General features: G+C 34.7%; 7 protein-coding genes across 7 annotated transcripts; 3 read left to right on the plus strand and 4 right to left on the minus strand.

The window, feature by feature from the left end:
- Positions 1-311: 311 nt before the first annotated feature.
- RHON1 (Rho termination factor) lies at positions 312-3,444 on the minus strand. Its single transcript, XM_085728538.1, has 2 exons — positions 3,373-3,444; positions 312-1,720 (listed from the first exon to the last, which is right to left on the minus strand). Exons 1-2 carry the CDS (start codon positions 3,410-3,412, stop codon positions 645-647), a joined length of 1,116 nt encoding a protein of 371 aa, XP_085584664.1. The 5' UTR covers positions 3,413-3,444; the 3' UTR covers positions 312-644.
- A 1,547-nt stretch (positions 3,445-4,991) lies between these two features.
- On the minus strand, positions 4,992-7,786 carry LOC146956340 (mitochondrial ATP-independent inner membrane protease subunit 2-like). The gene is made up of 5 exons (XM_085728540.1): positions 7,597-7,786; positions 7,294-7,487; positions 6,262-6,445; positions 5,291-5,397; positions 4,992-5,207 (listed from the first exon to the last, which is right to left on the minus strand). Exons 1-5 carry the CDS (start codon positions 7,666-7,668, stop codon positions 5,126-5,128), a joined length of 639 nt encoding a protein of 212 aa, XP_085584666.1. The 5' UTR covers positions 7,669-7,786; the 3' UTR covers positions 4,992-5,125.
- A 1,501-nt stretch (positions 7,787-9,287) lies between these two features.
- LOC146956341 (mitochondrial ATP-independent inner membrane protease subunit 2-like) lies at positions 9,288-14,711 on the minus strand. The gene is made up of 5 exons (XM_085728545.1): positions 14,599-14,711; positions 13,684-13,856; positions 11,381-11,564; positions 9,936-10,042; positions 9,288-9,853 (listed from the first exon to the last, which is right to left on the minus strand). Exons 1-5 carry the CDS (start codon positions 14,668-14,670, stop codon positions 9,772-9,774), a joined length of 618 nt encoding a protein of 205 aa, XP_085584671.1. The 5' UTR covers positions 14,671-14,711; the 3' UTR covers positions 9,288-9,771.
- Positions 14,712-27,761: 13,050 nt separating this feature from the next.
- LOC146956342 (mitochondrial ATP-independent inner membrane protease subunit 2-like) lies at positions 27,762-31,185 on the minus strand. Its single transcript, XM_085728551.1, has 5 exons — positions 31,040-31,185; positions 30,713-30,885; positions 29,447-29,630; positions 28,275-28,381; positions 27,762-28,191 (listed from the first exon to the last, which is right to left on the minus strand). Exons 1-5 carry the CDS (start codon positions 31,109-31,111, stop codon positions 28,110-28,112), a joined length of 618 nt encoding a protein of 205 aa, XP_085584677.1. The 5' UTR covers positions 31,112-31,185; the 3' UTR covers positions 27,762-28,109.
- Positions 31,186-32,220: 1,035 nt separating this feature from the next.
- On the plus strand, positions 32,221-33,842 carry LOC146956343 (large ribosomal subunit protein eL21z/eL21y). Its single transcript, XM_085728558.1, has 2 exons — positions 32,221-32,519; positions 33,441-33,842. Exons 1-2 carry the CDS (start codon positions 32,283-32,285, stop codon positions 33,696-33,698), a joined length of 495 nt encoding a protein of 164 aa, XP_085584684.1. The 5' UTR covers positions 32,221-32,282; the 3' UTR covers positions 33,699-33,842.
- A 2,334-nt stretch (positions 33,843-36,176) lies between these two features.
- On the plus strand, positions 36,177-52,786 carry TTN8 (Structural maintenance of chromosomes (SMC) family protein). Its single transcript, XM_085728561.1, has 18 exons — positions 36,177-36,729; positions 37,477-37,713; positions 38,164-38,397; positions 38,737-38,975; positions 39,898-40,164; positions 40,285-40,555; positions 41,888-42,011; positions 43,137-43,247; positions 44,119-44,226; positions 44,368-44,507; positions 46,178-46,267; positions 46,348-46,556; positions 47,786-47,955; positions 48,228-48,337; positions 48,419-48,795; positions 50,306-50,557; positions 52,029-52,256; positions 52,401-52,786. The coding sequence occupies exons 1-18, from the start codon at positions 36,292-36,294 to the stop codon at positions 52,447-52,449; spliced, it is 3,654 nt and encodes a 1,217-aa protein (XP_085584687.1). The 5' UTR covers positions 36,177-36,291; the 3' UTR covers positions 52,450-52,786.
- Positions 52,787-54,412: 1,626 nt separating this feature from the next.
- On the plus strand, positions 54,413-56,733 carry LOC146956345 (patellin-4-like). Its single transcript, XM_085728567.1, has 4 exons — positions 54,413-55,362; positions 55,473-55,597; positions 55,685-55,826; positions 56,228-56,733. Exons 1-4 carry the CDS (start codon positions 54,469-54,471, stop codon positions 56,489-56,491), a joined length of 1,425 nt encoding a protein of 474 aa, XP_085584693.1. The 5' UTR covers positions 54,413-54,468; the 3' UTR covers positions 56,492-56,733.
- The last annotated feature ends 1,990 nt before the right edge of the window (positions 56,734-58,723 follow it).

The following is a 58,723-nucleotide window of genomic DNA, read 5'->3' on the forward strand; positions in this document are numbered from 1 at the left end:
ATCTAATCAAGTCTCACAGAAATGAAAGAGACAGGCATATACCATCACCGTGCTTTCACCATCACACTTCTAGAGGTTCAAATCATCAAGAATCAAGATATACACACATGAGAATTGCATCATCTACAAGATCGTTCTGTTTATGTGTCTATGTCAGCTTGATTTTTAACGAAAAGTGATCTATGGCAGCATAAACAAGATACAACACAAGATAATTATGCAAAAAGAAAAATAATTATAGAACTTACGAGATACTGGAAAACAATTTACTCCATAAGCCGGACAACCAAAAGAGAGACAACCGAAGCACATAAGGATAATGATGGTAAATTTCCCTAGCCTGATAAGATTATTACTACAGGCCACAAGATTGAGTCACCGAAAATAATTCACATGTCTCATAATGTGAACACAAACTACAAAATTTTAAAAACCACCAAGGCAAAGACACGGTGATTACTCTAATGACCAACTACACTCGAACCCAGGTGATTGGATCGGAATATTTATATTAAAAAAATTCTAAAAAGAAAAGAACTAAAAGAAACATCTAGTTAAAAGCAGAGGAAAAACATTTTTTTTTATCATGAAATTTGTTTATCCGTTCTAGTATTACTTTTCCTTCTCGTACCGTTTACTCAGAATCAGTTCTCAGTTAGTAGCTCCACGAGATCTCCCTTCTTCATTTTGGAGAACCCTTTCACGCCACGAGACTTTGCAAGTGCCCTTAATTCAGACATCTTCAGTGCATTCAAATCCTCATTTTGAACCACTACATGCTCATCCACACCCTCATTATTATAGGTTTGTTCGGAGTCATGAGAATCATCATCAGAAAATTCAGGGAAAGACGTCTCATCCTTTGTATCAAGATCAATGTCAGACACAAGTTTAGGTTCTGGCTCGACATCAAGTTTCGAATCTAATTGATCCTGAATGTTCTCATTATCTTCAGTACCTATTGGTATTGCATTAGTATCAGCCAAGTTATTAGAGAGAGGCTGGTACCTAACACGTGGAACAGGAGACTTTCTTTGGAAAACTGACCGAGGCCGAGCCGAAGAAGCAATGTTGGCTTCTCGAGACTCGCCCTTTGGAGCACCTGAATCAGAAAATTTAGAGTTTTGCCTTCCATTATATTGGTTACTTTCTTGCAACTGGTCAGAGTTAAGGTCTTTTCCATCGTCCTCTCCATTACTTCTCTTTCCTTGCTCAACAGAGTGTTTCTTCAATAGGTTGAGGAGGGAATCTACAGCACTTTGCTCTTTAACATGCCCTCGGCGTGCTTCAACTTTCTTTTCTTCTTTGACAGTGGTCCTCTCACGCAACCGAGCTTGAACTTTCCTAAATAATTCAACAATCTCCTTCTCTCTGGGGCCAGGGGATGAAGTGGCCTGGAATTTTCCTGAATTATGCGATACTAATGGTCCATTTTTTGAAGATAACATATCTTCTTCTTCAAAATTCTCAAAGATATCTCTCCCATCATCGTTCCTATTTCTGCCTCTTGATGACCCATGCCTATTGTTTTGCCTTGAGAAATCTGAGTTCCTCCTTGCTTCACATACAAAAGATGCAGCCGTTGAACCATACTTTAGTCCTCCAATTTTGACATGAGAATGAATTCTACGACGACCTAGAGAAGTGCATGAATATACAACAGTTGTTCTTCCAAAACCACGTGAACACGGGAAACACTTGTCTTCTGGCATTCCACAACCTGAAATATATCAACCCAACTCAACAACCACAAAGATAATCGTGTAAGGACGAAAAAAGTAAAGGAAGACATCAAATTATACAAAACACGGTGCCCTATGGTAGCAAACTATCAACCTCTAGGTTTAGTTATGATAGATTAGGGAGCCAACTGTTGAAAACTCAGCTTAGAGACAAACTAATCACACTACAATGACCATGACTTGTGGAAAATCTACAAGCAGCTTATAGATTAACATGCTAATTTAAACTGGTTCAATCATCCAAGAATAAAAAAATCCAGCTTGGTAAGGTTCCCTCTAAGGGTCATAAAAAACATATGCAGTATCCATAAAAAAAGCATATTTTAAATTTACATGTTGAACTTTGAGTATCTACTTTTTACTGGTAAAATGCGTTACAAAAAGAAGGCTCAATCTAAAATGTACTCCATCATAAAGGACACACCAGTTATCCTCTTTTATCACCATTGATTTATTATTTAAAATAAATGAATGGTAGAGACTTATTTAACTAAAAAGGGTAAACCACCATTTTGGTCCTAGAATATGTGATGTACTATTACTATCGTCTCTAAGAGTTGGTTTGGGAGTTTGGAAGGGAGGGGAGGGGAAGGGAAGGCTTTGGAAGGTTGGAAATATATGGAAAAATGGTAAAATCTTTCACACTTTTTGAAAGAATAATTTTTTAGAGAATGATAAATTAATACTTTATGATTAATATATTTTTAATTTTAAAAATATCATAACTACATAGATTAAAATTGAAGAATTCATGTAAACCCTCCAAAACTCCCCAAAACCCATATGCAATACAATTTTTGAGTTCCCCCATTGTATTATGAAGAAAAATGAACCCCCAAAGCCTTCTTTTCTGAATGTCATCTATTTCTTCTACTTGTTCCTTCCTTTTTTTTCAAACCCCTCCCCTCCCTTACCCTCCAAACAAAGCCTAAATGTCCTGTAATTACCAACAATCTCTGATGCCTCTTATGTAAGTAAGTTCTGACTTAATTGAGGACTAAATTGAACAACAAAATGAACAACAAAAAATATATTTGAGGACTAAATTGGCTACCCAGAAACATGTAACAATAAAAGAGACGCTTGTGGATGCGTTTGCAATTTCGATAGATTCATATACTATACTATAGTGTTGGTTTACCCAAATTTTAATCATAATCATCCACAATGTTCTGACTTTTAACATGTAACACATAAGAATTTCATGCCTGAGAAAATTTAAAACAACATAGTACAGACTCAAAACAAAGTGAAAAACCTAAACCAGAGAAAAGGGCACTTCTAATAACAAGTAATGTTACACCTACATCTTAAAATTCTACACCAAGGTTACAATTGGTCATTGAAACGTCAAATATTGGTCACAGAAAAAAAAAACTTCAACCCACTAAGATAACATGATTTACCCAGAAAATAATAGGCAATAAAGTTTGAACCTTTCCTATGAGAAAACCGCAACCAATTGAAAAAACAAAGAAAATAAACCCAATTGAACATACGGTTTTTAAAACCTAGTGTAAAATTTGTATATCAAACCAATCAAATAAAAGGGGTTTTAGAAATTGAAGGGGTTTTTCCAAAACTAATATGAGAACAGTCTTGAATCAAAGAGGAAAAGAGAGATACTAACCAACGTTATTGGCGACGATGAGATGAACCGTTTGCGACATTGTTGGTTTGTTGTGTTGGAGACAGAACACTCGCAGTTTCACTTCTTTTCTCGTAGGTTTTAGTTCGCTTGATAAGGGGTGTTCTCGGTAATATGTTCTTATGTTAGGGGCAAAACTGTCATGTCATTTCATTTTTAAAACATATAAATATTTTTTTTTTTTTTTTTTTTTTTTACAAAAACAAAAATGATATGTATTCATTGATAGAGTACATCAAATACAACATCATATTATTTGTATGTATAAACATAAAAAATACATACAAATTATATGATAAAAATTTATAGAGGGACTTATAAACATACGAAAAAACATCGTATTATTTGTATGCATTTTTTATGTTTATAAATGAAGTGTATCATCTAATTTGAAATCGATGATGAATCTATCACCTAATTTCTATGTTGATGTATATAGCCAATATACAACATGGTATTATACTTCATTTATAAACATGATTTTTCCATACAAATTTATATAGGGACTTGTAATTTGAGGACAAATTTTTATTTATTTTTTAAATGATCTTGTAATTAGGGACTAAGGGAGGATATAAATAATATACTTCCCATCAAACTAAATTTGGTAGAATTCAAGCTTTAATTTATATGACTATATGTACCTTGTGTTTGCAATATTATAAGATAACATTCTTGTTCATAATAGATATATATTATGATAACATTAGCTTGGGATCTAGGAAATGGCAGGGAAAGGAAAATGGTAGCTATCATTCTGCATTCACCCCCACTACCCTACAGAATCAAGAAGAACAACTCTCACAGGTACAGAGAAAATGGTTTATTTGAGGTATCTATCAAATTACAAGTGTTCAACATGTTGATAAGATCGTATTAGTAGAATGCTGCCTATTGTTTTTTTTTTTTTTTATACTTGTTTTGGAGTGTTGAATCAAGAGAAAATGTTATGTTGCTTAAGAATTTGAAAGACCTTTCTCTTGAAGGAAATAAGACACATGAGCTTGGATCCCTGTGGAAATGGATCCTCTCAATTTTGTCTGTCTCATGTTTTCTCTATTTTCACATCTCAACTCTTATGGGGCTTGATAAGTGACGAAAAGGGCTATGATGTGGCCTTTTGACAGATGAGACTGTGCACGTTGCTGACGAAATTGTTTTCAGATGATTTTATTGTCAGTTTACACTGCACTAAGCTGCAGTCAGAAAGTTGATTGGTAGGGCATCATCCTTTGTTGACAGAAAAGAGAGTATATAACACAGTAGCAGAATATGCACTGATTTCCATGAAAGAATGAACTGCCTTGCCCCTAATAAGAACAAGTAAGAGGAAAAACTCTTGCACAATGTTATTGTTGTGATCTGTGTTTGCAAATAGTATGTTTCTTAGTACTAAGTTTCATTAGTATGATCTAATTCTTTCATGATTTGAAATGGTTTGTTTTTATCGAGCTTACGTTGCAGGAGTTGCTGACATTAATGGCTTATTGGAGAGAAATAATTTTGTCTTGGGGTGGTTTAGCACTAAAAAGAATTGCAATGTTAGCTATTTGTACTCTAGTTGGCAATGTAATCCGTAGCAACAATTTTCTGACACAATGTTGAACTCAAGAATAATTCCATTGCCACATTAAAAATCATATATTTATTCTTCATTCTTGCTTCAAGTAAAATACATAAGAAGAAATAGAGGGACAGGTAAACTCAAGAAGTTGGTGCTTCTCAGAACTGAAGTTCAGGCTTTGTGACTTTTCGCCATCTCATCAACATCAAGTTCCATTTCCAACACTGGTGAATCAAAGTACATGCTCCCCTTACTGGCAAGGGAGTAAAATATATCAATAATCAAAAGAACCAGTTCCATTTGTGCACAATGTATTAATCTCATAAATTTGGTTACCTGTTCAGTACACGGTTGTGGTCTACAGCACTTCGCATGCAGTATAGGACTCTGCCAACGATGTTGGTCATGTAAATTGGACCAAATGTTCGACTATCAATTGCTTCCTGCCATTTGAGTTGTGAGCATTGAATAAAGTATCATAATCATTCCTTGTATACAAGAAATTAAGTTCAGCTTACTATTGCAAGTTTGCAACTATTATTTAGGAAGAAGCTATTTTGGTTAAAACAGGTATTAAGCATTTTCACATGCGGAACCCAGGTTAATATTGCAGGTTAAAACACGAACTAAGCATTTTCACTTGAGGAACCCGGGTCACATGCATACATGACCTCAAACCTTATTAATAAAGTCATATGCAAAAATCCAAAAGCTGCTTAAGTGAATTGACGTGGGAAACTATGGCATATTTCATTTGTTAATGAAAGGGGTATTAACTGACAATGGCTACTGAAGTCCAGAATCCATATTTGTCACATGCATACATGACCTCAAACCTTATTAATAAAGTCATATGCAAAATTCCAAAAGCTGCTTAAGTGAATTGACATGGGAAACTATGGCATATTTCATTTGTTAATGAAAGGGGTTTTAACTGACAATGGCAACTGAAGTCCAGAATTCATATACTGTCAACAATGTCAAAATCTATTGACAAATGTAAAATTTGGTATACACAATCTGATAACTCAAAAAAAAAAAATATTAGCCAATCAAACCATTAGTTAAACCTAGTTATCAGGTTAATATTACACACTAAATTTCAGTTCATTCGAACAAGAAGTATGTATCACCTTACATACTTGCATACAATGAATAACTATCAATAGCTTGATTAAATCATATTTTAATGTAAAACTTATATTCCAACAAGAATATAGTAACATTATTTCAGATTGTAACAAGGGTGCATAGTGATCCACCTAAGGATAGCATAAAAGTATAGGCTGTAGCGAAGCTATTTATACCTTGGGTTTCAATTTTTGATTATCAGCTAGTACCCAACATTGATCTTTCTTGAGAACAAATGATTCATCTTTTTCATCAGTAGAAGCCATTTCATAACCTTCAGTCGCAGCTAATCTTCTGACTAGATAGTCGTCTGGCTTTTCAGGGTTCTTCAAGAGAACAACATCTCCTTCATTAACTTCACTGTCAAAGAAAAATGTTTATCACTAACAAATAATGGAGATGATAATGTACATAACGAGCTCCAGACGAAAATGTCCAAAACAAACATGTCTTTGGAAAGGTTGTTTCCACAACTACCACCTGACTTATAGCTAACAAGAAAGCAGCCTTATCATTGCAGCAAGGCTCTCCCTCGAGCAACAACCTTTGAAGCATGGACTCCGACATAGACACCTGACACGACACTGACACGGACACATCGACACCACTAATGTAAAAAATATAGGACACCGACACCGCTGCATATATGTTAAATTATTTATAGACGGTCTAAAATGAAAATCAAAATACATACATAAGCATCTAACTTGAAAAATTTATTTCATTAGAAAAAGTTCTAAAACAAGATATCATAGTATTTGATCTTTATTTATTCATCTATTATCAAGAAAGCTAAAAATGTTATAATCAACTTTAATGTCTATAACCCTAATTGATCTACATTTCTGAAAACATATGTAACTCTTGTATCTACGATATGTGGAAGCGAGAGAGAAAAAAAAATGTTTTAGATATTTGTAATTGTCCGGCAAGGCTCATATGAGTGCTATATAGGTGTCGGACACCAGTCTAAAGAAAAAAATAATTTTATTTATGACACTGGTCTTAGTTGTCCTACACCTATCGTACAAGTGTCATAGGAGTGTAAGACACCAACGTGTCAGACACCGCGACACAGCTAGTCCTAGAGGTGTTTGTGCTTCATAGGCAACAACGAGCAAAGTATTTGTGTGATTGATGAGCTATGAAGTACTGAATGGAAACAAGAACACAAGAAACACAGAAGATGCAATAGTATGATTGATTACAGTGGGTCTGTTGGAAGCGGTATACTCCGAACAAGAAGAGTTGCTCCATTTCCAGAAATAAGAGGGGCCATCTCTTCTCCTTTATTCCAATGCAAGAAGGTCATCCTTCCATTAAAGAATTCCTTTCGGAAAAAATCAAAGCGCTCGTCATGTTTGAATTTTGCAGGACATCCTTTCTCCATCTTCCTAAGTTCCTATTTATATATATATATATATATATATATATATATATATATATGAATAATTAACAATAACATACAAATACTCAAAGCTAATAGAATCAAAATGAGAGAAGAGAGAGACCTTAACGCTGAGATTGAGGGTGTAACAAGCTTTGGCCATAAGGTACCGAATCTGCGTCCACCTCGAAACCATTGTTGGAACAAAACTCTTTTCTTCTTTTTCCTTTTTATTTACTCGCTCTGCACTACAAGGAATGTGAATGCATTATGTTTATGTGTAATAAACGTGAGTGATTGAAATACCAATGCTCAATTTTCTCAATTTACTATTTCACTTTATAATCCTGGTGTTAATATATGCACATATTTTCTCTTTCCTCTTTACACCTTTCTATGTGGCACACCTTCATTGACCAATGTTATATAACATTGGTATCATAATGGTACACAAGTGGTATCCATGCAATTAACCAAGTGATTAAACTTTAAAAAGCTTTCCTAATGAATCATTTGGGAGAATCTAATTTCGATTCCTATCAGGTCTCATGAATAGATAAGAATTTACTTGGAACTAACGGGTGAGAATTATGAGCTTAATTTTTATTTTTATTTTAACAAGCAAAGATGATTATATTAATAGCACACCCACAAAGTATTAGGGACAAAAGAATACAAGCAAATATTTCCTCAAAAAAATACAAGCAAATATTATAATTTTTGAGAAATTAAACAGCAAAACTACATGCCTTAACACAACAAGCACAAAAAACCTACACTAGCTTGAGCGAATCCCGATGAACTAAAACTCTCATGTACGCAGAGTCCGAAAAAGGGTCCCACCGTTTTTCGTGTATTATATGCAGCATTACCCTGTTTTTTTTATATAAGAGGTTGTTTTCAGGATTTGAACCCGTGATCTTTTAATCACGCGACAACAACTTTACAGATACGTCAAGACTTTCCGCTTTAGCGAAACAAAGGATAAAAAATTACAAACCAAAATTTGCTACTTAGACTGTTAGACAAACACCAAACCACACCTATACCAAAATTAAAACCATTCCCAAATTTGAATCAGGCACTTTGATAAACATTACAATCGACCTAACTCCCTGATGCATAGACTGCACTCCACAGGGAACAAATCAAAATTTTATTCATCCTTGATGACAGAAATCCACACTGAGAACTACCAAAACCAAGCAATCTTAACAACAACACCAAACCAAAATATGAGAAATAAATAATAAATAATCAGACACTGGTCCATATGATAACAACCCACTAAACCAACATCTTCCAATCAAAGCGCAAGGCACGCACTAGTCCACACAACCAAGACATGCTCCAGCCATTGCACAATGTCGTAATCTGTGCTATTAGATTAGAGCTTCAGTTAGTTCCAAGAGAACATTTTTACCTCATCAATCATTTGATCAATACTAGTATCCTTGTTTTTAAACAACTTATCATTTCTTGATTTTCAAATACCTCATATACCGGCAAACCAAATCACAATAACATCAGCCAAATGTCACTAGGACTTCACTTCTTTTCGTCATTGGGCAGAGAACAGAGGGAAAATAAGCTGCAAACATGGTTTTCTCAGTGTAGCTTTTTATCATCATTAGCCATCAACAAAGACTAAAAATTGATCAACCAAGTTTAGAGCCAAATGACTTATAGAGCAAGAGGCAAAGGAGTCCTTTGCCAGAACTTCGATTTACAGCAATGTTGAACTCAATCTTAAACACATGCAACATCAAATTTTCTTGTTGGGAAAAGATTCAACAAGTTGTTTAATGTGTAAACTTTTTTTTTTTTAATAAGCAAAGCAATTTATTAGAAGAAAACCCAATCACAAGGTGTGAGAAGGTAGCAGATCAACAACAGAGCAGTCTCCAATACACATATCACCAATACATTCTCAAATCCTAACCCAATAATCCGACAAAAATTAAGCTATATTACAAACGTCTCATCCAAAACCAAACAAATAGAAAAGATAATTAAGTTAACTTGAATCTATTATGCCTATCCAAAACCCCTCTAAACCAACAAAATGTCACCGAGATTACAAAGAAATTCCCAATGATAATCCATTCATGACCAGAAAAACTAAACTATTGCAGAACATATCCTTAACATAAGTCGATTATGCAGACTTATGTAACCATCCCATAGCAACAGTTTAAAAATCATACATTTATTCTTCATCCTTACTTCAAGTAAAATCCATAAGAAGAAATAGAGGAACAGGTAAACTCAAGAAGTTGGTGCTTCTCGGAACTAAAGTTCAGGCTTTGTGACTTTTTGCCATCTCATCAACATTAAGTTCCACTTCCAACACTGGTGAATCGTAGTGCATGCTAACAAAACTGGCACGGGAGAAAAATTTATCAAAAATCAAATAGAACCAGTCACATTTGTGCAGTGTATTAATCTCAGAGATTTGGTTACCTGTTCTGTACACGGTTGTGGTCTCCAGCACTTCGCAGGCAGTATAGGACTCTGCCTATGATGTTGGTAATGTGAATTGGACCAAATGTTCGACTGTCAATTGCTTCCTGCCATTTGGGTTGGGAGCATTGAATAAGTATCATAATCATTCATTGTTTACAAGAAATAAAGGAGTCGAGAAACATAATCAGTATACCACGGAAGATCATACTATCCCTTGCGGAAACTTTCACTTAATGCTTAAGATATAGTTTAGTTACAAAATTTCAAAGCTGTAAAAACTAAAAAGACATCAAAGGACTAAAAAATTCATGTTCAAACAATTATTTTCTCAGTTTTCACTTAACATGGGGCCACAATACATAAAAAACTTAAGAGCTAGCCACTAAGCATTAACCTAAGTTGTTAGGAACCCGAATTAAAGAGAAACAAAAGAAATAGTATTATTGATTGAAAAGAAAATATTACAGAAGATTATCCCTCTGTAATCCCAGAGCAAAAGCTCCTCAGATACGAGACATTTCTCTCTCTGCCCAAAACCAATAAGGTTCCTAATTTAATAATTCTGAATTCCCCCTACTGTTGTGGCCAAATGGTCTTATTTATACAAACTAAGGGCATAAACTGCCTGTAACCGCTCCTAATCAATACAAATACTGCATATTATACAAAATGCTAACTGCTCCTAAATAACTATATATTAAAATAACTGACTGCATCAGCGGTTACCCTATCAATACCACCCGATACCTAACATAAGTTCAGGTTACTATTGCAGATATATTACTTAGGAAGAAGCTAATTCGGTTAAAACGGGAATTAAGCATTTTCACTTGACGAACTCAGTCAAAATTAAATTCAGCTTACTATTGCAGCTACAATTTAGGAAGAAGCTATTTTCGTTCAAACCGGAATTACACATTTTCACTTGAGGAACCCAGGTCACAGGCATACAGGACCTCGAACCTTATCAAAGCCATAAGCAAAATTCCAAACGCTGCTTAAGTGGATTGACTAGGGAAGCTGTGGTATATTTCATCTGTTGAGGGAAGGGGGTTTAACTGGCAATGTCAACTGAAGTCCAGAATCCAGATACTGTCGACAATGTCAGCATCTGTTGACAGGTGTAAAAATTGGTTTACACAATATGATAACTAAAAAAATAAAAAATTAACCAATCAAACCATTAGTTAAACATAGTTATCATGTTATAATATTAACACTCAATTTCAGAGCATTCAAACAAGAAGTATGTATCACCTTAAATTCAATTAATAAATAATAACTAATAATAGGTTGATTAAATGATATTTTAATCTAAAACTTATATTGCAATATGAACAGTAATAGTGTTTCAGATTGTAACATGGGTCCATACTACTAATAGTATAAAAGTACTGATAAATTGTCAATTTAAATATAGGCTATAGCTAAGCCATTTATACCTTGGCTTTCAAATTTTCATTTTCAGCCACTACCCAGCATTGATCCTTCTTAAGAACAAACGATTCTTCCTTTTCATCAGTAGAAGCCATTTCATAACCTTCAGTCGCAGCTAATCTTCTGACTAGATAGTCTTCTGGCTTTTCAGGGTTCATCAAGACCACAACATCTCCTACATACAGTCGTCTGTCAAAGTAAAATATTTGTCATTGACAAATAATGGAGATGATAATATGCATAACAAGCTCCAGATGAAAATGACTATAGTCAGTTAATCTCTTAACTAACTTTTGTCGAACTCAAGAATAACAAGAACAAAGTGCATTTAAGACCAGTTCCATATTTTGAAATCGACACAGTAAGATGGTTTCAAAAGAAATATTCTTTGCACCGCAGAGAAAAATCTACACATAACCACTGTCCATTGCCGGGGAAGATCATGAAATCAGTCAAACCACTGGAACCAGCTAATTTATAACTTAAAAAAAAAAAAAAATCCAAAACAAACATGTTTCTGAAAAGGTTGTTTCCACAACTACCACCTGACCAATGGTAACAAGAACGCAGCCTTATCATTGCAGCAAGGCTCAACCTTGAGCACGTTACTGAATAGAAGAAAAACAACAACCTAAGTATTTGCCTACTAGGTGGAATCGGCAAATCAAATGAAGCCGTAATGTCCTATCCTATCATAAAATGTATCTAATGCAGTAGTGCTCCAATATTCACATCCAAAACTTCAGCAATGGTTCGAGTACTATAGCTTTCCTTGATCTATCTCTACATCTAACTATTGGACAACCTATCAGATCTACCCTCCTAAATGATGCTTCTAAGGGTCTTCTCCACCTCACCCAGACTACCAAAAATGAAAACTCTGACATCTTTTCCAAAATGCAAACTACCACAACGTTCCTTCCAACAATTTATTCATAACCTTATATTGTTTGGTGAACCACTGGTCTACTCATCTATCTTACCTTTTTTGTCTAGCAACACCGACTGAACAAAAACATAAATAGAAAATTAATAATGATAATGGAAAACAGTCCAGACCAAGTTAATAATACATTACAACATAACAGAGAAAGGAACTAAGGAAGAATATCAACAAATTTTGCACAAGCAACCTGGTTATAACAAAGATTGAAGCATTCAGGCCAAAACATAAAACGAAATCTTTTATGGTGCATCCAAACCGAGCTGCTATATAATATGAAAAATTTGAGCAGATGAACTAGCAAGGTATTACTTCCAAACATAACTAAAGTCGTTACAAATTCATGTGTCATTCATGACCTATGAAATGAAATGAACCATTGAATGGAAACAAGAATGCAACAAATTCAAAGGAGAAACAACACATGAAACACACAGATAAGTTATACAATATGTGTGCAAAGATGAAATAAAAAGTTGTAGGAAATGAAATCAGTACAACGCCAAAAACGAATTTAGTCCCTAATAAAATATAGCGAATTTTGTTTTTAGTCCCTGTACCCACTTTGTGGTGCCTGCATATACAAAACTACATGTTTTAGTCCCTAAAAGAGGGGCTAAAAGTATACTATTTGTATTTTTCAGGGACTAAAAAGTGGGTACAGGTGACTAAAAACAAAATTCGCTATATGTTTAGCGACCAAAAACTTATTTAACCCTTAAAAAAATGCTTAGAACATTAAAACAGGTCCAATCTCTGTATGTGTATTTTTATTCAAAGTTTAAATGACCATGTTGAAGCCGAAAACTAATTTTTAAATTAGACATGTTTCGTCATTGTATCATTCAGGATACAAATCAGACGTGTATGTGTTATTTAATGCTGTGGAAGTAGATTGCAGAAACCAAACAAATGGTTTAAATGCGGCAGAAAACTGCACGGTGTAAATACAATTTAACAAAATGTTATACAGGGAAAATGGTTTTCACCATAACATGCAGACGCAACATAAAAGATAACTTTGGCAAATACATGTAAATATTTCTTCATCATGTGTACACTCAGTTCCATTTAAGAGTTAAACTTTGGCAAATATGTGAAGGGCTGGTAACATAAAATGGCAGTCTACTATCTAAACACACACTTAAAAAAAAAAATAACTAAAAGATTTTCTGAGCAATGCTTGCATGCTATTCAATACTGGTTGATGATACAACACACCAAGAGTCAAAACTTTTGCATAAAAGCATGTAGAATTGAAAGCATCTTTGTTGTATTATCTCAAGCAATAAAAACATCTTGCAATAGAATTCAATAGAATTGCACAAAAGGGCAACGTATGATATATTAGATGAGTCAGATTACCTTAGGTCTGGAATCGGTAATCTCCGAACAAGAAGAATTGCTCCTTTTCCAGCAATAGCAGGGGCCATCTCCTCTCCTTTGTTCCGGTGCAAGAAAGTCATCCTTCCATGACAGAAGTGTTTGAAAATAAAAGTTGCTACCTCGTTTTCTTTGACATGACCTCCTATACGGTTCTGTCCAATTTCAACATTGTATCAGTCAGAAGACACTTCTAAGGAGAACTTTGAAGTGCTTAAAATGTGATACACAGCTGTGGGACTCAAACTACAAGGAAACATGTTATTGTAAATGCCGTTGCTCTGTTGATAACTTCACCATTGTTCCAAATGCTTTACATTATGGTTCTTTATTATGTAGCATACACAAAGATAGGCCTTAAGAAGCCACCTCGCCTTCAAAATCTAAGTTCAAATAAACTAAGAGTAAGTTTGGTTCCACTTCTAGAAGGACTAGAATTGATTCTGGAGGTGTAGAATTGATTCTGATGATTCTAGTTGAAGCTAAGGAACTGTAGTTTTTGATTCTAGAATTGATTTTCACACACAAATTTATAGTTCAACTCACTTTTACATGAATGTATCGAAACACAAATCACTTTTAGTGAGAGTCACTTTTAACCAAAATCAATTCTACATAATCAACTATCTATCAAAATCAATTCTTCCCCATCTTGTTGAAAGCACTCAAAATCTTCCACATATTGTGTTTAGCAGCCATAATGCGGCCAATTGAGACCGGAATAATGGATTTTAGGGACGAACAGATAAAATTCGTGGATAACTCAAAACATTCTAAATGATTCCAGTGCAGTGCAGTAGCCACATCAACATAAACATACTAACAAACTTAAAAATGTAAAATGATAATAACATCACAAGACTGAAAAATGGGACAATTACAAGAGAAGAAGGAGACCTTTAAGGCGAGAGAGGAGGCGTATTGAGCTTTGCTTGCAAGGTATCGTAACTGCGTCCGCCAGGAAACCATTGCTGCGGAATTGCGCTGCAGCACTATTGTGTTACACTCTTTGTTTTATTTTAAACTAATTCTTTTGTTAAAAATTTAAATTTAAATCTCTCGTGATGTGATGTGACAAAGATAGAGATTTAATTGACAAAATAATAGAGTTATGCACTAATTTAACAGTGATTTACAAAGATATAGACGACCAATTTGATAGTTTATTCCATGTTGAGAGATCAATTAAAAATTTAAAATAAACAAATGATTTTTTTTTTTTTAGGGAAAATAAACAAATGATGTTAGTAGAATTAGTTTGTGACAAGTTTTTAAAGAACACTCTTTTATACTAATTTCATTTTTCTCCCGTCAAAAAAAAAATCATTTTTCTCTTTTTATTGTTTTAGTTTTCGTGACAATATCTATTTTTTTTATATATATCTATCTTTATATGTGTAAGTCATTTTTTGTATATATATATATATATATATATATATATATGACAAAAATAAAACGATATTAATTCATTTAAATTGATAAAATACATCATTCAACATAGCTAAAACAATAAAAAGTTAATATCATACAAATGATAAAATACCTACAAATAATATGATAAAATTAAAGTGATCAAAATACTAATGTCTTTTGCTCTGCAACGTTAACGCATAAATCATTGATTGAATAAACGATCTGTCAACATGAACCCAATGAACACCGTAACAAGACGGAAAACCAAAACAATATTACACAAGATGAAAAACAACAATGTCGCACTCAGATGACGAAATCACGAAGAAAGAATCTACATTTGTGTGAAAATCACTTATTTAAATTGAAACATAAATAGGGGTTATTTTGGGTCAACAATTGAACAAAAACCACCCCCTCAATGATGAAAATGAAAGAGAAAACTTAGCGAGAGAAAACTATGGGAGACTTGTTTATGTATATTTGATTGTCTCATAAATTATCCAAAAAATGATTGTTCAAGTAACATTGTTAAACTAAAACAAAATATATATATATTATCATATAAAAAAGGTCACATACCTCTCGCAGTTCTTTAAATTAGATGTTTATAACAAATTAATCTTATTTTTTGCTACCAATTGGTCCTTCAAAAAAATTTGTTACAAATTGATCGTTTAAGTCATAGAATATTTACATTGTCAACCATTTTTCAGCCAACTTCATTAAAAGTGCACTGGTGCTAAACAATTTAAGTCATATAATATCTACATTGGGATAGGTTATTTGTAGGACATTGATGGTAATTTGGCAGAATAATTGTGTGTTGAACCAAGCTATGTACAAGGCACCTCATATTGTTACGAGTTTACAAATGTTGTTAGCAGAATGGAAATCAGTGCAACAGGTACAACATAATGTTGGTGTTAGTACGAGCAATGTTGATAAGCAGTCGATTATGATAGGTACAAATCTAACTTGTAATGTTGATGCCAGTTTCTTCCAGGACTGCAATCACACTGGTCTTGGCATGCATCATAGGTGTAGGTGGTGATTTTATTAAGGCATTGTTTGGTTGGGAGTGTAGCGAGATGTAGATTCATGAAGGGGATGGGCTTGCTATGCTGAATGCAATAGAATGGCTGCAACAACTCCAAATTTCGAGTGTGACCCTATTTTCTGATTCCAAGATACTTGTTGATGTAATTCATGTTCGGGTTGAAGGGATATCCTGATTTAATATAATAGTTAAGAATATTAGTTGTTGTTTATAATTGCAATGTAACTATAAGGTAAAGTTTATAGAGGTAAGCAAATTTGATAGCTCATGGTTTAGTTAGGGCCGTCAATTCTTATGTTGGCCACCAAGTTCATAATTACGACCCCCTTGTATTTCCTCATTATTTAATAATGAAAAGAGTTAGGTTTGTTAAATATACATTTAATCACTATTTACATAAATAAATCTTTGAATGAAACATAACCAAGTAGATTTCCTCAATGAAGTAGAAAAAAATGATAGGGAGCTTCAATTACTTTTAATTCACTAACTAGGTATATAACCCGTGCGTTGCACGGGTTTGATTAGAATACATACCTAAAATATTTTTACAAATGAGAAAATAATAATTACGATAAGCATAATTACAAAGAGTTAAATAATTGATAATGTTGTAAAATATGTTGATATCTTTATGTTTAATATAAATTTATACTAAAAATAAGGGAGTTGTTTAGAAACTATATGAGAATTAATACTTATTTAAAATATTTTAAATATAATTAATATAGTTCTTAGCGGGTCTTATTAATATTTCATAAGTTTGAAGTGGTACATCAAAATTCATATTTTATCTTAATAGTGTAATCATATAAGAACTTTTCTTTTTATGGATCACAATTGCGCAGTCGCATGTTGTTTTCTTTTTGATCTTGATATTAGTGATTCTTTTTAATCAGAGTTAGAGGCATTTATGGTTCTCGGTCAATATATTTCTCATAAAATGGATTGAAATAAGATGTGATTCATATTTGATTGTTTTGTCTCTTTTTCTCTTACATTTATTCAAAATGCAATTCAATAAAACATTAAGGTCAATCATTGAAATATTTGGTAGTTTTATCTTGGCATAACGACTTTTTTGAATTTTCCTCTCAAACTTTTACCTAGTGGAATTAGTCCCATTTTTTTAGTCTATTGTTTGGCTTACCGTTTTTTTTGTTTACTCAATTTTTCTTTTTTGGCTTGTTAAAGTGAATAGGATAATAAGCAATTAAAAAAATTGTAACTCATCAATTTATTAATTTTAATTTTGCGTTAATATAGTGTTGAGTGAGATAGTGATAAATAGTTTGGAATATGAAGAAAGAAAAAGGTAGTTGAAAGATTAGTGAAATGAACAAATGATTGTTGCATATATTTGTTTTTAATAACAATCATTGAAATATTTTTATTGATTCAACAAATCATTAATACATAAATAAGTTCCAAATAAAAAATTAAGGGTCTATAAATGAAATTATTTAAGTGTTATCGATATTTTCGTATGCTTCTCTAGAATGAAAGATGCAACAAAAGAAAAAAAAATGTAGCCTGCTTTATCGTCTTCTTATCATTTCCATGGAAAAATTGTCATATACAATTAAAGCAATACAATAGAAAATAAAGCTAAAACATTAGACTAACAAACATTACATAAATAAATAATCGAGCTATAGCATTTGGCCGATCTAAATAATAGAGTAAGTTGAGTCCATTTATCCTACCAAAAAAAAAAAACAAAGAAGATTAAGACATGTGTGAAGAGTAAAAAAAGAGAAATAAAAACTATCATACACAATCAAAAATATCACCCAAGAATTGCTTAGAGAAACAAAAATTATCATACACAATTTAAGAAGATAATCAAAAAACATTACAATTAACCTTGATATAATATAATTTGTTGCATTGCTATTTTAAAGGGACAGGAATGAGTGCAAGGAGCTCTGAGTTTGTCTTCTCCGCTCAAGATGACCCAACCCTTCGCCACACAAAAAAGCCACCTGACCCTCCCAAGCCAACAACCCCAAAGCCCTCCTTCCGTGATAAGCTCTTGGGATCCACTCAAGAACTACCAATCCGTGAGAAAGAAAACATGATCGGAAAAAAACTGGTTCGAATCGAACTTGAAGATGGAAACCGACTTCTCCCCAAGGTTTATCTGGAACCTACGGTCTTCCAGGAACTCTGCACACCATGGAAAGATGCCCTCGTCGTCAAGTTGTTGGGGGAAAAACCTAGGCTACAACACGATGAGAGATCGGCTACAAAAAATATGGAAACTCCAAGGAGGCTTCGAAATCATGGACAATGACAACGGATTCTATATGGTAAAGTTTGATCATTCAGCTGACAAAGAGAAAGTCATCACTGGAGGGCCTTGGCTAATCTACGATCATTGTCTAGCAGTCACGCATTGGTCAACAGAATTCGCCTCTCCAAATGCCAAAGTGGAACGCACTGTCGTATGGGTTCGTTTTCCAGGTCTAAACCTTGTCTATTATGATGAAAGCTTTCTTCTAGCCATGGCTTCAGCAATTGGCCGGCCAATAAAAGTAGACACTAACACTCTAAAAGTCGAAAGAGGCAAATTTGCAAGGGTTTGTGTTGAAATTGACCTCACACTGCCAGTTGTAGGGAAAATTTGGGTGAATGGCCATTGGTATAAGATTCAGTATGAGGGCCTCCATCTAATATGTACAAATTGCGGCTGCTATGGCCATTTAGGTCGAAATTGCACCAAGCCAACCAACACCACTCCTATTGCGCAACCGCAACAACAAGCTTCCGGCAGCCACCAAGATAACAGTCAACCACCGCTCCAGGTCACAGATCAGTCTCAATTATTGCAAGATTCCCATAACGGTAAGTCATTCAATAACATTCCTAATGATTTATCAGCTATTCAAGGCAACATTATTACCATTGATGAGGGCAGTAAAGAGCCTCATGGGGATTGGCTGTTGGTTACTAGAAAGAAGAAGTCAACAAACAACCACACCTTAATTGCTGCTAAAACCGTTACCAACAAAGCAAATAGGCCCACCTCTCTGACACCTACGTATCACAAAAATAGACCTGCCCCACCCCCACAACAATTTCCCCCACGCCCTAACCCATATGATATAACACGTGCCAATAACCCTAAAAATGATCCAAAAAGGCGCAGGCAAGATGAAAATAATCATGACCCCAACATTGAATCTTCTTTTGTCTCTCCATTCATTAACCCTAACCCTAAGCCAGCAAGTGATACCCCAAAAAAGAACATACCACCAATTTACGTGGCAAAGACCAATCCAAGAAGCTACAACAGCCAAGTTACATCTATCCTCTCCCATCACAATCAAAACAAAGCTGTTAGCACTGACCAAAATCCAGAAATTACAACCACACTATCTTCTGCGCATCCCAACCCTCCAACCGTCACTGTCCATCATATAAACCTCACCCCTACTCACAATGATGATACCAATGACAACAAAAAGGATGATTACTTTATTAATGATGACAGTCATGATGATCATGGTGTTAGTGATGAAGACATGGCCACGTAGAACTTCACTCATCTGGTCCTATTTGTTTTCAAGTTTTGTTATGGAAGCTCTAACTGATACTTCAATCATCTCCTGGAATATCCGAGGAGCTCACAATAACAATGCAAGAAGACATTTGAAAGATATGATTAGAAAGTACAGTCCAACTTTCATGGCTATCTATGAAACGCACATTCCTTTTGCAAGACTCTCCTCTTTCTGGACAAATATTGGTTATACCCCAGTGCACATAATTGAAGCAAATGGTCACTCTGGTGGCATCTGGCTCCTCAAACACTCTGCAACCAACATCACCACAACCATTCTTGACCTCAACCAACACTCCATAACCTTCAGCATCAAACGTGGAACTGCCATCACTGCCTGCACCTGCATCTACGCCAGCCCTAACTCCTCCATGCGCCCCCAATTTTGGAATTATCTCATGAACATAAACCAAAACATCAATGTCCCGTGGATGCTCATAGGTGATTTCAATGAAACTCTTCTACCCAGTGAACAAAGAGGAGGCATCTTCCAACACAACCGAGCTGCCATCTTCTCTAATTTTTTAAATAATTGCAACTTGCTTGACCTTACTACAATTGGTGGTCGCTTTACTTGGCACAGAAATAATAATGGGATCCGTATACTTTCTAAAAAGCTAGACAGAGGCCTGGCCAATGTTGAATGGCGCATTTCCTTCCCTGAAGCTTTTGTTGAAATCCTTTGTAGATTGCATTCGGACCACAATCCCCTCCTTCTCCGTTTTGGAGGACTCCCTCTTGCTAGAGGGCCAAGGCCTTTCCGATTTGAAGCAGCCTGGATTGATCACAATGATTATATGGATGTGGTTAAAAGATCCTGGAAGACCTATATTAACAACACAACCGCATCTTTAATCAAAGTGAGGGAGAACTCTATCATTTTCAACCAAGAGGTCTTCGGAAATATTTTCCAACGTAAAAAACGTGTGGAAAGAAGGCTCAAAGGCATCCAACTTTACCTAGAGAGAGTTGATTCTCTACGACATACTCTTCTTGAAAAGGAATTGCAACAAGAATACAACCATATCCTATTCCAAGAAGAAATGTTGTGGTACCAAAAGTCTAGAGAACAATGGGTGAAGTTTGGAGATAAAAACACTTCTTTTTTTCATGCTCAAACTATTATCAGGAGAAAGAGAAACAAAATACACAGGCTGCAGCTACCAAATGGTATCACAACTTCTGACAGCACTATTCTTCAAGAAGAAGCCCAAAAATATTTCAAGAGATTTTTCTGCGAAAACCAGCCCCCCCACAACCACATTTTCCATGAAGGGAACCACCCCACCCTTGATGAGATTGGCAAGAACTCTCTCACCGCCCCCATTACCAAACATGAGGTTTTTGCTGTCCTAAACTCAATGAAACCTTACAAAGCCCCTGGACCGGATGGCTTCCACTGCATCTTCTTTAAACAATATTGGCACATTGTAGGTGACGATATCTTCCATTTGGTCCACTCCGCCTTCCTAACAGGTCATTTTGATCCGGAAATCTCAAACACTCTCATTGCACTCATTCCTAAAATTGATCCTCCGAACACTTACAAAGATTTCAGACCCATTAGCCTTTGCAACATAATTTACAAAATCATCACAAAGGTTTTAGTGCACCGTCTGAGACCACTGCTTGATAATATTATTGGCCCCTATCAAAGTAGTTTTCTGCCTGGTAGGGGCACATCTGACAACTCTATTGTTTTGCAGGAAATTGTTCATTTCATGAAGCGATCCAAAAGAAAAAAGGGCTATGTTGCTTTCAAGCTTGATTTGGAAAAGGCGTTTGATAATGTTAATTGGGAGTTCCTCAACTATTGTCTCCATGACTTTGGATTTCCAGACATCACAATCAAGCTCATCATGCACTGTGTCTCCTCAGCAAATTACTCTATCTTATGGAATGGAAACAAGATGCCCCCCTTTAAACCCACAAAAGGCCTTAGACAAGGTGACCCTCTCTCACCGTACCTCTTTATCATGTGTATGGAGAAGCTCTCAGTTGCGATCAATAATGCTGTTCACCACGGGAGTTGGCACCCAATTCACATCACAAATGACGGGCCAAAGATATCTCACCTTCTTTTTGCTGATGACGTTCTTCTTTTCACGAAGGCTAAAAGTTCCCAACTTCATTTCATATCTAGTCTTCTGAATAGGTTCAGCCAAGCTTCAGGTTTGAAAATCAATTTCTCAAAGTTTAGGGCCTATTACTCTGCTGGAATGCCAAATGGAAAAATCAATTCCCTCACTGCAATCTCAGGTATTCAAAGCACAACTTCTCTTGGCAAGTACCTAGGGTTTCCCATGCTCCATGGTCGCCCTAAAAGAAGTGATTTTAATTTCATTGTTGAGAAAATGCAAACTAGACTGGCATCTTGGAAGAACCGACTCTTGAATAGAACAGGTAGACTGACTCTTGCAACCTCTGTTTTATCATCTATTCCTACTTATTACATGCAGATCAATTGGCTGCCTCAAAACATCTGTGATAGCATTGATCGAACAACCCGCAATTTTATCTGGAAGGGTACGAATAATAAAGGGATCCATTTAGTCAATTGGAAGACGGTTTCTAGCCCTAAATATCTTGGAGGTTTGGGTGTCCGTTCCGCAAGAGATGCAAATACTTGTCTTCTTGGGAAACTTGTTTGGGACATGGTTCAGTCAACAAATAAACTATGGGTTCACCTTCTCTCTAATAAATATTCGGTAGGGCCTAAAATCCTCGATGCAAGCATGACCAACAGCAGCTCTCCTACGTGGTCTTCAATTATTCGAGCAAAGAACATCCTCCAAATAGGGTATCATTGGCGTCCAGGTGCGGGCAATTCCTCGTTTTGGTTCAGCAGCTGGAGTCACCATGGTTACCTTGGTTCCCTTGTCCCTATCATCGACATACACGACCTTCATCTCACTGTTAAAGATGTCTTCACCACTGCCGGTCAGCACACGGATGTCCTCTATACCACTCTGCCGCAACACATAGCTGACACCATTAATATTTCTCACTTCAGGTTTAATGAAAATGTTGAAGACACTTTTATTTGGAGACATAACAAGAGTGGAATTTACACCGCCAAAAACGGTTACTCCTGGCTGCTCTCTCTTTCGGAAACGGCACAAAACGTTAGCTCCTGGTCGTGGATTTGGCGTTTGAAAATCCCTGAAAAATACAAGTTTTTGATATGGCTTGCTTGTCACAATGCTGCGCCTACTCATTCATTGCTGCACCACAGAAATATTGCCAACTCTGCAACTTGTTTGCGATGTGGAGAGAATGATGAAACCTTTTTGCATTGTGTCAGGGACTGCAGGTTCTCAAAAGCCATATGGAATGGAATTGGCTTCGCTGATACTTCGTTCTTCTCTGAAACTTGCGCACAATTCTGGCTTAAGAGTAACTCCAATGGCCCTTGTGCTATCAGCTTCCTCGCAGGTCTTTGGTGGTCATGGAGACACCGAAACAACATGATTCTAAGCAATGAAACCTGGCCGTTATCGAGGATTTGTTTCCAGATTCAGGACTCAATTAATATCATAGAAACCAGCTTCCAGAAGACTAATGGCAGCAATCTAGATCGTATGGTAAAGTGGAACCAAGACAACCACCAGTGCCACATACTTAACGTCGACGGCAGTTGCATGGGCTCTCCAGTCCGTGCTGGTTTTGGGGGAGTACTTCGAAACAATGCTGGTCTCTACCTATCCGGCTTTTCTGGCTTCATCCCTGACTCTACAGACATACTGCTTGCTGAGCTCTATGCTGTTCATCGAGGATATCAAATGGCAACAGCCATGGGAATTCAAGAGCTGGTCTGCTACTCGGACTCTCTTCTCTCCATAAACCTTATTACGGGCCAGGCATCTAGTTACCACGTTTACGCTGTTTTGATTCAAGATATTAAAGATCTCATGTCTGCGCACAACTTCACATTACGCCATTGTCTCCGGGAAGGAAACCAATGCGCAGACTTTATGGCCAAGTTGGGAGCGTCGTCTAATGAAGGTTATCAGATTCATGCTTCTCCCCCCAATGATCTCCTTGATTATATCAGGAATGATGCTATAGGAACTCTCTATCCTAGGGCTTAGGCTTCGGCCTCTTCCTCTTTTTTCCTCTTGTTTTGTTTTGTTATTCCTTTGTAACCAAAAAAAAAGAGAAGATAATCAAAGAATTGCTTAGAGAAAGTGAAGAAGTCCGAAAATCACACACACACAATGATTATAAAATAAGACAATAATATAGTATAGATTATCCTTTAAATCTTCTTCACCCTCATAAGTTGAGCAACAATATATTCTTCCATGTTCTTCACAGGTTATTATAGTATAAATTTACAATGGTTAATTAAATAAGGTCAATGAAAGGGCGAAGCTAATTAATTAAAGAATTTTTTGTTTGGTATAAGGTAATTAACAAATTTTAATAGGATAATGAAAAAGGAAAACTGATCAATTATATATGCAGATATTGAAATGTAAAATTTAATGTTAATTTTTTGGGTCATGCTAACTTATGCCTTGATGACACAAGTTAAGGAGCTTAAAATAGAATTAAAAAATAAACTTTATATTGAAAAAGATAACTTTTGAAAATTTTAAGACATTGAATGCCAATCTCAAAGAAAAAACTTTTATAGTTGGTTTCTTAGCTTATGCCCCAATGACACATAAGTTAGCATTTTCCTAATTTTTTTCATCAATTTTTTTGTAAGCAGGGGACCAAATCATAAAGCATCACTTTAGTTGTGTATATACAGTGTTATATTTTATTGAAGCATTATTGACCAATCCGGTGAGGAACCGATGTAGGCAACAGTGACGGAAAGTGCTCCAGTACGGTGGCGAGGAGTCTTCACGGTGGGACAAAAGGTGCATGCAGGAACGTTAGCACTCCAACGCTCATGTAAGTATTGTAACTGAGAAAGAGTGTGTATAAAGTGTGGGAAAAGTGAATCATACCTTGAAGCTAACTCACCCTTATATAAGCGTGTGTGAGAATAACTGCATCTGTGAGATGCGACGTGTGATTAGGAGACGGTTAAAGGAATTTGTATGGGGTCTGATGCACAAAGGCGTGCTCCAGTGGAGTAAGGTGTATTGGTATTGGTGTGCTCCTTCAGGCGACGTGTCGTAGTCTGATGGATGTTTAGTCTACGTGTCATAATAAAATTGGCCTTCAAACTGGTCCAGAACAATTATCAACAATGTATTTTCATTAATATGGCTTAATATTTATTTTACTTGCGTAGTCCTCCAATTAATGGATAATTATAGACTTAAATGTTTGAATCAAGTAACTTGAACACATTGTTGATCTTTGAATTCCTTCGTTTAGTCTCCGTGAGTTCATTAGTCGTTATCTTTTTACATACGATTTTCAAAAAGTAATTTTTTTTGTGATTTTTTTTTAAAAGGTTCCCCACTATAGATTCCTATTGTATTGTCATAAAAATCAACTGGTTCGTTTAAAATGGGCTAGTCCAGTCACGTGTTTTATCCAATAAGGCACTTGAGATACCCTATCCGCTTATGCACTCTTTTCTCTTTCTAGTCTACCCGACCTTATAAGTTTTTTCACAACCTGCTCAGACTCTTACAACTACACAATCCACTTTTTCATCCCAAAAGATGATTGGCGATGTCCTAAAACCTACGACAATATGTTGTTTGTGGTTATGATCTCACAATGATCTTTCCGATCTCATAAATTTCAATATGATCTCACTTAGAAAGTGGAACTGAACTATAAATACACTTAAAGGATTTATACAAATTTATAGTGTAGGCTTCATTGTATTTGAGATTGCTTCAAATGTAAGAATGTGATTATAAAGTTGAAATTAAATCTGGTCTAAAGTTTATATCAATATGATCTTTTTATGATATGATGTGTGAGATACACGATCATTTTAAGTGTACAATCGATTAAATCATATAAGGAATAATTATTGAAATTCAATCCAGTACAACTCTATCTATATATATTTAGTTTACTTTCATTCAAACCACCAAAACCTTTTATATAAACTTTGTCCAGAAATCTGTCGATATGAACTCAAGTTAACTAAGCGCGGTCTTTGTGGATGCGATATTTTATTAGTTTGATAAAAACCAACATACTTACCATTGTACTTGAAAACTACAAAACCAGTGTTTTTCCTTTTATCAAAACGATGCCGTTGTTGGGACTTGGGGACTACGTCTGATTAGTTCGATTTGAGTTTGTAGAAACATAGTTTTGTTCAGTTCTGTCCTGTGATTTGCACTAAGCATAAGCTTTGTGCTTAGTGAATTTCTCTCATAGTTTTTCTCTCATAGTTTTTCTCTCATACTCACATTGTGTTTTAAATTTCTCTCTCTATTGCTTTGGTTTTCGCACCACTACCTACTTTTCTTTGTATATATTTGGTTGTCATATAAATTGTCCCACAAAAGGTTGTTCAAATAACATCCCTCTTACAACAAACCACAATAATTATAATGGTTAGCACAACAGATGTTAAAAGATGTTGGATTCACATCATCAAAGTTCATTCTAAAGTCACCCAAACATTATACCAATACTCCCATGAAAGCAAGACTTCTTTAAATGATGTAATCCAATCCATTCCTAAGATTGGATAGTGAGGATCCTTATGCACAAATGTCAAGGTTTTACGAATTGGCTAGAACCATTGGGGCCCCAGAAGAAGAAGAGGCATGTTTGCTAAACTATTGTCACATTCGCTGATCGAGAAGGCAAATGAGTGGTATCTGGATCAACAACTGCATGTCAAGCAAAAATGGTATCTCTTGGAAGAAATATTTCTTCAAAGATTTTTCTCTCAAGATAGATTCATGAAGGCAAGAATGATGATCTCAACATTCACTCAAGCTCAGAGTGAATCACCTTGCGAAGCATGGGAGCTGTATAAAGCCTTACCACACAACTATCCAAACCATTAGTTTGATGAAGTTACTCAAATCCACATATTCAGAAGTGGGTTGGAACAACAAACAAAATTGCTTCTAGATGCCACCGCTGAAGGATCACTTATGTCACGAAGCAATACAAATGCAATAACCATATTTGAAAGAATGGCTCTACTAACATATATTATTATTTTCCACTAACACTGTTATTTGTTGCATTTCAATCATCTAACTATAATTAATAGATGTGTTTTAGTAAATTAAACATATTTTACCATTAAAAAGGAAGTATGACATAGAATGATGGAAAGATCGTCTTAATAAAAGGTTGAATGGAGAAGATAAAAAGTTAATCGAAATAATCTATACCTATATATAGTTTATGTTCGGTGTCAATGTGAGTATGTCATAATCACGGTGATCCATCGTGATTTTTCAAAAGCTACACTATGTAGCTTTCGCACAATCACGGCGAGTCACTGTGAATTTGGTATACCCAACATTATTCCAAACATACACATACATTAATACGTGATTTTGGAGAAACCTTTTCACTTTTAACTTTATCATTTGTTTAAACTATTATATTTACAATTTTATCCCTTGTACTTTAATATTTAAATTATGAATTAAAAATGTTATTTAAAAAAAATAAGAACAGTTAATTATAAAAACGATTGTTAAAACCGTTTGAAATAGAAACAACAATACATGAGCAATATTTGACCATCAAAAGAGCCTATTTTAATTTTATTTGCAAAAAAATATATTTGATTGCACTATGAAGAAAATATATTTGTTATTTAAAAAAAATAAGAACAGTTAATTATAAAAACGATTGTTAAAACCGTTTGAAATAGAAACAACAATACATGAGCAATATTTGACCATCAAAAGAGCCTATTTTAATTTTATTTGCAAAAAAATATATTTGATTGCACTATGTAGAAACACCACGTCTTTCTGCCAGTAATAATAAAATAAATAAACTCAATTTAGTTGGACTAATTTAACTTAAAAAAAATGAATAATAAAAAAAAAGTGGCACTAGGACTTTACACCTTCCTGTCATTAAGCAGAGAAGAAAGGAAAATAAGCTGGAAACATGTTTTCTCACAATGTAGAATTTTATCATCATCAACCATAAAAAAATACTAAAAATTGGTCAACAAAATTTAGAGCCAAATGACATACAAACAGAAAAAGAAACAGAGGAGTCATTTGCCAGAACCTCAGCTTACAACACAATGTTAAACTAAATCTGTAACACAGGCCGCTTCAGATTTTCTGGTTGGGAAAAGATTCAATAAATTGTCTAATATGCAGACTTATGTAACCATCCCATAGCAACAATTTAAAACTCATATATTTATTCTTCATCCTTGCTTCAAGTAAAATCCACAAGAAACAAAAGGATTGATAAATTCAAGAAGTTAGTGCTTCTCTGAACTAAAGTTCAGGCTTTGTGACTTTTTACCATCTCATCAACATCAAGTTCCATTTCCAACACTGGTGAATCCTTTTGCATACTGAAAGGACTGACAATGAAGTAAAATATATCAATAATCAAAAGAACCATCGCCATTTGTGCACAATGTACTAATCTCATAAATTTGATTACCTGTTCTGTACACGGCCATGGTCTACAGCATTTCGCAGGCAGTATAGGACTCTGCCTACGATGTTGGTCATGTGAATTGGACCAAATGTTCGACTGTCAATTGCTTCCTGCCATATGTGTTGGGAGCATTGAATCAAGTATCATAATCATTCTTTGTTTACAAGAAATTAAGGAGTCGAGAAACATAACCAATATACAATATAAGATTATACTATTCCTTGTGAAAACTTTTCTATTAATACTTAGATATGGTTTAGTTACAAAATTTCAAAGCTGTAAAAACTAAAAAGACAGAAAAGGACAAAAAATTCAGGTTCAAATAATTTTATCGGTTTTCACTTAACAGAGACAGAAAGCCACATAGAAAAACTTAAGAGCCAACAACTGAAATCATTAGCTTGAGTTCAGGTTACAATTAAAGCTAATATTTAGGAAGAAACTGTTTTGGTTAAAACAGGAACTAAGCATTTTCACTTTACGAACTCAGGTCACAATTAAGTTCAGCTCACTATTGCAGCTATTATCAGGAAAAAGCTATTTTGGTTAAAACAAGAATTAAGCATTTTCACTTGAGGAACCCAGGTTACCATTGCAGCTACTATTATTTAGGAAGTACCTAGTTTGGTTAAATCAGGAATTAAGAATTTTCACTTGAGGAACCCAGATCACAAGCATACACGGCCTTGAACCTTATCAAAGTCATACACAGAATTCCAAAAGCTGCTTAAGTTAATAGACGTGCAAAACTGTGGTTTATTTTATTTGTTAAGAAAAGGGGGTTTAACTGCCGATGGCAACTGATGTCCAGAATCTAGATCCTGCCAATAATGTCAACATCTATTGACAAATGTAAAAATTGGTATACACAATCTGATAACTCCAAAAATCAAACCATTAGTTAAACCTAGGTATCATGTTAATATCACACACTGAATTTCAGAACATTCAAACAAGAAGATAGTACCGCCTTAAATACACGCATATCAATGATATGTAACTAATAATAGTTAGCAAAATGATATTTATATCTAAAATTTATATCTCAACATGAATATACAATAATAATAATGATTCAGATTGTAACAGCCTAACAATGACCCACCTATTGATAGCATAAAAGTAATAGTATATTGTCAATGTAAATATAGACTATATCTAAAAGCCATTTATACCTTGGCTTTCAATTTCTCATTTTCAGCCACTACCCAACACTGATCCTTCTCAAGAACAAACGATTCGTCCTTTTCATCAGTAGAAGCCATTTCATAACCTTCAGTCGCAGCTAATCTTCTGACTAGATAGTCGTCTGGCTTTTCAGGGTTCTTCAAGACCACAACATCTCCTACATAAACACGTCTGTCAAAGAAAAATGTCTATCACTAACAAATAATGGAGATGAGAGTGTACATAAGGGGCGCATATGAAAAAGTCCATTGTCCGATAATCTCTTAACTAACTTTTGTGGAACTTAGGAATAACAAGAACAAAATGGAGTCAGACCAATTTCAAATTTTGAAATTGACACAGTAAGTTGGTAATCTTTTTACAGTGGAGGGTGATGATCATGACTTACACCATCCATTAGCTTCAAAACAATTTTAATTGCACCGTAAAAAAAAAAAAAAAAATTTAACACATAACCACTGCCTGGGATGAGCATGAAATTAGTGAAACCACTGGAACCAGCTAATTTATAACTTCATAAATAACAATTTCCAAAACAAACGTTTGTTTATACAACTACTACCTGACTTATAGGCAACAAGAAAGCAACCTATTCGTTGCAGAAAGGCTCACCCTTGAGCACGTTCTTGAGTAGAAGAATAACACCAACCAAAGTGTTTCCTTACTAGGTGGAATCGACGAATCAAATGATGTCATAATATCCTACCCTATCATAAATCATATCTAATGCTCCAATATTTAAATCCAAATTTAAGCAATTGTTTGACCTATAGTTTTCCTTGAACTCCCTCTACATGTAACTATCAGACAGTCCTCAATCAGAACTACCCTCCTTACTGGTGCGTCAAAGGGTCTTCTCCTATTGGGTAATGAGGGGAGCACGGAGGATCATCCACATTGGGCTCAGAGCAACCACACAAGTGAGAGAGAAATTACACTTTCACTCAAAGACATTGGGTTTATGGATCCTCTCACTTATAAATAAATGCTCAACCTCCACCTTTCTAATAAGACTTCTAGACTACCAGAAAACTCAAACTTGTTACACAACATCTCCGCACATACCCGGACCCAGACTACCATAAAACTCTGCCATCATTTCCAAAATGCAAGCTTTTACTCTAATAATTGATGCACTAATCTACTAATCTATCTTAACATCCGTGTCTCTGCAATCGAAGCACTAACACGGACACCACACACGACAAATTGAAAGGACAAAGAACACAAAATGAATGAGTATGATTAATTACTTTTGGTCGGGAATCGGTAATCTACGAACAAGAAGAGTAGCTCCTTTGGCATCAATAGTAGGGGCCATCTCCTCTCCTTTAGTCCAATGCAAAAAGGTCATCTTTCCATTAGTGAAATGCTTGAAAATAAAATCCATTAGCTCATTATCTTTCACATGACCTCCTTTATGATTCTGTCAATCAAATTTCACCATTCAAAACAGCTTAACAATAAAATTTGTAACGAAAGCACAATAATTGAACAAGATTAATGAAGAAACACATTCGCTTGAAATGAAACCCTAAAAGAGAAATGAAAAAAGAAATTAAAATGAAATGAAGAGAGACCTTGTAGCCGAGATCGATGGTGTATTGAGCTTTGGATTGAAGGTAGCGACACCACGTTGTGAAGGAAACCATTGTTGGAGAACGAACACAGACAACAACTCTTTTCTCTTCTCCCTTAAACCCCCCCCAAAAAATGTAGAACTTGTGATTTCTCATTGCATAACGTGGCAGATATTAAAAAAAAGACTTAATAGCAGTTTTGGCCCCTTAATTTTCACGAAGTTGCGATTTTGACCCCTAAGAAAAAAACTACAAAACTGCCCCTTAAGTTTTGCAAATGTAGCAGTTTTGGCCCCAAGACAAAAAAACAAAAAAAAAAACACGTGGCACCTCGCTTAGGGTGCCACATCAGCGTAGACCGAGTCAAAATTGACCTTGGGGGCCAAAACTGCCACATATGTAAAACTTAGGGGGCTGTTTTGTAGTTTTTTCTTAGGGGGCCAAAATCGCAACTTTAGAAAAGTTAGTGGGCCAAAACTGTTATTAAGCCTAAAAAAAAAGAATTATAATATTTTCTTTTTTAGGCAAAAATAATGTTACTTTTTCTCAAGTAAAATAATTACTTTATGAACTTTCTGCGCATGAAAAAAAATAAAAAAGATAATAACTAAAAGAGAGTCTTCCTTTAAAAAACGTCTTCATAACAAAATATATTTGTCAATTTTTTATTTTATCATTAACCAAGTCATGGGGCTGAAGAAAAGTGAAGGGAAAACTTATTAATGGAGGAGATGAAAGCGAAGGAGAATAAAAATATGTTTAGTTCTTTTGAAAAGGTAGGTAGCTCAATCGATTTAAGTTAAAATGGTTGAGGATTATAGATGCAAACCCAAACGAATAAGTTAAAATGGTAGCTCAATTGATTTGAGTTAACAATTATTTATTAACCTTTGTTATTAAAAAAATAAATGAATTGCGAAAACCCCCTATCACATACATAAGTAACATATTACATAGTTCAAATTATGAAATGAAAAATGCAGTTCAAATTATAAAATTCAAACAATGGTAAAAGAAAACTTTTAAAGTGGAGTGAACATGAGAAATGAGTCTGGTGGGAAAAGAAATTCTCAAAAGAATGTATGTTTTAACAGTAAGAGTGAAAGCCCGGTCCATTAACAGAAACCATAAAAGAAAGCCCAATAAAAAGCAATATTAGGGTTCTTCCTTTCTTCTTTCTCCTAGTGTGATTTCGAGCGGCAGCAACAACAGAAACCCTAGACTAGAAGCAGAAGAAGAAAAGATGCCTGCAGGTCATGGTTTACGATCCCGCACCAGAGATTCATTCTCTCGTCCCTTCCGCAAGAAGGGAACAATAGCCTTAGCCACCTACCTCAGGACTTATCACATCGGTGACTATGTCGACATTAGAGTTAATGGAGCTGTGCACAAAGGTATGCCGCACAAATTCTACCACGGTCGTACCGGTCGTGTCTGGAATGTCACCAAGCGGGCCATTGGTGTCGAAGTCAACAAGCAAGTATGTCAAATCTTCTTATATTCATCACTTGTTTGATTCATTTTCATTTTGTTTTTTCACTGATTCGTATTTGTTAATGATTGATTTTAGTGTTTAGTGTTATATCTGCAAATATATGTGATGTGATAGGTGTTATGGTTTGTTCGATTGATATTTTTTTTTGTTTCATTTCGAGCTTTCTTTTGAATTGTTATGTATTTGTTGCAAGTATGTTTCTTTGCTTTAGTAGTATATTCAGGATCTAGTTTAAGTTGTTCATGTTACAAATGAATTGTTTATTGTTGTTTCATTCCTTGATTCATTTTGTTGTTTGAGTTTTGTTTAGATGGATTGGCTTCTGAGTTTTCAGAAGCCTTATCTCTAAGATAGCTTACTGCTTATAGCATATACAGAAACAATTCAATTTTATTTTATCATTTGCAGCAAAAATAAGCTCTTATCATGACAATAAGCACTTGTGCTATAAGCTGTTTATCCAAACATGCCCTAAGTTTTTGTTTTCCAACTTATTAAAAGACTCGAATTTTGACTCATATATTATATACTAGTACCATTTTATCCCATTTTATGTTCCTACAAATACTTTCATTTATGTCAAGTCTCCAATTTCTCACTTGGAATTGGAACAATTATTTATGAAAATTTTCATCAAAATCACCATATATGAGGTTTTTGAAGAGACTGAACTTGACATGATGTTTTATATGGACTCGAACCATATTTAACACAAAATTCTTCTAAGTTTTTAGGTCTTAAGGTAAATGAGATTGAGACTAACATTTTTAATTTCCAGAGAATCTCTTGGATAGAATGTATGGTTGTTGCATAAGTATCTCAATTTTTTTATATTCTCTGCAAGTGCCGCTTTGCTTGTAAATATATTGTTTACTCAATTTTAAAATGTTGCTATTTATGTTTCAGGTTAGGAACAAGATATTGAGGAAGAGGATTCATGTCCGAGTGGAGCATGTTATGCCATCAAGGTGCACTGAGGAGTTCAGATTGAGGAAGATCAAGAATGATCAATTGAAGGCCGAGGCTAAGGCCAAGGGAGAGGTGATAAGCACCAAGCGCAAGCCAGAGGGCCCCAAACCTGGTTTCATGGTGGAAGGTGCTACATTGGAGACTGTTACTCCAATTCCATATGATGTCGTTAATGATCTCAAAGGAGGATACTAGAATTTTATTTGCATTTTCTTCTTCTCTGTTAGACTGCATATTGTTGTGCTTGGTTTTGTTTTGTTTTCTTTCAACTATCTTTCTTCATCTGAACACCCTTCAAATTTATGAAATATCAGACTCAAATTTTGTCTTGTTTGATTATTAATGCGTCTAGATTTTCTATGATTCTCATTGTTATTCTATTCGAGCAATTCTTACATGGTCACAGACCCAAATCAAATTTATTTGGTCACACACACACAAATGTAATAAATTTAAAGAAAAATTATTTAGTCACATCATTCAAATTCATTCTCTTTTATTTTTTCTTCATTTATAAGTGTGTGTCCAAATGAAATTAATTTAGGGTTGTGTCCAAGTTAGAATTTCTCATACCCCAATGTGTATTTCATTAAACCACATTATAGATATGCACATCTTCTGCTTAAGATATGTGTACCCCCAAGCATATTCATAAATCACATTATTGAGAAGAATAGAATGAGAAATTCTAACTTGGACACAACCCTAAATTAATTTTATTTGGACACACACTCATAAATGTTTAGTACTACAATAGTATCCGTGCAAGGCAAAGGCAACTACACTTTTCTCCGCCATTGCTTACTTTTGCTGACTTCTATTTTTTTAATTAATAGGTGCGTGCTTTTTTCAATTAATGGATGTTTTGGAGCCTCCCGTTAAGTCAACTAACTGTTGACTGATGGAATGCCACCTAAGCATGCCACATCAACATTAAATATAAAAAATATAAAAAAATCTAATTTTTCTATTTTTTAATAAAAGAAACATAAATTGAAAAAATTGAAGTGGTGTTTCAGCAGGTTTCGGAACTGAAACTTCAGCAGGTTCTTGAAGTGGTGTTTCAGCAGCAACTTCATAGCAGGACCCTTAGATCTCTCCCCTAATTATTCATACAAACAAGTTTATTATGTAAAATTCATCTGGTATGTGAAATACATTTGTTTGAAGAGAATAAAATTTTTATCTGTTTCTTTGGTTGATTAACAATCTGGCTCCCTTGTGTTTTACATCCATCAGAAACTTATTTGAAGAGAATAAAAAATTTACCTGTTTCTTTGGTTAAAAAATTTACCTATGAATGGTCTGCAACTATTTTTTATAGCCTTTTTACATCCATCAAAGCACACATAAAATCTTGCAAATCTGGGTTGTAACCCTGTTCCAGGTCTGTCCAATTCCAGATTCACTATTAAAAACCAAAAAAATAGAAAAATAGAATTTTTTTTCAATTTATGTTTCTTTTATTAAAAATAAAAAAAATAGGAAAAATAGATTTTTTATTTTTTATTTAATGCTGACGTGGCATGCTAAGGTGGCATTCCGTCAGTCAACAGTTAGTTGACTTAACGGGAGGGACGAAACGGAAAAATTAAGTAGGGACGAAAACGATGGATTTTTTTTTTATAGCTGCGAAAACCAAAATTCGCTAATTTTATGAGGACGAAAAACATATTTAACCCAATAAATTAAAAGGATAAAGATGTAAAAATTTTGAAAAAAATAAAAAACTTTTAAATTGAGTGACTTGAGTTAATGATTTGAGCCTAACGAGCCGAATCGAGCCGAACCGAGTTGTTCGTGAACTTTAAACGAGCCGATCTCGAGCTTACAAAAAAAGTTCGTATCGAACTCGAGTCAAATTTTGAGCCGGACCAATTTTTATCGAGTCGAGCCGAGCTCAGACAAGTTTGATTCGACTCGACTCATTTTCAGCTCTAAAAATATGTTACTTTTTCATATTCATCCTTACCATTTTGACCTTTTAAAAAGATAATATCATTTTGACCTTCAAAAGAAAGAGAAAAATTTTACTTCAAGATTCATAAATTAAATAGACACATTTTTGTAGTAAAGAAATTAGTAATGCAAAAGAAATTTTGAACCTATGATTTAGTCTCGAAAAGATCGTCTCGAACCAATGACCACAAGGTTGAAGAATGAAGAGTGAATGTTGCAATCAAGTGACGTATAATAAAAGGGCAATGCATATGAAATTTTAAAAATGATCTTATATTAATGGACACAAAAGGGGTTTTATATTTATGAATGAACTTGTTTAATGTGTTAAGTAAAATAGTTCTGCATTACTCAAAAAAATATAGAAATTGCTAAGACACATGTTGTAAACAACATTTGAACTGAGTTCTTCCTTCAAAAAAAACCGTGAGTTCTTAAAAAAAACATTTGAACCGTGAGTTTTTTGCACTTGTGTTTTTAACCATTGATCAACAATAAAATCAACCCAAATTACCCTCATTTTCAAGGGGGGGGGGGGGGGGGGGGGATTTTTTTTTCGTAGAATTACTTCAAGTGATGTTAATCCAGTAACTTCCTAAGCAAGTGAGGTTAATCCAGTACAGTACTTCCTAAGCACACTCGTCACCAAATTTAGAAACGCATCATCATGCTGCAAAAAAGCCGATAATAATAACCGTACCAAATCAAAATTCCACAATCACTGAAATTCACAATCCCGCCAATTCATTTTCACTTCCAAACCCTAACCCCTCTTTCTCCCCCCAAATTCCCTCTCCGCTAGGGTTTCTCTTCCACCACCGCAACAACCATGCCGTCGCTACAATCTCCAGGCAAAATCCTCCGCCTCGAACTCTCCAACTTCAAATCCTACAAAGGATTCCAACAAATTGGCCCTTTCTACGACTTCACCGCCATCATCGGCCCCAACGGCGCCGGAAAATCCAATCTCATGGATGCTATCAGCTTCGTCCTCGGCGTTCGCACCAATCAACTCCGTGGCGCTCAGTTGAAAGATCTCATCTACGCTTTCCATGATCGTGAGAAAGAACAGAAAGGTCGAAGAGCTTTCGTGAGATTGGTTTATCAGCTTGCGAATGAATCCGAAATCAAATTCACTAGAACTATTACTTCTGCTGGTGCTAGTGAGTATCGGATTGATGATAGTGTTGTTAATTGGGATGTTTACAATGCGAGACTCAAATCGTTGGGGATTCTTGTCAAAGCACGCAATTTCTTGGTTTTTCAGGTTTTTTTTTCTTCCCAATTTCTTTGTAATTTCTTGTTGATAGTGTTTTACTATGGACCTGTTTGGATATACAACTTATTTGCAGCTTATAGCACAAAGGCTTTTGATGATAAGCACTTACGTATAAGGTTACATAAGCTATTTTTATAGCAAAAGATGAAACAACATTAAATTGTTTTTGCGTATGTTATAAGTTGTTTTTATAAGCTATATGGAGAGCTTTTAAAAACAAGTTGAAAACAGCTTATTTGTTTTTTTAATTTCTTTGCAATTTCTTGTTGATGGTGTTTTACTAGCACCTCCACCAGACATTACACCGACACACAGACACGTTTACACTGGTTATAATTTGTAATAATGGCAAAATTGAGTGCAAGCACATGTGTTAGTGTCAGACAGGGCTTCTATGGGAAGTGTCGGCGACTCTGCGCTACAATATAGCTTATAAAAACAGCTTGTAGCATATACAAAAACAATTTACTTTATTTTATCTTTTTCTATAAATAAGCTGTTTATCCAAACAGGACCTATGTTAAAATAAGCTGTTTATCCAAGCTTTCCAATATGGCCGAAAAAGGTTGTCCAAACAGCTTTTAAGATAAAATGAAGTTGCACTAAGCTGTTTTTTTTTTCCTGGCTATAAGCTGTTTTTATAAGCTATAAGCTATTTTTATTAGCTATATTCGAAAGCTTATCTTTGTTTCACACTGGAATGGTTGATGAGTATGGTGAATTTTTTTATTGTAGGGTGATGTGGAATCAATTGCGTCGAAGAATCCGAAGGAGCTCACTGGGCTTATTGAGCAGATATCTGGATCTGATGAGCTTAAGAGAGATTATGAGCAGTTTGAAGAAGAGAAAGCTTCTGCTGAAGAGAAATCGGCGCTTGTTTATCAGAAGAAGAAGACGATGGTGATGGAGAGGAAGCAGAAGAAAGAACAGAAGGAAGAGGCGGAGAAACATATTCGCTTGCAGGATCAATTGGTAACTTTATCTGCTTTTGATTTATGTTTGTTTGTGTATTAGTATACTTCATAGGCACATTATTGATATGGAGGACAGGCGAATAAAAAAGGAATTTTTTTTTATGCTGGAGTTTGTGAGGTATCAGTGCCCTAAAGGCAAAATCAATTCAAAATTTAAATTTATTTATAAGTATTTAAATATAAAAATATGACATGACATGAAATGATTGGATGTTGGATACATACCCAGCAAAACTCTAGGGTACCAGAGTATTCACCATAAAATAATTGCTTATAAAAGGGGAAGTAACAAAGGGGGGCAGGAGTGTGAAATGGAATTAGTGGGGCTGAGTATCAAGGCGATATTTCATACATTTTTTATTTTCTCTTCAGTTTTTCTCGTGATCTTTATCCGACTGCTTATGGTGAAAATGAAATTCTCAAATATGTTTGTTTTTTTCCCTTGCAGAAATCTATGAAGAAGGATCACTTCTTGTGGCAGTTGTTCAATATTGAAAATGATGTTGTTAAAACAACCGAGGAACTTGAAGCTGATAAAAGAAGCCGTGAAGGTGTTATTAAAGAATTAGAAAATTTTGAACATGAAGCCGGCAAAAAGAAAAAAGAGCAAGCCAAGTATCTGAAAGAAGTTATGCTACGTGAGAAGAAAATAGCTGAGAAAAGCAATAGACTTGACAAGACTGTGAGTGTTTTTTCTTCTATATTTGGAGTGGGTTTTGGGAATTAACCACTTAATTTTCAACTCTAGCCATCGAACTTTTCACATAGGTTGATCCTATGCTATGCATCTTAAACATTGCTCGTTTTTAATAGGCTATAGTGTGACTTATACATAAGGACTACAGTTTGAATCCTCCCTTTTGAGCTGTTTCCTACTCCTTTGGAAACAAAAATGAAATATATATCTTGGACTATGTGAAAATCATCTTTCTAAGTTTTTTAGTTTTGTTCCCTCTGTTGATTTTATTTGTTATGCGCCTTGTCATTTATGGGATTTTTCTGGTTTCTGTCCTCCTTGCAGCAACCTGAGCTTCTGAAGTTAAAGGAGGAAATGTCTCGCATCAATGCAAAAATTAAAAAAGGGAAGAAAGGGCTTGGCAAAAAAAGGGAAGAGCAAAAGGGGCACGCCAAAGATATAGCAGATCTACAGAGTGGTATTGAGGATCTTAAAGGGAAAATGAAAGACCTAAAGGAAAAGGGTCGAAATGTTGGCGATCAGATTCAGTTAGATGATAATGACTTGCAAGAATATTTTAGAATGTGAGTGTTTATCCGCTGCATCACCATTCTATATTTTGTTCTTTTTCGTGTAGAACAGGATAATTTCTTAACGCTCGGAGTGAGCTAAAATCTTATGTTTTTAAACAACAAAGAAATAAATACATAGAAAGGAATACAGTGGATATTCCAACCCTTGTACAGTTAGAGCCAGTGCACAAAGACACTGATTGAACTGGAACCCAGAAACTGGGAAATCGTATTGTGTTTTGGGTTGCACCAACTATCTTATCTGCCTTTTACCCACTATATACTTCTTCCTCTAGTCCCGATTCTAAGCAAAAATACCTAAAATCATGCTAATTAAGAATTTTAGTTGAGTGCAATTAATTTTCATAATTTAAAAAAGTAATTGTATTTTTCACTTCATGAGAACTTGTTCCATGAGAATGAAGTGGTTATTGAAAAATAAAATCTATATTAATTGAAGGGTATTTAGTAAATGTTTTCTTTTTGCTTATAATCAAGACCGGTAAGAGTATGTTTTTTGGTCATGCTGGTGGGATAAAAAATGTGTTGACTTTTAGGTATAGTAGGTAAAACTGTTTTAGTATCATGTTATTTTTTTTTATCTCCTTGTTGAAGAAAGTCTTTATTCCTCATCGGTTTAAATTGCACATTTATTTGGTCAATGTCAAAATGAAACGGATAAAAAAAAAACAAATATCACTGGCCTGAAGTTGGAACATGTATGGATTAGTAATATTTTGCCTAATATCAGGCGGAGGTTTGCAGATGGTGTTAGCTGCATATGGTATTTCTTTTATTCAGTGGCCGATTTCTTGTTATTTGCCATTGGCCATGTGTTGTCAGTACTTGGTAGTTAGCATTAATTTCAACTTTTAATTTGTTGTTGATGTTTCTTTCTGTTTGGGAACTTGTGATGATAATCTTGTTATTACAGAAAAGAGGAAGCTGGGATGAAAACCGCAAAGCTTAGAGAGGAAAAAGAACTTCTAGATAGGCAGCAACATGCTGATAGTGAAGCTCAAAATAATTTGGAAGAAAATCTTCAACAATTAAAAAACCGGGAGGCTGAGCTGGATTCACAGGAAAAGCAGATGCGAGAAAGGCTTAAAAAAATTCTTGATAGTTCTGCAAAGAATAAGGATGAAGTTGAAGGCTTGAATATACAATTGCGTGAGATGAAAGAAGAACATAATGCATCCAAGTAAATCAACTTGTTATTCTTTTTTCATTTTTTTTTTCATTTTAATTTAAGGTATCCTACTGCATTACAGTCTTCATTGTTGACATTTGTGAAATGATATGTGCTACTTTTGTTCTGCAGGAGAAGGTATGACAACTTGAAGATAAAAATTGGCGAAATAGAAAATAAACTACGTGATCTGAAGGCGGATCGCTATGAAAACGAGAGAGATGCTAAATTGTCTCAGGCTGTGGCAACTCTGAAACGCTTGTTTCAAGGAGTCCATGGTCGCATGACTGATCTTTGTAGGCCAACACAGAAGAAGTATAACCTAGCCGTTACTGTTGCTATGGGTAAATTAATGGATGCAGTTGTTGTGGAGGATGAAAAGACCGGGAAGGAATGCATCAAGGTTAGTGATATTTCCCAATATCCTAGTTTGTGCCATTTTATTTTTCAAAACTTTATGATTATTGATTGCTAAGAAGTTAGACTCTGTTCCTGTTTGCTGTTGATGGCTTTTTTATGCTTTAGATTTTAATACATTTTTCTTATAGTTTATACACAGTGAATAAACTCAGAAAAAAGGAAACAAGCTAGAGAACCATTAATAAGTATGGTGGCATCAGCGTATTCTAACATGGACCACCTAGATGGTGGTTCTTGATGTGCCACTAGTTCTGGCCACTAAATTCTTCTCGTCTTGCATCCCACACCCTCCACACCAAATTACCCCTTCCTCAATCCATCTTGTAGTGGCCTCACCCTAAATCGTCGAAGCCCATTCCCAACCCTTGCTGGGCACCCATCTGCTCCCCTCTCCTCCAAAAAAACCCTTGCCTCCAAGTCTACGACAGTACGAGCAAAAATAAAAAAGATGGAAGAAAAAGAAGCCATAAAATCGAAAAAAATGGGTTAGAAGGTTGCAACTTCCACATCCTTCCTTGGAATCAAACCCAGCTGGGTATTACTCTTGGAGGAAGTGAGATGGGAGATCCGTGGTGGGGTGCCAGTTGTGACAGAGGCGCTTCTGTTTGAGGTTGCATGGTGGGTGGTGAAGCTTCTGGTTTCAGGGAGGCGTGTGATTGCTGTGGAAGGGTATTAAGGTTAGGAAGAGAGGATAATCCGGTATGTAGGGTCTACCCTATTACTGTGATGACCAAATTAATCAATGTTGCTTAATGATGGTCCACTGTGGTCCATGTTATAATAGGCCTAGTAATGTATCTATATAGGAACACAAATTTTGATGGACTTCAAAATAAGGTAGAAAGTCATGTGAAGCATAAACCTGGTGAACTGAAAGCCCAAACATGAAACTAGGGCTTTCAAGCTGGTGGACCTACATTTTGTTGCCTTTTCGTCTCTGAGGACCTAAATAATTACATTTAGCCTTCTGCCATTCCAGCGGGTTTTGTTTGACCCATCTCTTTAGTTGCAATGACAAGATTGCTGTTATTCAGAAGAGTTTTTGTGTAACAATACAAGATGTAGGGCTATTGCTTCCTATACGTCACTTCCTATTTCTTTGGTTTTTTTACAAGATTGTTATATTATTTTTTTCAAAGGCTGTTATATAATTGTTACTGTTGAAAGGCATGCTTTTCGATGTAATTCTTTGAGGAACCTATGTAACTGCTGAAAAGCTATATCTTTGGTGTAAATATATGCAATTCTTCCTGTTTTAACTTTGAAGTTCTATATATTGATTGAAATTTTTATTATTTTTTTTGCTTCTCTACAGTATTTAAAAGAGCAGAGGCTTCCTCCCCAGACATTTATTCCTCTACAATCTATTCGGGTGAAGCAAATAATGGAAAGATTACGCTCATTAGGGGGTACAGCAAAACTGGTTTTCGATGTGATTCAATATCCTTATTTAACTAGTGGTTACTTTGAGGGAACTGGTTGTGAGGGTGTCTACAAAGGGTCAAGATCCTCTCCATTTTTTTTTCACCCTCTATTTTTTCCATTACCAAAGTTTTGGAAATATAAATGCAATGATGTGCATTTGGCGGGTCTGATTATTTTTTGTACACTTCAAAACCCTTCAAAACTATAGTAATGGAGAGGGAAAATGGAGAGACAAAATGGAAAGGATCCTAACCCGTCTACAAAAGCTTCAAATTTTGCTGTTTGAATTTGTTCTAACACCTCGTTTATATATCTATTTTGAAATTTACCTTTTAAGCTAGCTTGCCCTTCAAGACTTTATTGTTTAATGGATTTAAAAAATAAACAATATATGATTTGATGTCAGTCACTGTACTTGAAAATTTCTCAATTCGAAAAAGCACAAAAAGGTGATAGGTGACCATCCATCGGTACACTATTTACCTTTTTATTTACTGCAATTGTTTGTCCAGTGGTTTTCTCCCTACAAATTATTTTTGGTTTACATGCTTCCTGCTAAATTTAGATGGTATTTCAAAATTTTACAGGAATTTGTTTAAACAAATTTAAAAACGAAAAGCATATAAATGTCTGTTTTTGTTGGTGTTACCTTGTCAGTCACGGTGATATGTAGAGCTGCAGTTGGTAGTCATCTTTGCATTATCAAAAAATTGTCAGTCTCGATTCTTTTGTTAATTTGCAACTCTTTACCATTAGTACATTGTTCTCACTAATCTCGTGTTGTACCGATTTATGTTTTATCTTCTGTTTATGCATGCTGTTTTCCATAGCTCACTAAAATCAAATCTTCTCCCTAATTAGACGCAGTTTTTAAAAACACTATTTTGTTCAGTGATTTTCTTTCATCAAATGCTATTGTACGGTCTATCAATTTAATGTGTTCCTATAAAGATATTCCACTAATAGATTTTAACTACAGTCTATAAACATTGAACATAACCTGTTCTTGTATTCTTTCCCCTTTTATATGAATACTTCATCGTGAAGTTTTTACTTGTATTGATGAATTTTGTTTTAACTAATCTATATGCCTATAGTGAACTTAAAAGTGTTTAAAGCTTTTGAACTTAACTAGTGCAAGTTTGATCCCTCCTTGGAGAAGGCAATTCTATTTGCTGTTGGGAATACTCTTGTTTGTGAAGACCTCGAGGAAGCCAAAATTTTAAGCTGGAGTGGGGAGAGGTTTAAAGGTAACAATGCTTTGATATTATCTGTTAGAGTATATAATATTCACAGTCTAACTATACTAGATATGCTTAGAGAAATCTATTGTTAGCTTGCTGTGTAAGATTTAGTGAGCTGTTAACAGCTGTCTCACAAGCCTAGGGATTATAAATATCTGTAATCAATCTCTCATTCATCAGCAATAATAGAATAACTGAATTCAGTTGCACTTTTCTTTCTCTCTCTTTTCTCTCTCTGAGCTTCAAGCTCTTCACACATTCATCAATGGTGATTCTAGTTTTTAACACATATCTTTATTACTTAAAGGGGATATATGGATTCTCCTTCCTGTTTTTCTCTCTGGCTTCTTGTTATGCTTTCTGTTTGTTCAGTCAAATTTAGAACTTCTTCTCAACTCTATGATCTTCACACCTTGAAATTTTTTGATGTGTTGTTGCTGTCTTCAGTTCTAACCTATGATGCATAGGTACGGGTACGTTGGTATAAAAAAAAAAAAAAAATTTCAAGTGCACTTCCATCATCATGTTGCTTGAGAGTTTTATTTTATTTTTTAGCATCCCCTCTACTATTTTCATCAAAAGCAAGATAATTTTGGTTATTTTTTCAACGCCCGTACATTTTTGCTGCACCAACTACGACGAAATAACTAAGTAAAAATAGGTACGGTTCGGTACTAAGTTACGAGTACCATACGCGTACCCGGTACGGGTGCGTACCCTGTACCGGTACTTCTCCATGTTTGGAGTACCCATGCTTCAGAGGTTCTAACCACCCTTTTGCATTTTGAGAATCCTACCATGTATGTGTTGCATTCCTGGTGCCTCGAAGCTTGGCCGAATGCAAATTATTGAACATTTCCATATGTAATTTGATCAGTTGTAACCGTGGATGGAATTTTGCTGACAAAATCCGGCACAATGACTGGTGGCACTAGTGGTGGAATGGAAGCAAGGTCAAAACAGTGGGATGACAAGATACTTGAAGGTTTGTATTAAATTCTTTATATATATATATATATATATATATATATATATATATATATATATATATATATATATATATATATATATATATATAAATTTAGGTTAAAGAATTTGCTCTTGAACTTTGCATTCTGTTTTTCAGGATATGTCAAAAAGAAAGAGGAGTATGAGTCGGAGTTGGAAGGGATAGGATCAATAAGAGATATGCGCGTTAAAGAGTCTGAAACAGAGGGGAAAAAAAGTGGACTTGAGAAGAAAATTCAATATGCTGAGATTGAAAAGGTAACTTCATGATTTTCACCATTTTTTCATAATAATATAATAATTGTTCTGGCATGCAAGCTGCGCCAGCCTTTGAAGGTTTTTTATGTGACATAATTAAGCACGAAAAGCTTGTATCATTTATTGTGTGGATACATTTATCTTTTTCTATGTGCTTGCTATGTATGTGTTTCACAATCAGATGGGGGTGTGGTTTTGTTGAGAATAATGGAATACTTTCTGGCAAAATCGTGGGATCGAAGATGGAAAGGCGCTATAGTGAACCTGTTTTGAGATCTGGGTCAAGTTTTCAGAAGATGACTGGTTTTCAAAAAGAAAACCCTGATCACGCTGTCTTCGTTCTTTCGATCATTCCACTCGCTTGACCATTAGTCCATTTCGCTGTCTGAATCTCTCCCTTGCTCTGGGCCTGCGACGACACCTCCTCTTTGCACTGCTGCTGCATGTGACTCTCCCTCCTTCTCTGCTCTGTTCCTGACTCTCCCTCTGTATCCTCTCTTATGCAGCTCAACAGCGCTTAGGTTTATAATCATCCGAAGCCCGAATGAAAGATTTTAGGTTTAAAGCGAGAATTGGGCCATATGGGCCCTACCTCTAGTGTTTTTGTTTTGATTTGCCGGAGTCTCAATTAGGCTGCTCTTTTCTTTGTTTTTATTTATTTATTTATTTATTAAAGCATAATAACAATATAATAAACCAAATCTATATTGTGAATCCCAGATAGTGGCCACGTCAGACGGTAAAACTGCTAAAGCGTTTAGCAGGGTAGCTGCTAGAGGTAGGGCCACACTTATGATATAATGAAATGGCCAAAAACTCTAAAATGAAGAAGCTTAACGGATTTAAGATTGGATAAATTAGATATATCAAACAATCGGTCCAGTTGCGGCACACCAATGCTATTCGGGTGTGTTTTGGTTGTGGTTTGCAGCCGTGAACACTGTACCTGCAGGAGATGGGTAGCCTGTAGAACATGTTGCAGTGGACTACGAGTCTGCTCCGTGATGGACTACAGAGAACTGAATTCTAACAATAAATATATTAAATATAAATTGCTAATGATGTGGGTGGAGTAATTATTCTTCCCCTTTTATTTTATCTTACTTCTAACTTAACTTATTATTAATTGATATACATAAATGGAAGAGTTAGTCTTAGATTAGCTGTTCTTAACAGTCTGTGAAGTGCCACATAAGCACTGTTTGTTGTAACTTTTAATAGAGTCTGTTACAGAGTATGTAGGTTAGCATCTAAGTTAGTGAAGATTAGTAGTTAAGAATACAGAATAGAATGTTCAGAAATATCAATTTCCCTTCTCCGAGTTTTCGTTCTATTGCATATATCTGACCACCATTTAGAAATCTTCCCAGATTGGCCTGATTTCCCCATATTTAGATCTTAATACTTCACAGGGAGATTTTTCTTTCTTTCTCATCCTCCATATTTAATCACATAGGAGAGCTTGCACTATTGGATTATGACTTTATTGTTGGTATTATGATACTATTCAGTGCTTGGATTTTTAGTTTCTTTTTGTTTTTGCATCTGTGGCTGGATAAATGCTAGTTTTGGTTGGGTATGGATAGGAGAACCTTTCTTCATTAGTGATTTCTCTGTCTTCTGTTCCTCTTGGAATATTTGAATTTTATTTTGGTTTCACCTTTTACCAGAAAAGCATTGAAGATAAACTTTCAGATTTTAGTCGTGAAAAGGGGGCCATCAAAGAAGAAATTAAACGTATTAGTCCAGAACTGAAGAAGGTGACATTGGCAATTCCTTTGTTTATTCATAGCAGTATTCTTGTATACCGAACTTGTTACTTATTGTTTATGTGCTGCAGTTAAGAGATGCTGTTGAAAAGAGGAATAAAGAATTACATACTCTTGAGAAGAGGATAAATGAAATCACTGATCGGATTTACAAAGAATTCAGCAAGTCAGTTGGGGTTGCAAACATTCGTGAGTATGAAGAAAATCGACTCAAGGATGCTCAAAGTCTAGCAGACGAGAAGCTGAAACTGAGTAGCCAACTTTCGAAATTAAAATATCAGTATGTTCCTTCTTCCCATTTTTTCCTAATCATCTCTCCTGTTATTGGTTGCAAACACAACCTATGCATTACACAATACTTACATGTATATGTTTTGCTCACAGTTTATTATAAAACCAACTAGTTCAGCATTAGGCTCTGTCAAATCGGAGAAAATAATCTTTGGAAGCAAATGAGGAAAGAAGAAAATTATGAATATTATTAAGTTCTACCTAGTCTAGGATGCTAGCTGTGAATATTTTTACTGTTTTGATTCAAATTGCTATATTATTTCGGGGACAGAACACTAATTTTTGGATTATGCATAGAAGTCTACGGTTGTATGATTGTTATTTGTCCCATTTAAGTGGATGGGTTGTCTGTATTTTTCACTGCAATACCTATTTTATTATTAGTATATATTTCACCTTAGAGGGAGGAGCCTTTGCGCAACAGTAAAGTTGTTGTCATGTGACTGAAAGGTCACGGGTTCAAGTCCTGGAAACAGTCTTTTGTGTAAAATCAGGGTAAGCCTGTGTACCAAAATGGTGGGACCCTTTCCCGGACCCTGCGTAGCTATAGTGCACCGGGCTGCCCTTTTATTTTATTTTTATATATTTCACCTTTAGTAAATTATAGATTTATACAACAACACAAGCCTTATGGGTTAGTCCAGTGAAATGGTTTTGTTGTGATTTTGGTTCTTGCTGGTTCTCATCAAATTCGGAAAATTCACCCACCAATCAAGCAAGTTAAAAAAGCATGATGTGGAAGATGAAGTGTCCTCATGAGAGACCAAGTGGGAGAGAAAAAAAGTAACTAGAGGATAATGACAGAAACAGTGAAACCTTGAGAAGATACTGGAAGAATTAAATATAGTTAGTAGTATCATTTACGGTTTAACTTGGCTTAGAGAAAGTGACTAATGGTTTTTTTGATAAAGAAACAAATTAATTCCATCAAATAGAAATAGTCAGTCCTTTTCATTTCCTACTCATGTCTCTTAACTTTTTTTAATTTATTTGTTTTGATACTAAATTGAAAACACTAAATGAGGTACAGCCGTTTCATTTTACAGTGATGATACTTTATAGTATGCTATTAATAATCTTTAGTTATATATATAAAAAATCAGTTACATGCTTATTCAAGATTCAGTTTTTGACTTTTGTACTTGCCAACTAGTTATTATTTATTCTTGAATTGTTTTATGCATACATTTAATATTCCTTATTGAAATTATTCTTCAGGTTGGAGTATGAACAAAATCGGGACATGAGTTCACGAATTCAAGAATTGGAATCTTCCCTAAGTGCTTTGGAGATTGATTTAAAAGGGGTACAGACCAAAGAGGCTGAAGCAAAGTTAGCAGCAGAGAAAGTTACTGAAGAGATCAATCAGTTAAAAGATGAAGTTAAAGGTACATGAACCACGCCTCATCATTGTTTTTTGTTGCATTCTCTCTCTCTCTCTCTCTCTCTCTCTCTCTCTCTCTCTCCTTTTTCTGAGGTTGGGGATGCTATTGTTGTGATAGATTGGTTCTCTGTTTAGTACTTTGCTGTTTACCATTTGAAATAAACAGGAACACACTTTGTTGATCTTGACTGAAGCGGACCCATCATCATTTCAATTTTCCGTTTATTGTTTCTGTCGTTGGAGTTTTATGGTTTCTATGTTTTTCTGCCCTTGTAGAGTGGAAATCAGAGTCAGAGGATCGTGAAAAGGAAATCCAGGAATGGAAGAAGAAGGCTTCGGCAGCCACAACAAGCTTAGCCAAACTTAATCGTTTGATTAGCTCAAAGGTTAGATGGGTGAAATTTCTATGCCCGTGTGTACTTTCATGCATAATGCATAGATAGCCAACATCTTTAGTGTCGTTACAGGAGGCACAGATTGAGCAGTTGATTGGGCAAAAGCAGGAAATCGTAGAAAAGTGTGAACTAGAGCAAATTAGCCTTCCAATCATACAAGATCCTATGGATACTGATACTTCAACACCGGGTCCAGTATTTGACTTTGATAAGCTCAGTAGAACACTAAAAGATAGGAGACAATCTGACAGGGGTAAAATAGAGGTAGACTTTAAGCAAAAAATGGATGCATTGGTATCTGAGATTGAAAGAACAGCACCAAATTTGAAGGCATTGGACCAGTATGAGGCTCTGCTTGAAAAAGAAAGAGCTGTAACTGAAGAGTTTGAAGCTGTCAGGAAAGAAGAGAAGGAAAAAGCCGATAGATTTAATGAAGTAAAGCAGAAGAGGTGCAATATTTTTTTTCCTTTCACTTTGTCATTATTTGTCTTATTTATAATATTAGTACATAGCCGATAGTTTGGGCATGTATGGTTTTGGGTGTTCAACTCCATAGCTTCTTTGTGCACTCCGGCCGCTATTGTGGTGAAAATCGCCGCTATAATCTCTACCTTGGCAAGCCCACACCATGAAATTGTGATGCGACATACATTAAATAGCCAGCCTGTGACAGCTCTGGCACAATAGTGCGACTATAGGGCCCTATTACCAACTAGGGTATCATTTTTTTTTTGAGCAAGAACTTGGGTATCATTTGATGACTAATGACTTTAATAATTTGTTTGCTTATTGTTTAGTGAGGTAGTAGTTTATAACTTGCTTTAAGCTCCCTAGCTCTGAAACATGTTGTCACATATCGGTCATGGTGGATTGCGGTGCCGGATTTTTTAACGATTGCCATGGCCAATTCGGTAAGGATGGTGTTGCCATGGCGTGTTATGCCAGCTTTCTATGGCAGACTTTTAGCTTCCCATCATGGTCCACCATAAGGCATTGATAAATGAAACTTTTTCTGCGTTCATTTCCTCTAGGGGTGAGAATTGGTTGGGACAAGCAAGACTTTGCTTAGATAGTCCTTGCCTGTCAAAATAATCTAAGGCCTAACCGTCATAGGTTTTATTTTAAGCATGATTTGACCCGTTCAGAATGAACAAACTGAGCTTTATAGTCCAAGTTAATTTTTTATTTTTATTTTTTTATGATGTAAACATTTCAATAGTGTAACCCAATCTTCTTAGAAGTTTAATTGAGTGATTATTTTGTAACAAGGCATTTATAATTCTCTCATAAATGTATCCCTGAACAAGCTTATATGTTGAAGTTGAACTATCGTAATTAAATATTGATAAGGTCAATGAACATATGGTTTTAATCATAACTCTACTGCAATCATAACATCGAAGTTATTTTTTTTTATTTACTTGAATAGGCTGACCTGTTACGCTTGAAATGCATTTCAGATGACATTACGCTTAACATTTTTAGTTAAATAAATTGACTTAAAAATAGCTTTGACCTGGCTTGGGCCTAAAATAAGTCTAGCTTGATATGGGCCTGATGTAGGCTAAGACTTAGCCGCTAAGTCATAGGCCCCCGTCGCTGACTGGTCTATTCCTGCTCCTTAATTTCATGTTTTTAGTTTTAATTTTAAAAATACCAGTTTTCATTTTGTTTCCTATATTTAAAGCCTTGCAGGAAAAACTACAAAAACAATATAAAGCCGTTTTTACTATAATGGAACAATTATTGGCCAGACTATACTTACCTCATGACCGAACTCCGGATTACCATGTCCCCTTTTCCTTGGGAACCAGAGGGTTAACACAAAAAAAAAAAAAAAAAGGAAAACAAGGAACTAAAAGAAACGATGTGTAATTTTTATAATTAGCTATATTTATATTCCATTGTTTGTCATCTGCCTTTTTGTGAGTCCAGTGTTTATTTATATGTTGAATGCAGATATGATTTGTTCATGGAGGCTTTCAACCATATCGCTGGTAATATAGATAAAATTTACAAACAACTTACAAAGAGCAACACACATCCTCTGGGTGGAACAGCATACCTAAATTTGGAAAATGAAGACGATCCATTTCTACATGGCATGAAGTACACTGCTATGCCACCAACAAAGCGGTTCCGCGACATGGAACAACTATCTGGCGGCGAAAAGACTGTTGCTGCGCTTGCGTTGCTGTTCTCCATCCACAGGTAGAGTTATTTGTACTCGTAGAATTTAAGATATCTTTCTAGTTGAGCATATTTGGTTTTGAGAAAATATATTTTGTTTTTTTACCTTTATTCATAAAGGGTGCCCCTAATATGGTCCCATTTAAAAAGGTCCACCGGTGAACCCATTATATCGTACCTGCTATAGCCGGTTATAACTTCTTTTTCTAATCTTATCTTTGTCCAATTTTATTCCCTTTTTTCTGCTACAATTTTCTACCCATGTGCAACAAACCCAAATGTTCTTATAAAATTCCAGCCATTCGGTGTTGCTATGGGAATTGGGGGTTGTGTTACATCCATGTTTGTGTAACTCGTGCGGATACATATGTGAGAAAATTCAATTTCTTTAGAAACTCGTGCAGAGGCATCATGCTCCTAAATTCTTCTACCTCAACCAACGGCGTCTGCTTCTTTGTATTGCCTCGCCAGCTAATAAGAACTTTCTTCGCCACCGAATGGTAGAATTACTCGATGTTGGCCACCCGACAGAGTTCTAATAGGTGGCGGCGATGTGGAGAGGAAGATGATTTAGAGGAAACGGAAGCAGATATCGGAGGAATGTGGAGGAAGTGAGAACTCTCTACGGCTTCGGAAGATTATTTATAACACGTAGGACTCATAGAATAATATACATGGTTATAATCAAGGAGTACATTTTTAATACGTATTTGTGGTTTAGGGATGAAGAATTGGTTATTACAGGAGGAATAAATAGAAATTATGTTGCCTGATAGCTTAACTGGGTACCTGTTGTGTTGCATGTGAAGTTAAAGAATAAAGGAGAGTCAACAAGTAAAATGAATGTGAAGTTAAAGAATAAAGGAGAGTCAACAAGTAAAATCTGGGTCATAACAAGTAAAAGTTTTCTGGTTCATTCGAAATTGCATGGATTGCTTAAAAAGTCTTTTGCCAGGTTGATTCAATACATAATCATGATCTAAGCAAGACAACATTTCGCTGAGAATAGTCAATCATATAAAATCCAAATAAATAGATTTAATCCATGTTTTGAACAAACATCTCACAATAAACATGGTCACTGAGATTGGTGGTGGTTGTGTAATGACGGTGACAGGGGCAATTGGGTGTGGTGATGGGAATAGAAGAGGAAGAAGAGGGGTACATCCGTATAAAGTAATAAATTTCTTTTCCTTAATGTGCCAACTGGTTTTTCAATGGTCCACCCATGAACCTTACTCTAACTGGTGCATATTAGGGGCTCCCAATCATAAAACCATCCATTGTTTTTACCTTGTTTTCTGTTTTCAAAGATTTGTATATGCAAACATGAAGACAAAATATGTTTGAACAATAATATTTTAGATGGTTGTTTAAATTTTGGGAAGTGTTCATTCAAGTAATAGACTGACACATCTTTGCCTAAAAATAGTTTGATGGAGATTTGGTCCACATGTCCATTAACATGGTTTCCACTTGCTTATATTTTCAGTTTTAGGCCTTCACCATTTTTCATACTGGATGAAGTTGATGCTGCATTGGACAACTTGAATGTTGCAAAGGTTGCTGGCTTTATTCGTTCAAAATCTTGTGAAGGAGCAAGGACTAATCAGGATGCTGATGCCGGATCTGGTTTTCAGAGTATTGTAATATCTCTTAAAGACAGCTTCTATGACAAAGCTGAAGCGTTAGTTGGGGTTTACAGGGACTCTGAAAGAGGGTAAACTTCTTCACATCATTCAATGATATTAAAGTAGTATTTTTTTCCTTTACAATAGGTTGATGACATAAATCAAATCTTTTCTATTTAACCTAGTTTCTTTAAAATATGCAGCATTGTATACTAATTCTGCTTTCTTTGCAGCTGTTCGAGTACTCTCTCATTTGATCTACTCAAATATCGGGAGTCCTAAAATTCATCCATTGGATACATAATATACATTGCTTTCGATGTACAGAGCTCGGGTTGCAGTTTTATTTCTTGTTTAATGGTTTTCAAACTGATATACTCTCGTCCCCTCTTGTCCATCTTGTGTTTAAATTACCAGTTGCCTCCTTTATTGTGTAAATAGGAATTCATCACCTCATAGTAGATGATTAGATGCCTTTTCCTTCACTAGAAGTGCTTTGTAGCTAGACTAGGTGGCAGAATATCTGTTGGTAAATGTATTGAATTAATTGAACATTCTTCTCTGCCACGACTTAGTATTCGTAATATTACTGCTATATATGCATGCATTCCTCCTTTAAGTCAAACGGCCATGAAAACTGAAGCACATTGTTTATTATGAATGAACTATATAAAATAAGACGTGAAGTATGTTAAGTAGCACACACTGCATGTTCAAATTAATATTATTTTATAATAAGGTGATAAATAATACTTTCACCATTATCATAAATGTAAATTGAAAGATATTGAATTGAAAGTGATTAAATTAATATTAATTAGAGTGTATAATTGAAAAGTAATTAATATTCAATTGAAATGAATCATTCATTTTGAGATTTTTTTTTTAGTCACTTTTTGTGGGAGTACTTAATATTCTCTCCTTGTCACTTTGTTTTAATTGAAGACAGATTTAATAGTCTTTCTGTTTTCTTTCGAAATACTATTCTTTAGAAATTAACATAATTTCTTTAAATATCTTGATGTGTTTTTATCTTAAATTGTATTTCTATATTTATGTTCTGAAAACTAAAAGGTTCGAAAGAATGGGATCTTATCTATTTTTTTGGTGGTGGCCGGGGTTCGAACCCCGGACCTTGTATATTTTATGCATTGTCCATAGCTAAGAATAATTAGAGATGAAAGGGTGCTGTAAATTGTTTTACACTAATCACAATAAAAATTACAATAAAAATTACGTAGTTATTATTTTTATTTAAAAAGGGTCAAACATCAATATCAAATTGAAGAAATATGATTGAATATTAATGTAATACATACCACTTAATCTTTTTTTTTTCCGCAAAAAATGGGCGGTGGCAGAAAGCCAACCAACACAAATATATATATATATATATATATATATATATATATATATATATATATATATATATATATATATATATAAAGCAAAATAAAGCAAGAAGTACAAACTGGAGGGGACTACACCAAAATTTCAAAATTACATACAATAATATATATATATATATATATATATATATAAACCAAAATAAAGCAAGAAGTACAAACTGGAGGGGACTACACCAAAATTTCAGAATTACATACAATATCTAAAGTTAGGCCACCCTAGTTTGTTTTATAATCTTATAAATAATCTTAGAGATTTTTTATTGTAAGTATCCTATAATTTTCTTGACAAAAAAAAAAGAATTTCTTTAAATCTTTAATAGTAAATGAAAATTTATAATAACTTCGAATGTACATTTAATAAATAATTGAAGGGACCTTTCAAAGTTTTTTTTTTTCTTCAAAAAAAAAAAAGTTTTTTTTTTTTTGAAGGAGGGACCTTTCAAAGTTGACACCATTTTACAAAAACTTGTTTCTTATCATATTGTTCAAATCAAACCTTCTTTTAAAGATTAAAAAACAGTTTGCTCAAAAAAAAAAAAAAAAGATTAAAAAACAGAGAAAGCAACGACGTTATTATGCAACTTGATTTTGATGTGATTTGATTTGATCTTTATATATATTATAATGCATGTAAGATGTAAAATCATAATAAATAAATTATAATGCATGGTAGACAGTTGTTGGCCTATAAGACATGAATTGCCAATGAAAATGAAACCAATTAAATTAGCTACACTCTCTATATTTGGCGCCACTCAACTAACGGTTGAGAATTATCAATTCAACAAACTGATCCATCATCACATAAAAATTATCTAGTTGCCACAAATCATAACAAGTTTCTTCTAACACCATCTTTCCTGATCCCTCCCCATCCTCTGCACCCTCTTCCATGCTCCAGTTTTCTGGCAAATTCTCGTTGCCGGAAAATCCGATCAGGGAAGAGGCCATGAGTGATACCGATGAATGCAATGATGAACATGGGAACAAAAATAATTATATCCATTTAGATTTCAATGAAAATCAAATACGCCTTATCAATGAGGACGAAGATGATCATGATCTTGTTAGTGATCATGATCTTGTTAGTGATGTGGAACGAGAATTGGTTGATGATGATGAGGTAGGGACACCAAGTCCTGCAGAGATTAGGCTCAAGAGAAAGAAATCATTGTTGGAATTTCGTTGCAAAATTCAAGAAGCAATTATTGGAAAATATTTGTTAGGTGAAGGAGAAAAAGGAGAAAAAATTTCATTGCCAAAGGAAAATCTTAGAGATATTACATTATGGGGTGTTCCTTTATTACCAAGTAGAGCACATGAAGGTACTGATATTGTATTGAGGAAATTCTTAAAGGCTAAAGATTACAAAGTCAATGATGCATTTGACATGTTACAGAAGACATTGGTTTGGAGAATTAAGAATAATGTTGATAAAATTCTTGATGAAGATTTGGGTTCTGATTTTGAAAAAGTTGGATATTTGGATAGTAGAGATAAGGAAGGTCGACCGGTTTGTTACTATGTTTACGAGGTTTTCAAAGACAAGAATTTGTACAAGAAGACATTTGGAACACAAAAGAAATGTGACTTGTTTTTGAGATGGAGGATTCAATTGATGGAATTTGCTATTAAGAAGTTGAGTTTTAGAGGTGGTGTTGATGGAATTATTCAGGTTTATGATTTGAAAAGTGCACCAATTCAAGGAATGAAAGAGCTCAACTCCGTCAGCAAAAAGGCTCTTATGTTGTTTCAAAGCTATTACCCGGAGATAGTTTATAAAAATGTTAGTATCGTTTAGATTGACTTATTTGAGCTTATCTATTGATATAAATATTCGTAAGCTGTTCTCAGCTTATGACAATAGCTTATAGTATATATGAAAATTGTTTGCAGATTGTAGTAAATGCACCATTTTGGCTCTACACTTCACAAGTGTTATTCTCAAGGTTTATGAACCAGAGAAACAAAAAGAAGTTCATCCTTGCAAGACCACAAAGGGTCACACCAATTCTTCTCAGGTGAGTGTTCTTAAGTATAACATAAAATTCAACTTACTTATAAATTTTATTTTATTCAATTATAGTTAACATTATGAAATGTCACAGGTACATAGGCCCAGAGCATCTTCCAGCTGGATATGGTGGTCTAAGGAGGAATAATGACCAAGATTTTTCTCCTGATGATAAAGTTTTAGAGCATAGAATCAGAGCAAATTCTGTTTCAACAGTTGAATTTCCAGTCAATGAGGTGCTCAACAATTTTTTTTGATATTATTTGCTATTTGTTTCAACTTAGCCCCTCGTGTTATCAATATTCCAAAATGACTCATGGAATTGCAAAATGTTAATCAAGTTCGTCCCTCTATCTGAATCTGTTATCGGATGCATCATTGATATTATTCACTTAGGTTCAAATTCATTCACGATATTACCAACTTAATGCCACTCTAGACTCTAGTCCCTACATATATCAATGGAGGGAATGATTTATAAAATTTTGCAATTTCAGAGACCATTTTGGAATATCGATACCGTGAGAGATTAGGTTGTTACAGTCCTATAATTTCAAAGACCAATTTAGATATTTACTCTATTTATGAACCATGTTGGACTTTCCTTTGTTCTAATTTATTTCTTTGATGTGTCTAGACTGGAGTGACAATAATGTGGGACATAACTGTTGTTGGATGGGAGGTGATTTACAAGGAAGAGTTCATTCCAAATGATGAATGTTCATACAATGTATTACTACAAAACCAAAGTGTTGTTGGTGACAGCACTAGAAACTCTTTTTACATAAATGAACCAGGGAAGATAGTAATAACAGTTGAAAATGGGAATTTCAAGAAGAAGAGAATGTACTATAGAACAAAAACTAGAGTCACTGTTCCAATGTTCATTTTGCTATCATAAAGAAAATAGTTTTCTCCACTTCATTTTAAGATATTGTATATTTTTTTGCATTCAGTAGGCCAGAAGCTACCAACATGAAATTGATGGCAGAATAGATCCATTTTACTTACTGCTAAAAATTCATAAGGTAGTTCATGATGGCTACAATTGATTGTATATGTATCCACATGTTTTTAATGTTTTTTTTTAACATGTGAACCTCAATGCCATGAATTAATGGAATAGGTCTTTTTATGTTATAACTATAATTGTTGATTGTGTGCTTCGTGTGAGTTAGAAGTTGCACATTGAATAGAAAAATGGATGCTGAGCAATATACCTAATGGATTAAGGTTTTGAGTGGAAATCTGCTGTGTAAACCACTTGTGTGGTTGCTCTTAGCGTCTAATGTGATGATCTTCGAGGCTCCCCTCGTGACCGAATAGTTGTCTAGTTCAAGTGTTCAACTGCAGTCCTCAACTACAGGTAGCATGGTTTTAAATTATGGTCCGCAATTGCGGCTGCCATATAAAAGTTTTAGTGGTCTCTATAGCCGAGGCAATTATTCACGGTATAACCACAACTGCAATTTAGAACCATGACAATTGACATGTAGTTTTCCATTAGTTGGAGACAAATGCGAAATACACATCATTGGTTGCATTGTCAAAAGCATAATAAAAAGTAAATGCTCAAATTTGTAAAAATTAAGAATGCTTATGTAGCTCTAATATTTCATCCCTACAAAATAATGTTACATTATTTATCCTTTTAAGCTTTAAGGAAACTGCTTTTGACCCAGAAATTAAACCGTACACTCAAGCTGAGGGATAGAAAATTTCCCTTCTTTTAACTTAATTTTTTCAGTTTGGATTTGCGGTCCTTCACTGTATTACTTGCCCTCCCATTGATCACTGAAATGGTGTTTCCACACCTTATAACTTATTTTATTTTCTATCTTTTCTTCTCAATGGTGTATACTCAGGGGTAGCAAATAATCATTATTCAAAATCCAAAAGTAAGGAAAAACAAAAGAAACACAAATTAGCGGAAAAAAATATCTAATTTATTAATAAAGTTCAAATTGAATTCATACCGAAGCAGGAGAGGAATTAGTTAAAGAACAATAGAAAGAGAGGGGATGGAGAGAAAGTGTGTGTTCATTATTTTTTTTGTGACAAATGTTCACTTATTTCTTATATAGACACACACACATTTCAACGACGGAGCTATGGGACATAGGAGGGCCATGGCCTCCACAAAGTCTAAAAAATTTCATTTTTAACAGGTATAAAGAGACACTTTGAACTAAAATGTTATGCTATATATATTAATGTTTGCGTTACAGATCAAGTTTTACAGTTTGGCAAAGTGGTTAAGTGCGTCTCAGAGTGTTGTGTCTTGTGTTCAATTCTTTCTTCTTTCATTTTTTAAGTGATCAAATCACTGGTTCACATACCGTCAGACAAGGTTTTACCTTTTCTTCTCTCTTGATTCAAGTAATTATTATATACATATATATGTCATGTTGTGATTGCCAGTTTGGAACTGTTTTGGTTTCTCACTTACCTTATTTGTTGCAAGCCTTGTTATGATACTTAGACCTTAGCTGAGTTTTTGTGTTGTCCTGTCTGAAAAATTCTTTGTTTTCAAGTATTAGATGGGTATCAATACAATTAAAGTTCTTTGTTTTCCTTTGTCTCTGTTTTGGTTGTGATGTTGTTGTTGTGTCTATGGTATTTGAGAGAGGCTTTATGTGTAGTCCTATTAGGGTTTTGTGGCTTTTTAACTGTATATTTTTATGGGTTGCAATTGGCATGCGTCTGTTAAGTTTTGGCGTGTTTATATTGCTTTGTAATCAGTTTTTTTGTGCTCATCGATGAATGATGATGCTTAAAATGAGTGACCCTAGCATTTCTCTAATAATAATATTAGTTGTGTTCACTTATTTATAGTTTCCAAAAAAGAATAGCCATTGTGTGTGTATATATATATTTTGAAATCTATGTATATAAGAAACCAACAAAAGAGAGAACCCACAAGAAAAATTCATGTCGTTTTATTTATTTATTATAAGAATTTATTAAATATTGTTTTATTTTCATGGTAGATTGCAAATGAGTGATCTATAACTTAAGTTGAGTATTCCCCTAATTTTTTTAGTTGAGTATCATATTCATCACAAAATGTTTATAGGGTGTCCTACCATTAACTTAGCATGCACAACTACTACTTCAGAAAAATATATCACAA

Source organism: Medicago sativa, chromosome 1, assembly GCF_051527215.1.
Source record: "Medicago sativa cultivar Bolivia chromosome 1, Bolivia_mono, whole genome shotgun sequence".
In the NCBI taxonomy this organism is placed as follows: Eukaryota; Viridiplantae; Streptophyta; class Magnoliopsida; order Fabales; family Fabaceae; genus Medicago; species Medicago sativa.

Bases quoted from the DNA above. Each gene is read 5' to 3' on its own strand.
- RHON1 (XM_085728538.1), bottom strand. From the start codon at position 3,412: ATGTCGCAAACGGTTCATCTCATCGTCGCCAATAACGTTG. The intron at 1,721-3,372 runs GTTAGTATCTCT...GATATATTTCAG, and splicing joins CATCGTCGCCAATAACGTTG to GTTGTGGAATGCCAGAAGAC.
- LOC146956340 (XM_085728540.1), bottom strand. From the start codon at position 7,668: ATGGTTTCGAGGTGGACGCAGATTCGGTACCTTATGGCCAAAGCTTGT. The intron at 7,488-7,596 runs GTCTCTCTCTTC...ATATATAAATAG, and splicing joins CCCTCAATCTCAGCGTTAAG to GAACTTAGGAAGATGGAGAA. The intron at 5,398-6,261 runs GTATAAATAGCT...CTCAAATGGCAG, and splicing joins ATCAAAAATTGAAACCCAAG to GAAGCAATTGATAGTCGAAC.
- LOC146956341 (XM_085728545.1), bottom strand. From the start codon at position 14,670: ATGGTTTCCTGGCGGACGCAGTTACGATACCTTGCAAGCAAAGCTCAA. The intron at 11,565-13,683 runs GTAATCTGACTC...TTACTTTGACAG, and splicing joins TTACCGATTCCAGACCTAAG to ACGACTGTATGTAGGAGATG. The intron at 9,854-9,935 runs GTAACCAAATCT...CTCCCGTGCCAG, and splicing joins CACAACCGTGTACAGAACAG to TTTTGTTAGCATGCACTACG.
- LOC146956342 (XM_085728551.1), bottom strand. From the start codon at position 31,111: ATGGTTTCCTTCACAACGTGGTGTCGCTACCTTCAATCCAAAGCTCAA. The intron at 30,886-31,039 runs GTCTCTCTTCAT...TTTGATTGACAG, and splicing joins CCATCGATCTCGGCTACAAG to AATCATAAAGGAGGTCATGT. The intron at 29,631-30,712 runs GTAATTAATCAT...TTTCTTTGACAG, and splicing joins TTACCGATTCCCGACCAAAA to ACGTGTTTATGTAGGAGATG.
- LOC146956343 (XM_085728558.1), top strand. From the start codon at position 32,283: ATGCCTGCAGGTCATGGTTTACGATCCCGCACCAGAGATTCATTCTCT. The intron at 32,520-33,440 runs GTATGTCAAATC...TTTATGTTTCAG, and splicing joins GTGTCGAAGTCAACAAGCAA to GTTAGGAACAAGATATTGAG.
- TTN8 (XM_085728561.1), top strand. From the start codon at position 36,292: ATGCCGTCGCTACAATCTCCAGGCAAAATCCTCCGCCTCGAACTCTCC. The intron at 37,714-38,163 runs GTAACTTTATCT...TTTCCCTTGCAG, and splicing joins TTCGCTTGCAGGATCAATTG to AAATCTATGAAGAAGGATCA. The intron at 48,796-50,305 runs GTGCAATATTTT...TGTTGAATGCAG, and splicing joins AATGAAGTAAAGCAGAAGAG to ATATGATTTGTTCATGGAGG.
- LOC146956345 (XM_085728567.1), top strand. From the start codon at position 54,469: ATGCTCCAGTTTTCTGGCAAATTCTCGTTGCCGGAAAATCCGATCAGG. The intron at 55,363-55,472 runs GTTAGTATCGTT...AATTGTTTGCAG, and splicing joins CGGAGATAGTTTATAAAAAT to ATTGTAGTAAATGCACCATT. The intron at 55,598-55,684 runs GTGAGTGTTCTT...GAAATGTCACAG, and splicing joins GTCACACCAATTCTTCTCAG to GTACATAGGCCCAGAGCATC.